Source organism: Cryptomeria japonica, chromosome 10, assembly GCF_030272615.1.
Source record: "Cryptomeria japonica chromosome 10, Sugi_1.0, whole genome shotgun sequence".
Classification (NCBI taxonomy): domain Eukaryota; kingdom Viridiplantae; phylum Streptophyta; class Pinopsida; order Cupressales; family Cupressaceae; genus Cryptomeria; species Cryptomeria japonica.
Genome location: NC_081414.1, coordinates 3,866,053 through 3,938,141, shown reverse-complemented (window position 1 = coordinate 3,938,141; position 72,089 = coordinate 3,866,053). Strand labels below are relative to the sequence as shown.

Sequence of the window (72,089 nt, the reverse complement as noted above, 5' to 3'; positions counted from 1 at the left end):
CTGTATTGTTTCAACCTGAGATGTTTAGAAGCATACTTCTGTTTGATTTGAGATATCACTAACTCTAAATCCCCAAAGACACTGAGCAATTTAATTCCATGCTTGGTAGCCACATTAAGTCCAGTAAGTAGAGCTTCATACTCTGCAATATTATTTGAACATTCAACTATCAGCTTAAAAGAATACTTGAACATCTCTCCATCTGGTGAAATAAATATAATTCCAGCCCCACTTCCTTCCTTGTTGCATGATCCATCAAAATACATCCTCCATACTTTATCCTTATTTCCCATGACCGAAGATTCAATTGGAGTCAAGCTCTCTATTTTTGGTTTTATCAACTCCACTTTAAAGTTATCTATATCTGACAAGATGAAACATATTGATTCAACAGGTTCTGCCTCCTCAATAATATACTCAGAACGAGGTTCTCTCTCAATCCTCACTTCTTGTCCATTTACTGGTATAGTGGCGTATGATAAGTCTAGCTGAACATGGCCTCCTATCAAATTGGACCATTGTCTGGATAACAACATGCCATAATTAGGAGGAACATCAACCACGGTGATATTTGTTTTATAAGATGCTTCTGGACATGGTGCTAACTTGAATTCAACATCCTTCATGACACCAACCACTAGGACAGAACGGTTATCCATGGCGTAAAATTTACCAAAAGTTGTGTCCACCTCCATTCCAAGTTCCTTCATGACTCCTACAGGCATAACATTTATAGTAGCTCCTGAATCAATCATGCAATTTTTTATCTTGTTATTGATCATCAGGGTTAAATATAATGGGTCTACTTGAGAAGGATTTTTTGTTATTGTTGACCCTAAATATATGGTTGGAACATGGTTACTTTCAATGCTACTATTCTGACCATTTTGTTTATTTTCTTGAGTTTTTTCCTCAAAAACACCACTGATCACTTTCAGAGTTTTCTCACGGTACTCAGGGAACTTCATCATTTCAAGTAGCGGTACAAAGACTTTCGTCTGTGTCAAGGTATTAACAATATCAAATGATGTTGTGGTAGGCAATTTTGAAGTGTTCATTGTCTCATTCTTTTCATTTTTTTGTATTTTAAAAGTCTATGACTCCTTTTCTTTAGTTATTTTTGTATTTTGCTCTTGGGTCTTACTTGGCTTAGTTATTGGTTTAGATGTTCTATTACTCTCCTTTATGAACATGCCTGATGGTTTACCCTGTTCAGGATTTATGGTTTTGTTCCTTAACATGTAAGTCCTTTTGGCTTGTTCGACAACAGCTGTGGTAATTCTCTCTCGTTCCTCTTTAGTAGGGATCCTGAGCTGGACTTCATCTTCCTCATCTGAGAATCCTTGTTGCATACAACACTGTTGATTGATCCATCTAGAGTTTACATCATTTTCTTCATCCCCCTCAGATGAATCATATTCTTCAAAGGATAGTAAGTTTATTGTATGGTCATCGGCATACTCTTCACATTCTTCTTCTCCTCCCTGCAACTTCATCGTTGCTGCACATTGGTAAGGAGAATGAGGCATGTCACATGATAAGCACCACATATCTTCATTAACTACCTGGTTCACCACTTTCCTCAAAGGGTCTAGTATTTGGTTACCTTATTTTTTATTCTTATCCACTGGCTTTCCATCCTTCCATGTGGTATTATAAGGCATATCATGCAATCTGGCCCTATCATGGCGATAGAATTGTTGTTTCTTTGTTTTATTCACCTTGACAGACAAATCCTTGAGGATATTCAGCACCTTATCCAACTTGTCATCATCCTTTGTTTGTTTAGGAGCCTTTGGATTGAACAACCTTACATCCTCCCTTCTCCCCATAGTTCCAGTTGCTTTTCTATTATTCTCTATAGTTATGGCTGCTTTCATAACTCCTTGAAGAGTTGTATGATTTTTTGTTCTGAGCTCATAGTTTGTTTTACTGTCAAAAGCATTCATGTAGTATAAGATGCTCACTTCAGGCACTAGTTTTATTCTATTAGGGATTTTGTTCATAACTCTATTGAATCTTTTATTGAAATCAACCGTTGCTTCATTAGGTTCCTTCTTGATGCTTATGATTTCATGTAACGCAAACTCAGGGCTATTGTGATCTCCATATCGTTCAAGAAAAAGTCTTTTGAACTCTGCAAGGATATTTACTGAAAAATCCAGCAGTGCTCTAAACGAATCACGTGCATCTTCTATCAATGACTGCATGAACAATTTCATCTTAACATCCTCATATGGGAGACAAAAATCTTCCATGACTGTGTCAAAGGCTTTGCAATGTGTTTCCCCTGAGATAGCATTGCTCCCAGTGAATTTTGGTATTGCAGTCCTAATTTCATTTGGAATGGGATGAGGGTACATCATCATTTCTGAAAAATCAAATTGCCTAATTCATTCTATATTTATCAATCCATATCCCCCCCGAAAGAAATTTTCATGGTTCTAACCTATATTATTATTACTAGGGGGAAATTGATTTTGTGGTTGGAAATGGTTTTGATATGCAAAGTTGTTGGAATGATTATGCTGATAATCAGGAGGTATATTGGTGTATGGAAAATTGTTGAAGTGATTGTGTTGGTGCTCAGGAAACGTATTTGCATATGGGAGAGTATTGTGCCTATGATCATATAAAGGGTTTTCAGATACCTTGTAGGTGTTGCTTTTTGCATTGACTTCACCTTTATTACTCCCCCCTTTGTTTGATCCTTGGGCTACATGTTCACACCTTGCCCTATACCTTTCCAAGTCATGATCAATGTCCTCTTCATTAATATTCAAGCCCAATTTAGCACATAATTCTACACATTCCTGTACCCACCCAATATCCTTCATTTCAATGGTTGCTTCCATCATTTGTTTCATTAAGTCTGCCATACGGTCTGGTGCATCCATCTTGCTCGAGGCTAAGGAACTTGAAGTTCCTATCCTTTAATTTGGACAATGATTCTCAAAGCCAAGAGGGAATTTCCCTTTCCGTGCTCTATTCACAACTGACAGGTCCTCATCTCTAAGGTATGTGGGAGCTGTGTAATTCTATTTATTCAGGGTTGGATGCGAATGGTTTTTGAAATAGTACTGATTATAATTTCCATTCATGAAGTCATTTTTGGGTTCCATCGGATTATCTATTGATTCGTCTTTTGAAATCCTTTTATTTCTTTACTGGTTAAAGTTTAATTGTATTATTGGGTGGCCTTGTGTTATTGACCTTCTTCCGTACATAAAATTTATTATCTCGGAGTCGCCACCTTTCTTCTTGAAAGGAAATTATATTTTTGATATGATTTCTTTCCCACAACAGAGTACTTTTTAAATGAATGTCCCCAGCAGAGCCGCCAATCTGTTGGGTCTCAAATCAACAGATTGGATAGGTCCTAAGGAAATGCCAACTCCTATTATCAAACCCTCCAATTGACTTGGCCAACTTATAGAGTGAACATATTTGGTTACTAACTCTCTCACTTTAGGCTCTACAAAACCTAGGCAAGTATACCTACTCACTAGTTGTTCTCAAGAACTAGTGCCTTTTATAGCAGATTGGGTATCTTGATCTGACTTCCTCCTATATCAGAATGTCGTAAGTTCCTAAGATGGAGATATAGCAGATGAGTTCAAGATTGTTGTTGTAGAAACTATTTGATCTTTGTGTTTGAAATTTATATGTGTATACTATTGCTAATTTACTCTATATTTCCTACTCAGCTAATCCTATTGCTTCAAAGTAAAATGTGAACTGATATGGTAATGAGTTGTATTTTATAGGTGACCAGTGCCTCCTTTTCTATTTGGGCTACAGAGTCTTTATATTTCTTTAGGACTTATTGTGTAAACTTATGAGATAGTTTTTAAACCCACCCCCTCTCGGCGAGTCTATCAGTTACTATTTCTTATGAGCTCTACTTCGATGTCTATATTGTAAACCACTTGAATGGATTTAACCCTAACTTTAAGAGACCATCCAAGGAAAAAATACAAGGAACAATTACAATTCGCAAGTAAATCTTTTTTGATCCAAATTTACAATATGAAACATAGAATTTTACTGGAAGAACACAAATAACCTTATCTCCTTTAGATTATATCACAAGCAACTGCCTGCAGAAAATGCAGTAATCCACAGTACATATGCAAAGGAAAAATGACTGATTATATTATATATATTCATCAAAATAGTACAATGGTAAGCCTGAGGCTATGATCTACTTCTTTTCTAATGATCCCTCTAATATTACAAAAAATTCCTCATTTATATGAGAGTATACATCTTCACCAAGAGGTGTGACATTTCAATACATAGCTACTAACTACTGCTTTTGTTAACAAACTGAAAGATAAACAAATTTAGCATCCCTACATGTTCTATGTAGTTGTCATCCTTGTACATCACAGTATCATTTTTCATCTTTCTCATGTCATTTTCTATTAGGAAATAATTGAAGAGAATATGATTCACATAAGATGATAAGTCTTTATCCCGATCCAATCCTGCCACTGCTCGATCCTTGTCATTAACGAACTCTTGTTTCCATTGCTCTAGCAGCACCAGTTCACCATCATTGTAAAAAGAGGGCACCCTAGGGGTATTCCCATCATCCAATCTCTGAAGCTCTTTTCTCAATTGATCGGCAAACCCATCATGGAACTTCAAGTAGTTCTCAGCTTCAGTCCTCTCACCAGGAGTCATTAAATTGTTATCATTCATCATTTCCTGCAACCATGATTTGAGCATTTCATGCTCCCTCAAAGCTTTGGTTGTCCCAGTGTATGTCTTCCAATAGTTCTCTGCGACTTGTAACACACTTCTGAATCTATGTTCAATGATTTCATGAACAAACTTATCCATCTTTTGCTGCATTTTTTTCTATTTGCCAAGATGACTTTTCTGCCTTGCTCCTCCAATATATTGCATCTGTCTAAGCATCCATAGCATCTCGGTCCATACCATATGACATCCCTGTTTCACTGGTGCCTGTATCAATCCACAATAATCTTTCTTGTAGTCTTTGCTTCTATTCATTGGTTTTTTCATATAGGCTCTTGTATGTAGAGTTCTCCCTGACAAGAAACCCTATTTGATCTTGATTCAATTTAGCCACATCCAAATTTAGTTTGGCAGTGATCCTGGGATCAGTCTTTCCAACTTATTGTATCATCAGATGTCCAAAAGCTTCTTCTGTGTCAACCGGTATGGGTCTTTTATCTTTTGGATAAATAGCCCATTGTAGAAGAGCTTTTTTATCTGGATCATATCCTGATCCTCTGAAGAGTTTATCAATTTCATCTGGCATTATTTGCTTGTTTGGATCCTGTTTCTTGAGAAAGCCATCAAACAACAGGGTAGACTTCATGTCCCATCCAGAGTATAATAGCACACTAGCCTCCTTAAGAAATTGTCTCCCTTTCTCAGGTGTCATCTCCTTCATCATAAGATCCACTACCTCTTGTAGCTTTTGGAACTACTGCTCTTCATTGCTATCTTTCATAACGCTTCTGATCCGAAGTCCTTTATGTTGATATAGGAATGTGGTGAACTCTTTGGAAACAATGAAGTCACTATCAGCAATGAAGTCCTCATGTTCCAAGAATCTAACATCAACAACCTCTCAAACATTGAACTGTCCTATTGTCAAATCCATCTGTGTGTCCCTTTCATAACAAGGAGGGTACTCTTCTCTAGGAGTAAATGGAATAACACCAGATGTAGAAACAGGGGACATATGAGCCAAAGGCTCTTTACTCCTGATGGTATCAATATACTCCCCAAAGACATGAGGTGGAACTCCTTCAAGTATTTCCAATTCATGCTCCACAAGTCTATTGGCCAACTCCAAAGGGTCCTCAATCTTTTGTAATACATTTTCATCCATCTTACCCCTTAAAATTTTCCACTTGTAGGCTTGCATTACCTTCTCAAATTTTATTATTTTTGATCTGGCCTCTTCTCTATCAATGTTCTTAATGAGATCATCTAGCAGATATGACTTATGTTCTCCAGCCTTTAGCCTCTGTGATGACCGAGTCGTTCTTAGATATCCCTCAGGATCAAAATTTGGCCTTGGGTCCCCCATTGCCATGCCATAATAATCCAACTTTGTCTGTAGCAAGCTATAACTTTTGGAACTTTTCAAAATAAAATCTGAAAAGACTAACAATCCAGGCACAATTGACTGTTTCCCATGGCTTGTCAGATGTTCTGTACTCACAATTGATAGTTGCCTCACAATTTCCAGACAAGCCACTTTGTCAGGCACTGTAAGTGGTAATAGATGTGGTCTCCCTTCAAACCTGTATACCCTTACTTGTGTGCAATCTGAAAAACAATACCAATCTCCCCAATTGTGGTCAATTGAGGAATCTTCACCAAAATCCTTGGGTCTCAAGAACCTCTGAATATTTGGTGCAAGGGAATGGTCATATGGACAACCCAACAATCTATACAATGTCTTAACAAAGAACTCTTCAAAATGCCAGTACTGATTATTTGCATATCTCTGGTCCCATGAAGAAACCCATAACTACACCGGCTTTCTTATTCTGGCATTGTCATATGCTCTGACACATAATTCTTCTGGCCACAATCCTTCATCTTGGCCAACATATAGCAGCATATGCATAAGAAGGGAATAATGCTTAAATTGCACATTGATTACATCGCCTTTCAACTTCTCCAACCCATGATTCAGGGCTTCAACTAAGTAAGCAGTAAAATCAAAGAAGCGGGGGTCCCTAGACTGCAAATCAACACAAATGACCATGACTACAATATCCATTAAGGGGTGGGATTTTATCCCTAAGACCTCAGCAACACAATAATAAGTGTATTTGAAGTAAGGGTGGAATGAGTTGACATCATAAGGGACTTTGTCATCCTAGCCTAATGGCACTAAAGACCCTGCATTTCTAGGCCTGTGTATGGGGAGCCTCCATGTTTTGTAAATGTGTTATAGGTTGAAATATTCATTTCTCAGTTTCTTGAGATCAATTGGTTCCTCAAACCCCCAGTCTAACTCAAACACAGTGTCGATAACCTCCCTTGTAATTGAAAGAATCAATTCACCCATATAGTTATATATGGTTCTGGTTTTAGGGTCATAATTGTTTGCCAAGGCTTTCATGAGCTCTACATTTACAAAGACATTAGCCACAACCAGTTTGCCTTGGTTTAATCGCCATAAATTATTTATAGGTTGAGGGGCAACTCTTTTGTTGTATCCATATACGAAGAATTCATACCCCCTTAACTCAGTCCATGTGTCTCCAAGATCCTCAAACCGGTCCTCCAGTCCTTCCTCATCAACTTTAATCTTTTTAGACCTTAAACTGGATGATGGCCATTGGTCAATCAAATCTTGGGCCAAAGAACGCCCTTCCTTTTTCTGTCTCTTGGGTTTTTCCTCTATGGTAAGAGGCTCCTTCCCCTTTCTAGTTTTATTAGCCTTAGATGATGACTCCATTTGAATTTATAAAGGGGCTCTCTATATGGACAACTTACTTGAAATTTGTGAGCCTTCTCTATGAATTCGCCCAATTTCTGCTTCTGGTTCGTCGCCTGTGAATTCCTTAATACTGTGTCCTTCAATATCAATTCATTACTTATGGCAAATTTAAGCAGTTAGTAATGACAGTTCAACAACGGTCACTTGGATACACGTTTGAATTAAATGGTGATGTGACCTCCCAGGGATTTGATTATGATCTTCACAACAATCAATAATCACTTCGATGAGAATATGTCTTTCGATCATTTATAATCACTTCCCTTACATTTCCATCGAAACACATTTTTCTATCGATATCATTACACCCCTTCGATGAATGAGTATATCATTTCATCGAAGCCCTTCTTTCTTCGATGACTTGCTTTCATCATCATCTCTCGTCAATGAACTCATTAGTAATCTCCTCGATAAAATTACATTGGTGAAACAATATGTATCGGTAACTTGTCTTTTGGTCTCCTCGAAACTCATATCCTATCGATATCCTTTATCGATGTAACTTCTTTCTGTTTGATCGACATTATTCTTTTGATAAGAATGTTGCTTTCGGTGAGTCTCCTATGTGTTGGGCCGACAACATTATTTCCTCGAAAGTTTTTTCCGTCGATGAGACCACTTTTACTTTCTTTGATACTCTTTTGTCAATGGAATCATTGCTTTCGGTGAGTCTTCTTTCAAGTTCATCGGTGTTCCCTTTCCCTTCGACAACCCTTTTATATCGATGAGACATCATTGGGTCTCATCAATACCTTTTGATTTTGGATTTTTCGATAGGATGCCATCATACTTGTTCGACAACTTATAGGTTATTTTACTTTGGAAGGAAAATGATTTTTTCTTTTAAAAATGGAGGATTTTATGATGTAATTCTGCAAATCAAGAGGTTTTATTTGATTCAGATTTGGTGCTCAACAGAATCTTTGAAGCACAAACAATTGGTGTGCGTAAAGCCTCTGCCTATGGTTAAATGGGAGCTTCGAAACAGGGATATGTACAAAATCATTTTGTTGGGAAAGCTTTATAAATTTCAAAGCAAATACAATTGGTGCGTGTAAAGTCAATCCTACAACCTTTGCCAAATTTCTTCATGCGGGTAAAAAACGTGAACTTAGAAGAGGTAATAGACATTCATCAAAGCCAAATATATATGGTTTTTTGTCAAATATTATAGTTGCAAATATGCTCTGGCCAATATACATGCCAAATATGGAAGGTGCCTAAATTGTTCGATAGAGAGCTCAAAGAGATATCATCTCAATAAATAAAACACATGATTGCAGATTTGCAAAGAACGGATATGTTGAACAGTTTTAGAAACTTTTAACCAAATGCAATTCACATGTGTAGCGCCAAACTCTTCAACCTCTGCCCACATACTAAATTGGAGCTTTGAAAGTATCTTGCTAAATACATCAAGCCATGCATGCAAGTGGGAAGCGTGCCCAGGGCATATAAGCCGTTTGAAATATTGCTTCAAAGAAATGATTCCTGACATGCCGCAATGGCAGGTTATACAGAAATGGATTTGTTGAAATGACTTCACAAATTTGCGGGTTTAAAACTGTTTAGAGCCAATTCCACGTTGTCTTTCACCATCCTCCCTGTCTGCACTAGGAATGGCGTGATAGAATTGTGAATAAAAGAATACAATATTTTATCTGCTGCAAATAATACACAAAATGAAACCATTCAAAAGCATTTAGAGGCTTCCAAGAAAAAGCATTGTCATTTTAGAGATTATGGTCGATGGTGTTTGTCATTTTAGGGATCATCTCAGGGAATGCAATTGCAATGCCTTAAAAACTTTGAGCAATCCTTGAGGAAGGATATAGATACCATCATTTCAGAGGTTTAAGTTTTCATGCAAATTGTGTTGAAGTTGCAAGCATTTGTTCATGACTGTATGGTTGGATTGGCTGTCCAGAAAATTGAATGTTTAAATTGTCTCTATGTAATTAAGGTCAAAGTCACAATTTTGGTTTTTCATATTTGTTTTAATTATTGCGACTTTTGGTCAAAGTCTTTGTAAAGGTTATAATTTTGACACCTTTTTTAAGGCGTAAAAGCTAAGTAGTTTTAAACTTTATTAAAGTTAATCTTTACTTAGCTTCAAATTGTAAAAATAACTACCTTGCTCAAATTAAGCTGGCAACAAATCTGAAATGGATAGTTATGCAACAAAGAATCTATAAATATGGGACTCATAGCATTGTAAAAGGGGACTTTTTGCAAGGGGAAACTTTAGAGAAATTTTCAAAGATATTCTTGAAAAACTTTTATGTTCACACTATGTAGAGTAAGGATTTTGGAATTGTATAATTTCAAAAGATAATGAAGAATGCAGTTTAGTTCATGTGTTCTAAATGTGTTCTTATATTATCATTTCTGATTTCTCATATGTTAAGCTGGTAACCTTCTTATGCATTTGTGTAAAACACTAATAGTTTATGCAATTGATGTAATAAAACACAGTCATTTTATGGTATCTTGATTTGGATGTGTCAAGGTAACTTATCTCCTCGTATGTCGAGATTTGTTATCCTTCTTTATTCATCATTGCATATTAAAATTTATTTTGTGCTCAAAACCCCCTTGTAATTGTTATCAATTATGGAATCCTATTTGGTCATTGTATGTCTTCCAGTAGAGTTTTTGTTGTCTATTATCTTCTAGTTTTATGTTTTCTCCTTTATGTACCCGGGTTAAAAGTACACAATTTCCTAAAAAGCCCCCATCATAAGAGGGAGTTGCCCTTGTTAAATGCAGAGGAAGATTGTGATTTCACCGCAATCTCTCCAACTGTTGGAACGTTTGTCATTGCCCTTCAGGTGAATAGGGTAAGTTTTGGAGATAAAATCACAATGACAAATCCATTGACCAACAAGGCTAACAATAGCTTAAAAGTTGTCTCATTCATTATGATTGTGACACTTAGCGCATGCAAATTTAATCTAGCCTTTAGGTTTTGCATCTAGGGTTTCATTCATCCTTTTATAAGGATTCATTCCTTCGTCTCCAATATTGTATCTTCATATTGTGTACATGCAATAATACAAAATTCTCAGGTTGCTATAGAGAATATTATCTTTGCTTGGTCTCTTTTGTGTGATAGGTGTTTTTCTTATAGATGATTCTTGGCTCCTGTGGTTGTATAATCATCTTCTACATGGTATCATCAGTAGGTACAATGCTTACATCAACACCATTTGACCAATTTTTTGCGGCCTCCACTAAAAAAAGCACCTAGATAAAAATAGCAAGCACATCTAGATTTAGTGAAGATCCCCTAATTGACCTAGTCTTAGTTTTTTGCTTATAACTTCATCATACGAGCTCAATATCAAACCATATATCATTGGAAAGCTCATTCTAAAACCAATTTGAACCCGTGGGTAGTTTTATTAGATCCTACACCAATTTTCTATACCAATCCTCCAAATTCAGCCTTTAGTTTTGCGCTTTCAAAGCCATATCTTGCACATCCAAACTTCATTTTCTGAAAACTAGATATCGTCAGAAAACTCTCAGTGTCTTATATCCAGATCTACAATCATTTTTTCTAGAATACTCACCAGGTACAATAATGATCTTAGTTTTTTTTAATTTTTTAATTTTGTGATCTCTCATCTTATACAAGTGCAAAAGGTTTTTTTTGTTGTTGTGGGGGGTAGTGTTGGAAATGTGCCTCTAATTCACTGGACATTTGTTCATACTGATCGGGTTAACTCTTGCCGATGAAACAGTGTGAAGGAAATTTGTGAGCTCTATCGGCATGACTCTTGTCGATGTATCCTCTTCCATCGGAGCTCGGAGGAGCAAGTTTGACGCTATTCCGATGACCCGACGAAGTCAACTTCAGTCATCAGGATAATTTTGGCTTTCGGGAAGACTGCATCAGAGTTGTGTCGATGACCCGATGGAGCTATCTTACGTGGTCCGGGTTGTCATCGGCTATCGGAGGTTCTGGTTTGGAGTTAAGTTGATACCCGATGAAGTCGCCTTCAATGATCGAGTTGATATCGGCAATCGGGTCAACGTGATGAAGGCTACGCCGAAGTCCCTATGAGTCCACTTTGTTTTTTCTTGGAGTGCTTCACTTTCGGGATAGCAGTTTTGGGCGTGAGCCGATGACCCGATGAGACCACTTTAGGTTATCAAGATAACAATGCAGATCGGGGTAACCTCGTAGTGTTGGTTTCGATGAGCCGATGAGGTCCGCTCTTGGTTATCGGAGATCAGGGTAACACTTCCTGTGTTTTGTCAATGACTTGATGGAGTCGCCTTCGGCGATCGAGTATCATCGGGCAATTGGCTCTATCGATTGAAAGCTATCCTGATGGCCGATGGAGCAAAGACTGACTGCGGATGTGAGTTTGAACCGAGATCCAAAAAGGTGAACACTCTGACACTAAGGATGCGACTATCGGTGTATATGAATACGAACCGACCCAACTCCCTGTTACATGTGGGATAATTAGTTTTCCATGAATGCAGACCGACGCAGGAAAACAGTTAGACTTCAAGTCATTGCTGCAGTTGCTTAGAAAAACAATCGACCAATTTGGTATTTGAAGCCAAACGTGAACCAAATATAAGGTTACGACTTGGAAAAGCTATTGAAATCTAGAATTGTACTTTTGATCTGAGTGTTGTTTGTTACATCTGGAATGATTGTTTGATAGAGTATAATGAAGTTTGCAGACTAAACTTTATTGTATTTGACATACTGATAATAAAGTTATTTTCTATTGGTGGTGAATTTTTCTCCCGAAAGGGTTTTCCCACGTTAACTCTGTGTGTTCTATCTCTGTGTTGTTTAATTGTGTATGCTCATGCTTATGCCATATTCTGTAAATGTTGAAAATTTGTAGGCACTAGTCTGTTTTCCCCTGCAAATTGACATTAGGGAAGCGTATTTTCACACTTGCTTTCCTTACAAGTGGTATCAGAGCTTGCCCCGTTTTGTTATCCTTGTTGGGTAGGATTGGTTTTTTGTGTCAATTCTGTTTCAGTGGGAGTCTTGTAGAGTGTCTACTTGTCTTTTTTACAAGTTAAGATGGCGAGCACCTCAGGGCGCATAGACATGGAGAAATTTAATGGTTCCAGTTTCGAACTATGGAAACTCGATGGAAGACTTGTTGGTTGATAGAGATCTCTGGGTTGTTGTGACTGCAACTGCTATGCCTACAGGCATGAAGCAAGAATATTGGGATTTAGCCGACCGGAAGGCAAGGGGTCTAATCAGACTATGTCTTGTTGATTCTGTTCTGTTAAACATCCATGAGGAGAAGACTGCACATCTTCTCTGGAATAAGTTGGGAGATAATTATCAAGGCAAATCCTTGGTGAATAAACTTTTCTTGAGGAAGAAGTTGTACTCTCTGAAGATGGATGCAGGAACACCATTGGCAGGCCACTTAAATGCATTCAACATGGTTTTTGCATAGTTAACTTTTGTTGGTGTGTTCATCCAGGAAGAAGAACGTTGCATGTTGTTGTTGTGTTCATCACCTGACTCTTGGGAACACTTAGTGATGGCTATCGGTAGTACTACGACCCAGTTCAAGATGGATATTGTGGTAAATACTCTTTTGTTAGAAGAAATGAGAAAGAAGTCTTATGAGACGACAAAAGATGCACTCTTTGTTCGAGGCAGACCGAAGGACAAAGACAAGAAGAAAGGAAAGAAATCCAAGTCTCAAGAGAGATTTAAATCTCCAGGCAAGAAGTCAAAGGTGAAGTGTTGGAACTGTGGGCAGAAAGGGCATATCCGAAAGGATTGCAAGGAGGAGAAGAAGAAGAAGTATTCTAACACTGAATCATCTCAAAGTGATGCAGATGCATTTGTAGCAGCCCTGGCAGTACCTACCTCAGATGACACCTGGTTAGTAGATTATGGCGCATCTTTTCACATGACCTCCCACAAGGAGTGGTTCTCGAAATATGAACCGTATGATGTTGGAAAGGTATATTTGGCCAGTGATTCTATGTTGGAGATTGTAGGGAGAGGCAGAATTAAAATTCAATTCCTAGATGGTAGAGTGAAGGGGATCAATGGAGTTCTTCATATACCAGGTTTGGCAAGAAATCTTCTCTCTGTAAGTAAACTTAATGATGTTGGAGTACAAGTTACATTTGTATCTGGTGGTTGCAAGATGACTAGGGGTTCCATTGTATTGGCAAAGGGTGATCGCATTGGTACACTGTATAAGTTAAATGCTGAACCTATATGTTGTAATGTAACTTCTGAAAAGTCTGTTAAGACAACTGTAATGATGCATAATGCTAATTCATTGGAAGCTAAACTTCCTGCTGAGAAAATAATGCTCTGGCATAATAGGTTAGGCCACATAGGTGAAAAAGGTTTAAAAGCCTTGAAGAATAAGAATCTAGTTTAAGGTCTGGATGATTGTAGTTTTGAGTTCAACTTTTGCGAGCACTGCATATATGGAAAACATAATCGTGTTCAGTTTTATTCCAGTTTTCATAAATCTTCTGACATTCTGGATTATGTTCACTCTGATGTGTTTGGTCCAGTGGATGTTCCTTCTCTGTCTAAGTCTAAGTACTATGTATCTTTTGTAGATGATTATTCAAGAAGGGCATTTGTGTATTTTCTTAAAAGTAAATCAGAAGTGTTCAATTGGTTTAAGGAATTTAAGAACCTTGTTGAAAATCAGACCGGGAGAAGGATTAAATGTTCAAGAACAGACAATGGTGGTGAATATTGTAGTGCAGATTTCGACAAGTACTGTGTTGATCATGGAATTAAGAGACATAAGACTGTACCTTACACTCCACAACAAAATGGAGTCGTTGAAAGGTTGAATTGGTCTCTAATGGAGAAAGCAAGAAGCGTGTTGAGTGGAGCTGGGCTGGAACAAACATTCTGGGCTGAAGCAGTTTGTGCAACGTGTTACCTGCTAAATCGTTCTCCTACTTCAGCATTGGTTGACAAAACACCTATGGAAGCATGGTCTGGTCTTTAAGGCATCTTCATGTTTTTGGTATAGAGGCATATGCTCATGTGCCTGATGTGAATAGATCTAAGTTGGATAACAAAGCGGTGAAATGTATCTTCATTGGCTATAGAGTTGGTGTGAAAGGATACAAACTTTGGAATCCTGTGATTGGTAAGGTTATGTACAACATAAGTGTGATTTTTCATGAGTTGAAGCCTATGTCACTAGATCATAATATAGAAAAGAAAGGAGAAGTTGAGGTTGAAATTCCTCCAGCCAAAGAAGAATCTCCAGAGATACCTGAAGATGAGGAGAGTTCAAGCAGTTCAAGTAGTTCTGAAGAAGAACATGATGATGAGCCTCCTGTGGAACCTCAAGAAGCCTCAACACCAGAGTTGAGAAGATCTACTCGAGAGAGGCAGAAACCTAATAGGTATACACCTAATAAGTACAATCACTCTATGCTGAATGTTAATTGTGCTTATGCTTTACTTGCAAATACTGATGAGCCTAGGACTGTCAAAGAAGCAATCGAAATGCCTAATTCAGATTCCTGGTTGGGAGCCATTTTTGATGAAAAGTCATCATTGGATAAAAATGGAACTTGGGATTTGGTGTCATTGCCTAAAGGCAGAAAGCCTGTAGGCTGCAAGTGGGTGTTCAAAAATAAGCATGGTCCAGATGGCAGCATTAACAAGTACAAAGCAAGACTGGTTGCAAAGGGGTATTCACAAAAAGAAGGTATTGACTATGGGGAAATCTTCTCTCCTGTAGCTAAGTTGACATCTATCAGATTTCTCTTGTCACTTGCAGCAACATATGATTGGGAGATTGAGCAGATGGATGTGAAGACAACATTTCTTCATGGTGATCTTGAAGAAGAAATTTATATGTCCCAGCCTGAGCATTTTGTGGAAAAAGGTAAAGAACATCTGGTATGCAAACTCAAGAAGTCTCTGTATGGTTTGAAACAATCTCCCAGAATGTGGTATCAAAAGTATGATACATTTGTTTTGTCCTTGGGATTTGTGAGATCAAAAGTTGATCATTGGGTTTTACTACAAAACTGATGGTGATAGGATTCTTATCATAGCTTTGTATGTAGATGACATGTTGTTCATAGGAAACACAAAAGGTATAATCTCAAATTTAAAATCTCAGCTTTCTATGAAATTTGAAATGAAGGACTTAGGACCAGCAAATTACATTCTAGGAATGGAGATCAAAAGGGATAGATCTAAGAGAAAACTTTGGCTCAACCAGAGAAAGTATATAACCAATGTTTTTGACAGGTTTCATATGTCCGACTGTAAACCACAGGTTGTTCCCATCTTGCAAGGAACTAAGTTGTCTATGCTTGACAGTTCGAAATATCCAAAAGAGATTGAAGACATGAAAAATGTACCTTATGCAAGTGCTATAGGCAGTCTGATGTATGCTATGGTCTGTACAAGACCAGACATTGCCCAACCAGTGGGAGTACTTAGCAGGTTTATGTCGAATCCAGGAAAGCCGCACTGAGATGTTGTAAAGAGTGTGTTTAGATATCTGAAAGGCATTTCAAACTTTGCATTATGTTATCATGGTAATTTAAAGGATTCAAAGAGAACTCTCAACATTTGTGGTTATACGGATTCTGATTGGGTAGGGGATATTGACAGCAGGAGATCCACTAGTGGATATGTTTTTGTCCTGAATGGTGGAGCAATCAGTTGGATGAGCAAACGACAAGCTGTAGTCGCTTTGTCCACTACAGAGGCAAAATACATGGCGGCCACACATGCTTGTAAAGAAGTAGTATGGCTTAGGCATTTGAGTTCATATATTGGTTTTGATGCAGGGCGAGTTGAAATCTGGAGTGACATTTAGAGTGCCATATGTTTGGAAAAGAATCCTACTTTCCATGCCAGATCGAAGCATGTTGATGTTCAATATCACTTCATTCGTGACATGGTGGAAGATGGAAAAGTTTATCTTAACAAGGTAGACACTCTGGAAAATGTTACAAATGCCTTGACAAAACCGGTGAGCACACACAAGTTCAGGTGGTGTTCAAATTCTATGGGTCTTGATACCCATGTTCCTCAGTAACGTCTGAAATGGTAATCGGTCCAGTGAATTCCTCGTCAAGTGGGAGTTTGTTGGAAATGTGCCTCTAATTCACTTGACATTTGCTCATACTGATCGGGTTAACTCTTGCCGATGAAACAGTGTGAAGGAAATCTGTGAGCTCTATTGGCATGACTCTTGTCGATGTATCCTCTTCCATCAGAGTTTAGAGGAACAGGTTTGACGCTATTTCGATGACCCTACGAAGTCGACTTTGGTCATCAGGATAATTTTGGCTTTCGGGAAGACTGCATCAGAGTTGTGTCGATGACCCAATGGAGCTATCTTAGGTGGTCCGGGTTGTCATCGACTATCGGAGGTTCTAGTCTGGAGTTAAGCCGATACCCGATGAAGTCGCCTTCGACGATTGGGTTGATATCGGCAATCGGGTCGACGTGATGAAGGCTACGTCGAAGTCCCGATGAGTCCGCTCTGTTTTTTCTCGGAGTGCTTCGCTTATCGGGATAGCAGTTTTGGGCGTGCGTCGATGACCCGATGAGACCACTTTAGGTTATTGGGATAACAATGCAGATCGGGGTAACCTCGCAGTGTTGGTTCCGATGAGCTGATGAGGTCCGCTCTTGGTTATCAGAGATCGGGGTAACACTTCCTATGTTTTGTCGATGAGCCGATGGAGTCACCTTCGACGATCAACTCTATCAGTTGAAAGCTATCCTGATGGCCGATGGAGCAGAGACTGACTACGTATGTGAGTTCGAATCGAGATCCAAAAAGGCGAACACTCGGACACTAAGGATGAGACTGTCAGTGTATATTAATACGAACCGACCCGACTCCCTATTGCATGTGGGATAATTGGTTTTCCATGAATGCAGACCGACGCAGGCAGACAGTTAGACTTCAAGTCGTTGTTGCAGTTGCTCAGAAAAAATGATCAACCAGTTTGGTATTTGAAGCCGAACGTGAACCGAATATAAGGTTACGACTTGGAAAAGCTATTGAAATCTAGAATTGTAGTTTTGATCTAAGTGTTGTTTGTTACATCTAGAATGATTGTTTGACAGAGTATAAGGAAGTTTGCAGACCGAACTTTATTGTATTTGACATACTGATAATAAAGTTATTTTCTGTTGGTGGTGGGGTTTTCTCCCGAAAGGGTTTTCCCACGTTAACTCTGTGTGTTCTATCTTTGTGTTGTTTAATTGTGTATGCTCATGCTTATGCCATATTCTGTAAATATTGAAAATTTGTAGACACTAGTCTGTTTTCCCCTGCAAATTGACATTAGGGAAGCGTATTTCCACACTTGCTTTCCTTATAGGTAGAATCATCATCTTTCAATTTCCTATATTGACCCAACCCTAGCCTAATCTTAAAACCAAAATCCAATGGTGGAATCCTTTGTTGAGATACTCACACCCCATAACTATCATATCTTGAAGACCAAAATGAGCAAATTAATTAGGTCTAGGGGTTTATGGTCTTGTTTAAATGAGACCCAACCCAATTTGACTCATCAATTTGAGATCATTCAACATAGGGACAAGATGGATGAGCCTATAGGTTTGATTGGCCTACATGTTTCAAACAGTCTCGAGTTCCATATTGACTCTTGCACAACTCCTAGGGATATCTAGCTCAAATTTGAGCAAATGTTTGGGGGTATTAATGATTTTCATGCACTTCAACTTGAGATAAATTTGACATCATTGGTTCCTGATTCGTTTCCAAAAAAAAGAGGACTTTCTGGAGAAGTTCAAATCCATTAGATCACAATTGCAGGGTTATGGCAAGGAGAATATTGTCAAGGAGTGCATCTTCCTATTTTTTTCCAAGCTTTGATGCTAATTTCAATTCTTTGTTTCATCATTTTATTCCACATTCACTATGCCTTCATTTAAGGTATTTTGTGAGTGCCTGACACAGGAGCAGGCCAAGTTGTCGCAACTTAATTGAGCTTTCGGTTTCAAATATTAGGCCTTGGTTTCTCAAATTCCTATATCTATAGGGAAACAAAAGAATAAGATACAAAATAACAAAGGTACATAGTTTGCTAAGCCACCTCCAGCTTCAAAGTCATAGGGAAGTGCACCAAGATGGGGGACCGAAAAATCCTCAATTTTGTTTTCCCAAATGTAGCCATTTGGCACACACCAAATAAGGCACTCAATATATTTGGAATGCACCAAGTCTATTTGGTGTGTGCCAAATAAGGCGAGCACCAAATTCGGCACTAGCCAAATGAAAATGCACTTTTCAAAATTCATTTCCATTTGGCTAGCACCAAATTTGGCGCTAGCCAAATGTCTAGCATTGGCAAATTGTCTAAGTTCTCTTTCACTCTCTCTCTCCCAACAAGAATATATACATGAAATATAACATTTAAGCACTTATACTTTAAGTTATATTTCATGTATATATTGGGAGGATGTTTGTTAGTGGTTTCAGATCTCTAGGAGTTATAATGTAGATTCTAGGTTTTACACGATCATTTAAATTTTCAGACAATCAAATTTCAATAATCAACATTCTCTCACTCAATCTATGCCAGTGCCTTTATCTTCCCCAAACTCTAAACCTATAGATCTCTCTCTATCACTCTTCCTTTATCCCATTTCTACCTCTCTATCTCACTCTCTCCTCTCAACCCTAAGATCTACTTCGCTACCTCCTTACCTCTCTTTCCTACCCTTCACTCTCTACAATATGTTTTCTCTCTCTTTACACACCTCCCCCTCACTACCTTTATTTCTTTAGGTCTCTCCCACCTTCTCTCCCTTTATACCTCACCTTCATACCTTACCCCCATATCTATCCCTTCCTCCTTTGATCTCTCTTCTTCTCTCTCCCTCTCTTATTATTTATTTTCCCCCTCTCTCTCTCCATTCTCTCGATCATTACTTCTTCCTCTAACCCTCTATCTCTCGCCATCCCTAGGGCTCTCTTTCCCTATCTTTACCTCTCTATCTCTTTATCCCTATCTCATTACCCACCTCTCTCCCCTTCTATCTCTCTCACCTCTATCTTTCTCCCTAGGTCTCTTGCCCCTCGCTCCCATGCTCTGAGTCTCTTCCCTCTCTAGTTATTTACCTCCCTCTCAATCTCTCCCCCTATCTCCTTACCCCTCTTTCTCTCTTTGTGAACATCTCTCTCTCCATCACCTCTCTACATATCCCATCTATAGGCCTTTCCCATCATCTCTCTTTCTCTACCTTGCATTTTTGCCTAATCCCCATCTCTATTCATGGAACTCCCTTCCTTTCTCTTCCCTCTGTCTATCTCCTCATCCCTATGTCTCTCCCTCCCTCCATATATACCTCTCTCTCTCTCCCTCCCCATCTCATTACCCACCTCTATTCCCATGCTATATCTCTCTCATCTCTATCTCTATTCCCAGGTCTCTCACCCCTCTCTCCCTAGGCTCTAGGTCTATCACCTCTATGTACAAAAAGAGCCCAAGTGAGAGCGAGGGAGGGAAAGAGAGGGAGAGACATGAGAGAGAGGGGGGGGAAGGGAGGGGTTAAGGGAAAGAGAGGGAGTGACTTGAGAGAGAGGGGGGGAGGTTTATAGAAAGAGAGGGTGAGGCTAAAGAGAGAGGAAGGGATGGAAAGAGAGGGAGAGACTAGAGAGAGCAAGTGAGAGAGATGGAGGGAGTAAGGGAGGGGTATACCAGAGAGAGAGGGGGGGATGTAGGGAAAGATCTAGGAAGAGACCAAAGAGAGAATGTTGATACAAGCATGTTGATTACTAAAATTTGAATGTGTCTAAAATTTATATATGAATATTCTAAAAACTAGAATCTACATTATAACTCCTAGAGATCTGAAACCACTCTCAAACATCCTGCCAATATATCCATAAAATATAACTTAAAGTAGAAGAAAAGAAAAGGACATATTAAAATGTGACAAATGTTATATTTTATGTATATATTGCACTGATGAATAGAGACAGGGAGGGAGAGAGATTAAAAATTGTTAATGCAATACATTTGGTGTGTGCCATATTTGGTGCGCACTAAATAGGCTGTAAGCCAAATGCAAAATTTACATTTTTTGAATTTGGTGTGCGCCAAAGTAACTACCTTGGGAAACACCAAGCCTTAGGATTGGATTTGCCTTGGGCATCCAACCCAAAGGCTTGGACATCCTTATCAAGCCTAAGATGTGTATTTTTGCAAACATGCAAAATTTTCACACATTTTTCTTCATGCTCTCTGTCAAGTTTGCACGTGTTTCAATGAAAACAAAAATGAGCACAATGAGAATGTTAAGCTCTCTCTTAGTTATCCATCCATGTAATTCTTTTCACATTTTCATTTTGTGAAGGTCTTCATCTCTAATTTATTTTGTTAGTGTTCATTTTTTGTCAAAAACCTATTGGCAACAATGCAACGAACTAAGAGGGGGGGGGGGTGTGAATCAGTTTGCACAAAAACTTTCTGCAACTTAAACCACAAATTAGATCTAATAATTAAAAGTTAAAGCATGAAACAACACCACATCAATATCACACATAACACCAAGATTTTTGACGTGGAAAACTCGGTTAAGGGAAAAACCATGGTGAGAACCTACCCACAATGAGATAATACCCCGTTAGGAGTAAATGAAATATTACAATGGGGAATGCACATGCATTCAGACACACTACCTAGAGCTCACTGCTCAATTATGAAACCTAGAAAGGCTACAAACTTTAGGGAAGGCTCACTATCTTACAGGAAGTCTCACTGACTTACAAAAGCATTCAGACAACAATCCAGATTACATGAACTGTGAAAATAGCATCTCCATATGCCTGCATATTGTTCCGATTAAGCACATAGTCTAGGCTCTACAACACTTCTCTTCTCTCCTTCACACTTCCGAAAGAGCAAATCTCTTATTCGCACATACAACTCGATCATACACCGACTCAAGGATCGCAGACATACATCTTACATGATTTTTACATTTATTTATACAATACATCAACCTATATTTCAAGGTCAGCTAAACCCTCAATACAAATTACTAAATAATAACCTCACATGATACAACAATACATGCGGACCAAAATGATGTCGGCTAAGACATAGTCTGGACCTAAATCAACACCGCAAACAGACAATACCTCCAACAATTATGCCTTGATCATCTGCAACACGCTACAACCACCAAGAATGTCGCATAGTGCACGAAAAACATCACCAAACAAGAGAAGTCTTCAATAACACGCACAATAATCAATGCAGACCACCAATACACATAGAACACGCTCTAGAGATATTCACAAGTAATATGAATTACACCACAACAACTGGAATTACTAGAATCATTATCATCTCACCACTGGAGCTCAAGAACACCATCATAACTGACTGTCAAAATGAAAGATTCACTTGTGGATTCCCAAATCATGAACCAATCGAACTGAGGATATACATCAATGTCCAAAACACATCCCATACATCCGCAACTAAAGATATAGCAATTTCGAAGAAATTTAGAGCACAAACAAAATACCGAATAACATAAACAACTAAATATCAACCTCAATACCAGATCTCGTAGCTTGATCAAAACATCATTCAGACCTTTGCCAAATGGGAATGAACCATATGCAGACAACATACCAGAAACCCTTTAATCTACATTAACTCATCTGCAATACACAGGCTAAACCAACTCATTCTACAACACTGGAATACACAAAAGAATATGTTGACATCAATGACAACACATCATTCCAACAAACTCTCAGCAACATCCAACAATCTCCCCATCCAACAAAACCAACATGTCGTATTTTGGGTGTAGATCTTTATTCCTTTAAATTTTGAAACAAATTACATTTTTAGAAACTAGACTCCATTCTACACAATTGAAATAATAATAATAAAAAATTATTTTTAAATTAGTTTTCACAAATTTTTGGGGGGAGCATGCTCAAACTTTTGTTTTTCAGGATGTGTCCACTTTTGAAATTTGTAAAAAATCATATATTCATCATAAAATAGCCGAAAAAATTGGAATAAACTTCATGGTATTAGCTAGTTTTTCACTAGAGCGATTTTCAAATTCTAAATAAAAGTTAACATTTTAGGGGCACCACATTTAGTGCTATGTTATGTTTTTCTGGTGCCCTTTTTTGAAACCCTTAGTCTCTGCCTTTTTCAAAACAAATAAGTAGTTTAGAAAGTAGATTCATAGCACTTCAACTAAAAATAGGACCAATAAATGTGGTGCCCCTTTTTGAAACCCTTAGTCTCTAGCTTTTTCAAAACAAATTAGTTGTTTAGAAAGTAGATTCCGAGCACTTCAACTCTTGTTTTTGTTGCATCTTCAAATTTTGAGTGTACCTATCTTCAATTTCTTGTTGAAGTTCAGACTTTGTTGATTTAAAAAAAAAGTGGCATCTTAAGACCCCTTTTTGGTCCTCCATCTTTGTGCACTTACCCTCGTATGCACATGATTTAGATTCTTTTGCCTCTTCCAAGAGTTCTTCATCCAAGAAGGACAATCCCAAGTGTGCTTATTGCAACAAATGAAGACATGATGAGCGTAAATGTTATGAAAAGAAAATTGATGAGTTGGCAAATCTTCTACAGAAGCACAATATTTATCCCCCTTCATCTAGTACATCTTCCTCTATGGAATGTGGTGAAGACAAGATGAAGGGCCATGTTCTCTTTGCATCCACACATCAGTCCTCTAGGTGGCTTTTTAATTCAAGAGCCTCACATCATATGGCATCATCAGAGGGCATGTTCTCTTCCTTTGAGCATCGTGCATATCCACAAATTTTGATGGGTAATAATACTGACATGAGTGTTAATGTGAGCAGTTCTATTGAGATTTATGGTGGCATATTTAATAATGTTCTCTGTATCCCTTCATTGTCCTCCAACCTCTTTTCCATCTACCAGATTACTTACAGTAGGATGGGCAATATAGTTGAGTTCACCCATGATTCAGTGGTCATTAGAGACATGCATAGTAGAGAACTTGTTGTAGTTGGAAGTTTTGATCTTGCATCACAATTGTATGAGTTTTAACATTTTGCTCCCATTGAGCATGTAGTTCCATTGATAGGTCCTATCTCTCATGCATCGGGAGTGGATCATAAATCTGAGGAGAGGTTTGGTCACTTGAACCTATGTGTGCTTCAGTCATCCACAATGGTTCCTAGGACTTGTGTTGATCTTCCTCCACCTCCCGCTTCTTCAAAGTTCAACTCAATTCAGGAGGTTGATTGTTCCCTTCCAGTTTCAACACAGTGAGATGAGTACTTGCTAGATATTATAGGATTATTTGATACATGGAACACTATATATAGACATTGGGGGCATGATTGAGGATATTCCATTCCTCCTTGATTACAACTTGATAATTCCTGTCATCCCATCTTTAGTGCCTTCAAAGTTTGTTAATCAAATATCTTCATAATTGTTTGGGTTTGCTTCAATTGATCTGACACATCATAATTCAAACATGTGGACAATTGAGCAATCTTCCATGACACACATCATGAGATTATTCATTCCATGTCCTTTCATGGAGCTACTTCTACCTTGGCCATTTGATTTCTTTATTCCCAAGGGGAGGAATGTGGTTTGTCGCTCTTGGATTTTCATCAGCATTCATCCTCGAGCCTTCATCTTTGACATTGGAGCTTCTTGGTTATGGGGGAATATATCATCTCATCTTTTCTCTCTTATGGGAGAAATCTTGATTGTACTTATACGATTGATTTAGTACTTGGGAGGACATCTCGATTCCTTCATACTTGTCATGTGTACTTTCTTTTTCATTTATTTTTCTCTCATTTGGAGAGGAGATCTTCCCATATGGCTTGCTCCTTTTATTTGTTTGTGTGAGTTGCATTGCATTGCATTGGTTTATACATGAGTACCTGATCAATCCTAGTTGTCGGGACTCATACATGCATGCATTTTGTATTTATCATTAACTCTTTAGTTGATCCCTAAGTTAATCTTAAGGGAGGTGTTTGAGTAATTAGAACATTCATCTAATTATTTATTAATTAGGTCCTTTATTACCTTTTCACTTAAGCTTAAATTAGGTATTTTTTATTTTTATTTGATTAGGCTAATAATAGCTTAAGTTGCCTCATTCATTATGATTATGACACTTGGCACGTGTGCTAATTTAATCTAGCCTCTAGGTTTTGCATTTGGGGTTTCATTCATCCATTTATAAGGATTCATTCATTCATCTCCAATATTGCATCACCGTCAATTTGCTTGTTCAATAATACAAAATTGTCAAGTTTTTATTATATATATATATGTGTGTGTGTGTGTGTGTGTGTGTACACAAACATACATATATATGTATATGTATACGTGTATACATACATACACATATGTATGTATGGATGTATGTATGTATGTATGCATGTATGGATATATGTATTTATGTATGTATATATGTTTGTATATATACATGTATACACATACATGTACATGTACATGTACATGTACATATGCATGTACATGTACATATGCATGTACATGTACATATGCATATACATATACATATACATATACATATTGTGTGTATATATATAGATATATATATACAAAGGAATAGAAACCCTAAAAGTATTCCTTGACTCTCTTTCATAAGATAAAGTCAAAGTGAATCACTTCCCTAGCCTCTTTCGTATTCCAATGTGTGTGTGTGTGTATCCCACTTTCATCCATACATTGGAATACGAAAGAGCCTAAAGAAGTGATTCACTTTGACTTGCTCTCATGAAAGAGAGTCAAGGAATATTTTTAGGGTTTCTATTCCTTTGTTGATGTGACTTGTATCATGCTAGTGCATGATCACATACTTCTCTGGGCTGAATTATTTAAATCTAGTCAAAGAATGCTCATCATTGATCTTGTTGTGCTAACTCCAGATCAACGACTAGCATTTAAACTTGAAGCAACATTTTTTTTAGGCCTTCTATTTGTAGGAATGCGATGGATAACATAACAAATGAGCACATGAGTGTTGTTAAATTCCAATTATTCATCCAACCACCATTCCTGTAAAACCATCTTGAAAGCTTTTGACATGGATTAAACAAAGATGGTCATGGCCCATCCTCATTTAATGCTTGTAGAAATCTCCATTCCCTGAGTCACCTTGGATTCAATTTTGTAGGCAATCTTCTTTTCTACCCTACACTAAAACTCATAATGATTAATGCCAAGGTATGGTTAAATGACACACCTTTCCTATCTAGCCTCTTCAATCATCCAAAATTAGATCCAATGGGGTTCTTGTTAGATCTTCCAACAATTATGCTGGCTAGGGTTTTAGGTCCCTAGATTGATTTGTATCTTCCCAACATTTAGAAATGATAAATAAGCTTTTAAGCCTTGTCATAAAGGGTGGTCCTTCTTACTTTCTATAGTAGACATTGTATTTTTATGCATTCTGCAACTATAAATAGGCTTATGCCTTTATATGAATAAATCAATCAGTTTTACCTCTTCTCACTTTGAATATGTTGCGCAATCTTTTCTTACCTCCACGTCTGAATGTTTCTTTACTAATTCTATAACTACAAATATTGACGTGTTTCCACTCCCCCCCTTTGCCAATTTTTCAACCGCCACCTTCGACCTTGAAAATTATCTCATAGGCATCTTATGTCGCACTATCAACCCTCAATTTCCCTTTGGAACCAAGTCTTGTTACTTCTAGCCTTCCTTAGAGGATCGTTTCCCTAACCCCTCTTGTCTGTGCGTTGGCTCAAGTGATGGTCGGTGAACCTTAGTAGTTTGGAATTGTCTTTAGGGTTCCCGAGTTCAAAAACAACCCGACTTTGCAATCCTTATGATGAATACCGGTACCTATCGACTGATCAGTCGACTTGGGAACTTTGGCATCACTTCCATTGATGATCAAGTGCCTGACCTTTCCAAGCGGCCGATACTCCTCTAAAAGAAATGGGTCATACTAAGTAATGAACGAGTCACAATGGCATCAGGATATTGGAGGATTCAAGAACTTATACAATCATGCTTTGAAATATTTAACTTGCCAATTGCCATACATTACATTCTTCTCAAGACCTAATCCTATGAAGATTTGCATGTACGTCTCTGTAATGGCTAATTCAACAATGAAAGACATGTAAAGTTGGTGGCACGAGTTATAACATTTAATGAGGTCTTTTCTTGCAGAAGATATTTAACATGTTTATACTTGCTCAAAGTTGAGTGAAGTAACATATCAACATGATTTATTCTTCTTAGAATGGTTCTACCCCATAATGATCAACTTCCTGTAGTTAACCCTAATTTGAATTGGCCATAGAATGAATAAGAAGAGCTTATCCTTAGATTATATGCTCTTGCATGGAAACAACAAACTTGTTTTGCAGGGTATATAGAGACGATGATGTTGTTGGGAAAGATAGAAAGGCAAGGTGATAATCACAATCACCAATTACAAGAGGAAATTGTTGCAGCAAAAAATCCAGGCAATCAGTCCAATAATCAAGTGCTAAAAATGGTACTTCCAAGAGACGGTCCCGCACTAATAATGCAATTGGATACATAATTCATCAAAAATCCATAAGAAGACATACTTATTAGGTTGACAAATTTGGCTTGGCAATGTAGGTGTAACTATGCTGAATACGTACAAGTGATTTTTGTGCTTGAAGAGGAAGAGGAGAAAGCCAAAAGACATGAGAGGGAGCTTAACATGCGAAGGAATCCTGCTCTATTTGCTGTTTGAGCACCGATCATAATAGTCAGAATAGGTTTCCAATTTTGGCTTTGAATTGTGAAACTCATGTAATGCCACATGTGCTTTAAGGTAGCTTTCAGTTTTTCTTTAGTAAAAACGGTTCTATCCAAGAAACCGTTATCTTTTAGGAAGCTATTTTCTTTATTTATATAGCTATAGACAGAAGAGAAAGGAGGACCGATCCCCCTTGCACTTTGATGCATGGGTGAGAATCGACCAATTAACATTTTTGTGTTATTTTTAAGTTAAGATTTGGAATTTAACAATGTTTTCCCTTATAGAAACAATTTTATATGCAGAAAATGGAGACTTTGTGCTTTGAATGTGATTCTAAGAACATGGAATTTGTTTGAGGCTTTGTATTTATTCATTTTCTTCTAGTTAGTATTTACTTTGAGATTTGCAACTAGTTCTTTGAATTCATCTGCATATTATGTTGTCAATGTACATGCTTATAGAAATTTGAGTCTTGATGCATTTACATTATCTAAGAGGAATATCTGTTAGCTTTCCATGACTGTTTGTCATGTGTAACAAATTGGTGGACTTTGAGTCACCCATTTGTGTTATTTTTAGCCCTGTTCCTTCCCATTGTTTTGCTTTCGTGTTTGCCTTTCCTTCTTCTAGTTAAAAGCATACTCCCCCCCCAAAAAAACCCAATCATATCAGAAGAGGGAGTTGTACCTCTAAATTTCAAAGGAAAGTTGCTAATTTAATTGGCAATTTCTCCAACTATTTGTTGCATATTTGTCTCTACCAATAGGGCGCAAAGGGTTTTGTTTTATCTTTCAAAAAGGACAAATCTATAAGCAAACAAGATGGAATCATTATGAAGATACATATTAATTGTTTATTGAAAAATAATCTTAGATAGATTGCTTGACTCCTCGAGGCTTTAGGTCAAATTTTGAGGTAGGGCTCAAATTTACATTTTTATCAATATATATTAAAATATACTCACAAAAGACTACAAACTTGATGCACTTCCAATAGGGGAGTGTAGTCCAATAAGGGTGTGTAGTCTTTAGTAATTGACTTTAGGACCTAGTTTGTCTCGACGAGTCTAAGTCTCTAGCCATAGCATTTACCTATTCTATATGAATAAATGTTTGTCTTAGATGGATAGAGGAGTACCTATTTTGTATGGATAAATATTTGTTCCGAATGGACAAATGCCTATCTCGTATGGATGGAAGTACCAGAGTATACAAAGGAACGAGCACTTAACAAATTCAAGTGAAAATTATAATTTAAAAAAAGCGTGGTAATTTGGGGTATTATAGCTGGGTTGTTTAGTTGAGTGAAGTGAAGAACAATATGCAAATAATTCATCTCAAAGTCATCCTTATATATCATAATATTCATCAATCGAGGACAATCTATCTCTATGGTGTTGTGTCTCCCTTTGTAAATCCTTAGACACTTGTTCAATATTTTGATTCTTAAACAAGTTTTAATTTTATACCGGATCTAAATCTTTTTCATTTTTTGTATTATCCTAATTATTAGTTCCTGCCAGCAGGAATACTATTGCATTCATCATGTTTTTAAAATGCTTAAGTAGTTATTATTTATTGTTCTTGACAACCAATCAGTGTTTACAATTTTTTAAACTAAAATGATTTTTTGTTTTTCCAAAAGTTGACATGCACAATTTTTAAGAGAAATATTTTAAAACATGATTTATTTTTCATTTGATTGGTCTACATTAATTTCAGTAGGCCTAATATTTAATTTTTATCAAAAAAATAAAATAAAATTTTCCTATAATTATTATTACTGACATCACTTTTTATACTCCATTAAATTAAATATCAAAATCACATTTATAGGATGAAGTACATAACTAAATATTTTAATATAAATTTGACATGCCATTAATTACGAAACTTCCAATGTAACATATTTTAATATTTTGAATGTACATGATAAACCATGTGCATCGTTTAACGTGCATGTGGGCTCTAATTTTTTATGGATGTTATTGCGAATTTGGCTGTTGAGTAGTAGGTCCCACGTGGAATTCTACAAAGTTCATTGCTTTCCTTACATTTATTTGGAGGGAACAATGTCACGTCATCCATGGAGCATATTATTAAATTTTATTAGAAGGTTTATATTATTATTTTTTATAAGAGTTTAAAATTTTAATTTGTTGATTATGTGGCAATTTGTATTTAACGATAAGTTGGCATTTGGAGGTACAAGTTTCACTTCAAGTAAATTAATTTTATATTATAAATTATTATGAATAAGATTATTTAATAAATTATATATTGTCATTTATTTTTTATTGTTATATTAATTATACATACATTAATTTTTATTATTTTAAAATATTTTATATTAATTATATGAGAAGTTTTAAATTTATTAGATTTCTTATAAAAATAATAATAAATAATTAAAAATATAAGTATATTATTATTTTAAAAATTGATTTATATTATATAGAAATAAAACTTACAAAATATGTTTTAATGTCTGTATAAGGTTCATTCAAACGGGAATTTTTGTGGATATTATGATATTAAGATTTTTATTAAGAATTTTATGAATCCAAATAATATTTTAAATAATATAACTTATATTATTATATCATGTGTAAATTCATTTAAAAATATATATTATGATTATATATTGCATTTTATAGTAAAAATTATTAGATATAAATATAATATAATATATAATTATTATTAGAGGGATGAATATATATAATCTAGTAACACTCATTTTAAACAATTAAAATTAAATCTTTTCAACTACAAGAGTATTTTAATTAAAATTTTCTAATATTAAAAAGGAATTTTAATATATTCAATTAAAATTTGATAACACTAACTTCTCTTCTCTCCCTTCTTCTCCCTCTCTACCTATCTCTCTTTAGCTCCCCCCCTCTCTCTATGTGCTTCTATCCCTTTCTCTCTCTATCATTTTATCATATTGCCACATATACCTCTATTTCCCCCTTTCCCTCTCCCTATATACCTATCTATCTCTTCCACTCCCTATATACTCATCTATCTCTCTCTCTCTCTTTCTCTCTACCTTTATCTCTCCCTCTACCTCTTCCTCTCTATCTATCTATCTCCTTATCTATATCTCTCTCTTTTTATTTTTATCTTTTCCTCCACCTTTCTCTACCCCTCTATGTATTTCTCTCCCTCTCCCTCTCCCTCTCCCTCTATTTTTATTTACTTTAAACTAATTATACTAATGGCAGGAACTTGACGCTTTGCGTCCTTGTTATAATAAGGATTTTTTTTTACACTTTCTATATTCAATTATTATTAAACATCAATATTGAGCTACCATTTATTTACCTAAGTTAATTTGTACTTCTATCACATGCATATCATTAAATTAACTTAGAGAATTTTTTAAAGAAAAGACTACTTGTAATAGAATAGTAAGACTACTTGTAATAGAATAGTAGCTATAGCATTTAATAATTAATTGGAGAGTAAAATATTAGTGAATAACAAAATTTTACGTAGTTGTAATAAGTAACGTTGATAATAAAAAAATGTGCACGATTTTCTGTCGATTACGTCCTAATTCATCAATTAAGACTCGATTTTTGATGTAAATAAACTATTAATTTAACAATCTAGAAAGATGTAAAACATACTTATAAGAAACAAATCAACAATATATCTTCATATTTTCACGTTTGACTTGCAAATCCACTGTTCGAGCTTTTAATTTAATGAGGGAAATTTTTGAGCAAGACAAGTGCGTGAAACATTTTTGTATGAAAAATCTGAATACGCCAGTCCCGTGGACCCATGTTTTTTATTAATCTTTATTTGGTGTTGGATGGGACTGGCAACATACTCCTTAAAACGATGATCCTTTACTTTGGGTGAGGGTAGGTCTTAATTCATTTGCGTTGGAGATCAGCATTCCTCTTCCTTCTCATGGCTTCGACATGGATGTTTTTGGTGGCCTCAATGGTGTTCTTGATTGTGGGTGTGGGCGTCGAAGGTTCAGTCCATGAATACAAACACGCCACTTTCAGGGAGAATGGAAATGCATATCTTTTCTACGGAGGAAGTGAGGGCATCCTTGCTTCCACGGCTGATTCCGATAATCAGAAATCTGGATCCGTTAACAATGGCAAATCTTATATTAAGTAAGTCTCAAACTCTTGATTGATTGATTTATGCTTCTAATACTTGAGATTGAGATCTTTGCTTACTCTATTCTTCTGTGGCTGTCATCTTGGCTTGCGTACCGCTATAAATTGAAGTAATTTTTGCATACCCACATAGTGCTATTGTGTTAGATATGGATCGAGAGGCCCTAATTTGGATCTGATATAATATTCACACTTGACTATCCTTTTGTATATCCCTTATAACTGTCTTACCAGGTGGCACACGACCCTAATTCCCTAGTTTTAGTCAATGTTCTTGACGCGAATTAGTGAAACCTGCGATTCATCACATATGTTACGTTCTTTTCATTATCCTCTAAATGCCTGTGGAAGGAATTACTTGTTTTGGAAGCATTTTCATTGTGCTTTTGTTCTATACCTTTTTTTTAATTTACATTTTTTGTTTTATTTTGGGCATTCTTTAGGTATACACCGTCCCTTGGGAACTACTGTGTTTGGTTTTGCAGGCTGTTGCACGTGGTTGGTTTTCCAATTTATTGTGTGATTCTAACAAGGGTACCAGGGTTTGATGCACATTCGTAATTTATGACGCGTTTGTTCTTTCTTGTATAAGGAGTTATATGGGATATTGACATGGAATATATATTTCTTGCTTTCGGAACAGATTTCACCATTTGTAGATTTGATTTGATACGATTTTCCCATTATACAATCCAAGAATTTGACAATAGTGCAACTAATATTGAGGATCGTATTTTTTGTGTTAAACCATATGTAAAGTAGTACATGCTACAGACGTATTTTCAAATGGATCTGATATATGCTGACGGGCACCAGAAATACTTGATATGTCAATCCGAAACTTGTGGAGAAAGACTTGATATGGTAATCCCAAACTTGTGTATCGCCATTAAAACAGATCCATCTCAACATGGTCCACAAGTTTGGGATTGACATATCAAGTCTTTCTGATGCTTGTTGGCATATATCAGATTCATTTCAACATATCAAGTCTTTCTGATGCTTGTTGGCATATATCAGATTCATTTCAACATATCAAGTCTTTCTGATGCCTGTCGGTATATTTAGATCCATGTTGAGATGGATCTGTTTTAGTGGCGATACTCTGGCTACCTCAGATTCAATCTCATTGCATTCCCTCTAGTAACCTCATCAGTATTTATATTATTCAACATGAAGTTGATATTGATTTATTATTATACTGTAATGCCTCAGAAAACAAGGAGTTGAAGCAACATCAGGTACTTGCATTCCCAGCCAATATGCCTCCCCTTGCTGCGTTTGATGGTGTATCAAGCTGTCTCATGGATGGAGAATTTATGAAACATGAGGCGTGGTGGCCCTTACAGAACTTTATTAACCTAGGGGCATGTAGTGGATAATCCTTGTCATCAACTTTTTGTCTAGAAAGCTTAAAAGACAAGGCAGAGTAATGGAATTTGGTGGAACAATGAAGCAAACTTTATATGATTTTTATGTATTAACTCTTTTATACTGCCCTACTTTATATGCTGGAACACCCTGTACGAGTTAAAAAAAACTTGTGTTCAATTTTTTAATATTACCATAAAGTTTAATGCTCACCTGCATGGTAATTTCAAACTTTCAACTAGGTTTTATCTGCTTGTTTGGATAATTAGTACAAGATGTTATAAGTTAATAATTATTAAAAGAAGACTGCTTTGGCAGGTATGCACAATAAAGAAGATCAATACTTTTTTTTTTCTCTATGTTGCCGGTTTGAGTTTGGGTTTGGGAGTTTGCTGAACTTTTTCCCCCAGGTTTGGCACTGCTGGGTTCGGCTGTTAATTAATAAGATGTATAAATATTATAATATACATTGTTTTGCACAAAATATTCAAAATTAAATACATAACACAGCTGATAATTTATAAATCAATGTCGATTGTGAAATGTCAAAGATAAATCAAAATAGTTTATAGTAACGCATCTGCATTTGACTCATTATCCAAAGATGCATGGTGCATTACATCCTGTTGATAGAGATTACAAACCCGTTAGAGTTGGAGTCAAAATGGCATTTGTCATGGCAAGCAGCAAATAGATTTTAACAGTGGATTGACAGATGCCACATGCAAAAGTTCATTACAGGGAGCTTCTAAACAAAATTTCACCATTATTGCAGATAATCATATAGGTCTTCTTGCTTAAATGGTTGTCAGGAGCAAAACAACTAAATAAATCAGCAGATAGTTTAAAATTTATGCATATTGGAGTTGCAAAGTGCAAACACTTGACAGACAAAAAGTTTAAAGCACCCTCACTATTGGTTCTTTCATACCTATAGCAGGGCATCACTTGAATACTGGGCAGGTTGCTGAGGGAACCCAGGCAGGGCCGGTACTGTGATCAGAACCCAGTTTGGACTGGTTTGGTTTTGGCCAGGGTTTCTGCACCATTAGATAACATTAATCTGAAAAATGGTTTAAAGTTTTGCTTTTGAATATTTTCTTTGTGTCTTCAAGCTGGAATACTCTATTACAAGCATAGAAGTCAATTAAAGATGAATATTTAGTATTTTCTAAATATGTACCTATTTCAGATATTCAACCGTAATTAATAATTATAATTAAATGTCATACTACTTATGATACTTTTGTTAAATAAAGATTAATATGATTCTTCTGGAAAGATCAATAATGAACCTGCTTGAACTATTGTTGGTGAGGTGGTGGGGAATGAAGAAAGAAGCAGGAGGATGGATGCCCAGATGTGGAATTTAAAAATAAATATCATATAAGCAACCCAGAAACTCATTTGTCTAAAATTTCAAATAATGCCTAGACAAAATAATGAAGTCACCCAGGCGTTGGTTAAATTAGGTTTGGTTCCTTTATAACTCTGTTTAGCATGCCTTGTCCATTGCAATCAATCTATCTTTTCATCTCTTCTTGGATTATTTTTTAAAGAGAACAGATTTTATCAACAGTGACTGTACAACATTCACATATTTCTTGTCATTCAACAAAAATCATGGCCTGCCACTCTAATAGTTGCTGTTAAATGAATTAAGAATTTGAAACCTAGCCTAAATGTAAAATTGGATTTAGAAATCTTCATTTATTATATAATGTTCTATTTGAAATAGCTACAATACTAAGTTTGTAAACCAACTTTAGTAATTTTGTATAGATGGTTCACTTTCTGTAAAGTCTCTTCTTATTATGAGTTACTTATTTGTAACAATGTTTCTGTCAATGTTCCCATACATTCACCCACCCTCACACATTCCCACATCAAAAGTCTGAGTTGATATAGGTTGAAAAATGTGCACCTCTGCCAAAAGATCCTAAATACATATGCAGTGTCTGTCTAGTTAATCTACTTCAAATATTCTGCATACAGTATTTCATTTTTTAGCAGTTTTGTCACACAAATTTTTTCTTTCTAGCATGTCTTTTCATCTTTCATATAGACCTAGTTACTATTTCAATAGTTTAAGAATTTCATGTTGTCAGGGCACTTCACAAAACTAGTCCTAGATAGTCACTGTTAGTTGCTTTGGATTGTATTTCTAAGATATCACAAACTTGACAGTTGTAGTGATTGTGAATTATATACCTTGCTTTTCTAATAACTTGTAAAGTTACACAATTCATTACATGAAAAGCTCTTTACTCTTATTGTAAATTCTATGGAAATTGCTCCTTGTCTGTTAATAAGAGAGAAGGTTAAATACAAAGGCTATTGCTATACCCTATATTTTAAGAATGCATGTTGATTTTTTTTTATCATGAAATAGGGATTATTTAGACTGGCTCCACACCAGTGGAGGCCACAAAGGGGACCTTCTTCCCTTCAACATATTCAACTTAATCAGCTTTATTCAACTTAGAAGCCACAATGGAAGTCCAAGAGCTACCACTTGGAATTCCAACTTAAGATGTCACTTTGGGGATACAAACATGGATCTCCATCTTGAGAATCCTATGGCCTTGCCATCTGAGCACGACCCCATTGACTGGAATGCATGTTGATGCAGCATATATTCATTTATGATATTTTTCTGATGTATTCCTAACTGAAAGGCACACTAGTGTGATAACTCCTAGATTTGAATGCCCAACATGCCTGTTATCGTGTAAAGGTAGATAGCAGTAAAGTTGACAACACAGATGATAATTGAATTGATGGAAATCACAAAGAATGCACAACATTATGTCCAAAATAATTATTGGAGTTGAGGAAAAATCAACTATACAGCTTCCAAAGATCACCTGCATGCAAACTTGTCACAGAAGGAGAGAAGCAAAAAGGCTATGGAGGCCAGAATTCAAAGATCCAGAAAAGAGGAGTCATATTGATTGTGCAACAAGAATGCAATTCAATAATTATAGTTGTAATGAAAATAAAAAGAGAGAATCCTTATAAGAGGATACTCGAAACTTTAAAGGAGAAAACCTTAAAGAATTATAAGATTCCTAAGTTTAGCTTAAGCATAGAGTATAATAGACTAATAATTAAATAAATAATTATTAGTTAATAAAAGATTACTCTAACACCCCCCCTTAAGATGAACTTAGGGAGTAGCTAAAAAACAACTAAGGACTAAAAAAACATGTAAAAAATGCAGGAAAGCAACAATGGGTCCCGACAACTAAGCCAAATGAGGTACCCAAGTACAATAAAATCTCTGTAAAGTGGAGAAAAAGGAGAAAACCCTGTGGGAACAAAACCCCTCCAAGAAGAGATGAAAGCTCTGTTGGTTATAATTAGGGCCTAGCGGATTCCTATTGCCTTGGGCAACATTGGAATCCGCCAAAGGGGGCCAACTCCCTCTCCTATATATAGGGCCAGGCCCCATACCTCTCGGCTCCACCAAAAGTCTTCACGCCACATCCAAACTCACCACGCCTCCTTGATAGGGCCGACCCTATCCATTTCGGTTAAAAGGAATTAAATGAATTAATATGTTAATTGCAAGAAGGCCGACATGATTAAGAAGTTAGCTACTCCTATAAATAAAGCCTACACTTCACACAACATCAATTCAATTCAGTCCTTTGCAATAAGGTGCGAAATATTCTAAGGAAGCGAAATTGATATGTGCGAAATATTAACTTACAACGAACTATACCAAGAGGTGTGCAGATCAGCAACAAAAGAGAGCGAACTTAAGCAAGGCAGCAGATCATCTTCAAGAGATAAAGAACTCCATAGAAGGGTTGCTGCTACCATTGTTACATACAACCAGTCAGATTAGAAGAACTGCAATTCATGACCTCCATTAGCAAACTAATTGTGAAGGCTCTATGTCATCTCCCTTTGTGACTGCAACATCTATACTCCAGATAAGTGTGTAATCATCAGTTGAATTCAAAACCATAATCAGATTTGTGGATCTTTTCCGGCTGGGTTTTTCCTCCTAGGAGGTTTTCCCAGGGTATCTTTGTCTTGTCTTTATGCATTCATTTTCTGTTTCTATGCTTAAATCTGAAAACAATAAATCTAATTAAACCTAGTTATCAACAATTCTAATTTTCTAAGTGTTATCTAATCTGAAAGTACTAAATCTAACATGGTATCAGAGCTTTAGGTTAGATCAAACTTCAGATTTAGAATTCAGTACTCTTTTATTTCCAGATTGTTGTCGCATTTGCAGGTCAGGTCAATGGGGCTGAAAGTTGAAGATAGGCTTGATGGGAATCTAAATTTTATTGCATGGAAAGTTCGAATCAAGTTGGCTCTTGAGGAATAAGATCTTCTCCAATTCATAGAAGCGAAAGAGCTAACTGAGCCTACGGATGCAGCTGAGTTAAAACAATTCAAAAAGGATGCTGTCAAGGCCAGGAAGATTCTCATTGATTTAGTCAAAGACCACCTCGTCACCTCTATTGCCTCATTTACCACTGCAAGGGAAATGTTCAGTCATCTACAAGGTACATATGAAGTTAACAATCTCAGTAGGGCAATTACTTTAAGACAACAACTACTTAATATCAAAATGGCTAAAGAAGATTCTGTTATTTCCTACTTTATGAGAATTTCAGAACTAAAGAATCAGCTAGGTTTAATTGGCCATAACATGGAAGACAAAGACCTTGTCATGATTGCCCTTAATGGTCTACCTCACTCATGGGAGTCATTTATCCAAACCATAAGTGGCAGGTCTGAGTTACCTACCCTTGATCGCCTTAAGAATGATTGCATCCAAGAAGAGTCTCGCCTCATCACAAGAGGTCAAACCAAGACCCCCCATGTAGATGATCATCACATGCTTGCAGCTCAATGCAAGAAAGGGGGAAATTGGAAGCAACCTTATCATAAAAGAAATAGGGAATTCAAACCATTTAGTTCCCAACACCCTTGGAAGAAACCAAGAGATACTTCGCGTGTGCGATGTTTTAGATGTGACAAATTTGGTCACTATGCTAAGGAATGTCAAAATAACCCTAACCAAAGTGAAGCAATCTTAAATGAAGTCTCAGAACAAAATGATGACTTCTTATTCATCTCCGCTCTATCTAGCAGTGTTCCCTCAGATAGCAATACATGGTTGATTGACAGTGGTGCCTCCAGATACATCACAGGTTACTGTGATCACCTTTTAGGCCTAGTAGAAAAGGATACCAGCCTTCACGTGGTAATTGGTGATGACACTCGTTATTCAGTAAGAGGTTCTGGCTCTACTTCTCTAAATTTAGATTCTGGTATTTCCTTGCATCTCAGTGATATATTGTTTGTTCTCGGAATTAAAAGAAACCTAATTTCCATTTCTGCTCTAGAAGATAAAGGTTATCAAATTGCATTTTCTGAGGGAAAAGTTCTTGTTTGGTCTAAGAAAGCTAGTTTTAAATCTGCTCGTATAATTGGTCATAGATATGATAGTCTTTATAAGCTCTCTACTAACCCTATTCAAGCCATCATTAATGAGGCTTCGGAATCCTGTGAGTTATGGTATAGAAGACTTGGACATCTACATTATCAAGCTCTTCCTTCTCTTGAAAGGATAGTCAAAGGTATGCCTAAACTCAATCAAGTTCATGATAACACTTGTAAAGGTTGTGCTATTGGCAAGAATGTTAAAAGTCCATTTCATAAAAGTGAAAATAGAGCTAAAGACAAACTAGAACTTGTTCACTCTGGTTTATGTGGTCCTATGTCTATAGCATCTCCTAGTGGATTTTTTTATTATGTAATCTTCATAGATGATTTCTCTAGGAAAACTTGGATCTACTTCTTGAAATCTAAAGAATCTGATGAAGTCTTAAGTAAATTTAAGGAGTTTAAAGCATTAACTGAAAACTCCTCTGGTAAAAGAATTAAATGTTTAAGATCTGACAATGGAGGTGTACAGTACACCTCCGGTAGCTTTTATGATTTTTGTGTTGAGTCAGGAATTAAGAGGGAGTTTTGTGTTCCATACAATCCTCAACAAAATGGTGTTGCTGAAAGGAAGAATAGGACCATTGTAGAGGCTGCAAAGGCTATGATCCACGATCAAGACTTGCAGACCTTTCTATGGGTTGAGGCTTCTAGAACAACAGTGTATATCCAAAATAGATGTCCTCATCGTGCTCTAAAGAACATGACCCCGGAAGAAGCCTTCACGGGATCCAAACCAGACATTAGTCACCTCAGAATCTTTGGAAGTCCCATCTATGTTCATGTGCCCAAGGAAAAGCGATCAAAGTTGGAACCCTTCGGAAAGAAAGGCATGCTAGTCGGATACAGTGAATCCTCCAAGGCATTCGGGATTTACATCCCAGGTCAAAGGTATGTTGAGGTAAGTAGGGATGTTACATTTGAAGAAGACATTGCTTCTAAGAAATCGAAAGGTTCTTGTGTTATTGATGAATCTAATGATAATCAAAATATAAATGTTGATACTAACCCTGAGATTCAGAGGGAGCAAGTTGAACCTCCACCTCAAGATGATCATGATGATCCTCCAGAACCCATGAATCCCACTGATATTCTTAGTGACATTGTCGTTACCAAAAAGAGGCCACTTTGGGTAAGAAACACCATTCAAGAAGCTGAAAGATTTGCTGCTCCAAGTGGCACCTTCCGTGAAACTAAGAGACTTCAGGTATTTTCCAACTACGTTTCTTTAATGTGTAATCTCATTGAAACTGAACTTTGCAATGTTGAAGAAGCCTTAAGTCATCATGCCTGGAAGCTTGCTATGGATGAAGAATATCAGTCAATCATCAAGAACGATGTATGGGACATTGTGCCCAGACCCAAAGGTAAATCTGTTGTTTCCTCTAAATGGTTATTTAAAATTAAACATAATGCCGATGGTAGTATTGAAAAATATAAGGCTAGATTTGTAGTGCGTGGCTTTTCCCAAAAGGAAGGCATAGACTATGAAGAAACATTTGCTATTGTTGCTAGATATACTTCCATTAGAACGATAATTGCTATTGCTGCTGCTAAGGGTTGGAAACGACATCAGATGGATGTTAAGACTGCCTTCCTCAATGGTGTCATTGAGGAAGAAGTCTATATTGAGCAACCTGAGGGATATGAGATTCAGGATAGATTAACCTATGTGTGCAGGTTAAAGAAAGCTCTATATGATCTTAAACAAGCTCCTCGTGCTTGGTCTGAAAGAATTGATAAATATTTGCTAAGTCTAGGCTTTTGTAAAAATGATGCTGACTCTAACATTTACTTTAAAGTAGCCAATGATGAAATGCTAATTCTAGTTCTTTATGTGGATGACTTATTTCTTACTGGTAAAGATGAACTTATTATTAGATGCAAGAAAGAACTAGCTTCAGAATTTGAAATGAAAGATTTAGGTCTAATGCATTATTTCCTAGGTTTAGAAGTATGGCAAAGATCTAACGAAATTTTTCTAAGTCAAGGAAAGTATACTATTGACATTTTGAAAAGATTTAGAATGATGGATTGTAAACCAATGTCTACTCTTATGGAATCTAACTTAAAGAAGTTAAGTGTTTCTACAACTAACTCTGAATTTGCAGATCCATCCGAGTACTGACAATTGATTGGATCACTGATGTATCCAGTTAACACTAGACCAGACATATGTTTTGCTGTGAATGCTCTCAGCCAGTTCATGAGCTTGCCCAAGCATGTTCACTTTGTTGCAGCCAAGCATATCCTAAGATACTTGCGAGGCACAATTGGTTTTGGGCTGAAGTATCCACTTAACACTCCAATAACCTTGGAAGGTTATTCTGATGCAGACTGGGCTGGAAGCGTCAAAGACAGGAAAAGCACCTCCGGTATTTGTTTTAGCTTGGGTTCTGCAGTGATCCCTTGGGCTTGCAGAAAACAATCCTCAGTGGCATTGAGTACTGCTGAAGTCGAGTATATTGCAGCAAGTGTAGCCTCCAGAGAAGCAGTGTGGCTTCGTAAGCTTCTTGCTGGGCTGTTTGGTCAGCCATGGGATCCTATAGTTATTCACTGTGATAACCAGAGTTGTATTAAAATGTCTATCAATCCAGTGTTTCATGACAGGTCAAAACATGTGGAAACCCATTATCATTTCATTCGGGATATGGTGCAAAGAGGTGCTATTCAGCTGAAGTATGTCAGCACTGATGAGCAAGTTGCAGATATTCTTACCAAGCCTCTATCCAAAGTGAAGTTTGTGTACTTCAGGGATAAACTTGGTATTGTGGAAAATGAAACTCCAATTGAGAGGGAGTCTCAATTTCAGTGATACTTTGTATTGTATAAAACCACCCTCTGCGGGCAATGTAAGGTGGTATTGTAAACTTCTGAGGGAGAAGTATAATCATTAACCATCCTCTACGGGCATTGTAAGATGGTATTGTAAATGTTAACCACCCTCTGCGGGCAATGTAAGGTGGTATTGTAAACTTCTCAGGGAGAAGTATAATTATTAACCATCCTCTGCGGGCAATGTAAGATGGTATTGTAAATGTTAAACACCCTCTGCGGGCAATGCAAGGTGGTATTGTAAACTTCTCAGGGAGAAGTGTAATTCTTAAACCATCCTCTGCGGGCAATGTAAGATGGTATAAAAAGATCCTCTCCACTCTCTGCGGGCAATGCAAGGTGGATCCAGTCTATGCTTGTGTGCAAGACGAAAGATTATGGTTATGATTCTCTGCCCTAATTAAGAGGGAGTGTTGGTTATAATTAGGGCCTGGCGGATTCCTATTGCCTTGGGCAACATTGGAATCCGCCAAAGGGGGCCAGCTCCTTCTCCTATATATAGGGCCATGCCCCATACCTCTCGGCTCCACCAAAAGTCTTCATGCCACATCCAAACTCACCACGCCTCCTTGATAGGGCCGACCCTATCCATTTCGGTTAAAAGGAATTAAATGAATTAATATGTTAATTGCAAGAAGGCTGACATGATTAAGAAGTTAGCTACTCCTATAAATAAAGCCTACACTTCACACAACATCAATTCAATTCAGTCCTTTGCAATAAGGTGTGAAATATTTTAAGGAAGCAAAATTGATATGTGCAAAATATTCTGAGGAAGCGAAATTGATATTCAAGTCAATTAACTTACAGCGAACTATACTAAGAGGTGTGCAGATTAGCAACAGAAGACAGCGAACTTAAGAAAGGCAGCAGATCATCTTCAAGAGATAAAGAACTCCATAGAAGGGTTGCTGCTACCATTGTTACATACAGCCAGTCAGATTAGAAGAACTGCAATTCATGACCTCCATTAGCAAACTAATTGTGAAGGCTCTATGTCATCTCCCTTTGTGACTGCAACATCTATACTCCAGATAAGTGTGTAATCATCAGTTGAATTCAAAACCATAATCAGATCTGTGGATCTTTTCAGGCTGGGTTTTTCCTTCTAGGAGGTTTTCCTAGGGTATCTTTGTCTTGTCTTTATGCATTCATTTTCTGTTTCTATGCTTAAATCTGAAAACAATAAATCTAATTAAACCTAGATATCAACAATTCTAATTTTCTAAGTGTTATCTAATCTGAAAGTACTAAATCTAACAAGCTCAAGTGAAGGACTAAGAAGCCTCCAAACTGTTGGTGTTGGAAATAAGCCACACCTGGACCGACGATGGACTAGTCCAAGAAGGGCTAGTAGCTCAGTGGTAGAGCACTCCAGCAGTGTATGGAAGATCCTAGGTTCGAGTCCTAGCTGGTCCATGTCTCAACATGGTATCAAAGCCAGGTTCAGGCTAGGAGCCCCAAGCACACGAGAGATGTGGCTTAAAGGGGGGTGTTGGTGTTGGAAATAAGCTACACTCGGATCGATGATGGACTGGTCCAAGAGGGGCCAACAGTTTAGTGGTAGAGCACTCCAGCAATGTATGGAAGGTCCGAGGTTCGAGTCCTAGCTGGTCCATGTCTCAACACAAACAAGAGTGTTCTAGAAGATAGGAACAAAAAAACAGAGCATGAAGAACACCACTGAAGCATGAAATAGTTGCAAACACTGTCGAAGAGTAACTGCTGATCTGAAGAATATCCACTGAAATAGAACATGACCAGGTAGAGAAGACTGTAATCTGCATGAGTGCCCTCAAATGACACTACTCGAATCAGATGGCAAACAAAGGCAAACAACTGAACTCGAAGATACAGATGGCATGAAAACACCAAAGCCTGAAGAGCTGATCAATCGAACCAAGGAAGCATTAGAACCAACAGGACAAACCTCCCCATAATGCTGAAAAGGGATAGAGACAGGTACACTGAAAAAAACGGCCAACAAGAACTGCATGACGAAGAACCAAGAACATCGAAGGTGCAGAGAAAGTACATAGTGTTGTGGAAGGAACACTCACTTGACACACATCATGAGGCTAATATTGTGGAAGGAACACTCACATGACAAAGGTAGAAGGCAAACATCAACCCTCCCATGGCACTTTATAAGTAGTGCATGTACAATAAGGCACAAGATGTGCAAGATCCCAAGTATACAATGCATGCTGGCACTTTATCTCAGTGCGTTTGCATAAATAAATTGCTACAATGATCAGAAGAGACAGAAGACTGGAAACAGAAAAAACAGCCAAAGACGAGACATCCTACTCAAAGAAAGAGATCCCAGGACTTGAAACATCCAAGATATTCACTAGAGTGTTGAAAAACAAAAAAACTGAATAAAATATACCTGGAGCAGAATCTGGAAAGAAAACTCATATGAATAGAAAGTGCATAGAACAAGCTTTCCAACAATCTAAAGTTTTCAAAAAATGGAGTTCGGATGCTCAAGTTATGTCTCTCGGAGTGCAAAAAAGAACTTTTGGCTTTGACAACAAAAAACACCATCAAAAAAGAAAAATCAGAAGATCAAACCTCTAGATTTGAAAGAGCTTGAAAAGAGCTTTTCGACGATATATAGTTTTTGAAAAAATGTCTTCATATGATCAAGTTACGGCCAAAAGAAAAAGAACCCCTCTTGTAGGGCATAAAGAGGGTAAAAAAAATAAAAATAATAAAATATATATATATATATATATATTTTTATTTGACGAAAATTTTCTGACGCATTTGCAGGTACAGCCATACGGATTTTTGTGCCTCGTAAAGCATGCCAATGAAAAAATCATGGCCCAAATGCCCTTGTCACCGAGATAGGTCGAATTATATATCAAAATTCGTGGAAATAACCTCCTGAATCCAACCGTGAGGTCCTTTTGGCACCAAAATGTACCAAAAAAATCAGCTACCCCTAGAAATGGAAAAAAAACAACTGCACAAACCCCCGAATGCACAGATCTGAAGAACAAGGCCCAAAATCTCTCATGAAGAGAACAGGGGCATGCAGATCTGGAGCTCTGATATCATATTGGAGTTGAGGAAAAATCAACTCTACAGCTCCCAAAGATCACTTGCATGCAAACCTGTCACAGAAAGAGAGAAGCAAAAAGGCTATGGAGGTCAGAATTCAGAGATCCAGAAAAGAGGAGTCATATTGATTGTGCAACAAGAATGCAATTTAATAATTATAGTAGTTATGAAAATACAAAGAGAGAATCCTTATAAGAGGATACTCGAAACCCTAAAGGAGAAAACCCTAAAGAATTATAAGATTCCTAAGTTTAGCTTAAGCATAGAGTATAATAGAATAATAATTAAATAAATAATTATTAGCTAATAAAAGATTACTCTAACAATAATGACCGAAACACGTTTAGATATTATAGTTATGTGTTATATCATGATGTGTAAAGTGATCATGCTTTACAAATTGATTTTTTGATGCTAATTTATTCTAGATGTGTAATTATACAGATTAGTTGCATGGGACATTGTTTGTTCAATCTGGCTTGCTAGTTTGCTCATTTTAATGCTTTTCTCAAATTAGCTTTCAAGTGCACCCGCAGTTCACTTTGGCCTGTATTTCACCAAAATTGGATGTTTAACGTATATCCTTGTAAATCTCCCCATCTGCAGTTCAAAAAATATAATTTTCAAGTATTAGGTACTTTCAATGACCAATCTGCCCCCATGGATTATATCCTTTCTTAGTGCTTGTTATGACATCGAGGAAGGGCTATTTTTCATTGCATATGCATTAATTATAGAGAAAAAAGCCTATGTACATTCATTCTGCATTAATAATTACTTAGAATTTTGGGCCGTAAACTCTTTTTCTCACTCCCTTTATGAGGTTAAACTATTTTTAAAGTTCATTTCGTTATATATAGCTCATTTGAAAAATATGCTTGTTGTGCAATTCCTTGTGTTTCTCAATAACTTATGCCTGATATATCTAAACAGGCAATTTTTTTAATTCAGCTGTCATAAAATATATGGTACATAATTACATTTGCTGTTTTTATTTTAATATATCTTATGATTCTTCAGCACTTTGCAGTTTGTCTGAATCTCTTCTGTATTGTTTCAAATTCCTGTTCTGTTTTAGAGTTATAACTAGCATTAGCTGTTAAACCTTGTCTATTCGTAGTCACTGTTTTTTTTGACCTTTTGTACCCTAGTATATCATTATGGTTTTTTCCTTGAATTTAAAAGCCTGAATTTAATTTTGAAAGAATAAATTTGTACACGTCTACAAATTTTGTAGCTTGAATCAAGTTAATCTTGGTCATGTATTTTCATGCATGTTGATCATACATGTATATGCTTCATGACTGTTTGAGTAATAACAGGTCCATTACCTAATATCATCCTAAGAATTGCTAATATTTCCAAACGTAGGTGCTGTTTTTTCAGTGAACTCTGGAAAATAATATTGAAAGTTTAAATGATTAAAGATGAAGCTGATATTTTTAAAGTAACAAACGGAGAACTTGAGTGGGAAAGTTAGAGTCAAAAAGAGGATCCATTATTACTATTCTAGTGATAAGGGTACTTAGTCAAGGCTGACATCTAAGGTTGATTACTGTACCTTAGGGTGCAACATATGTTGCAATATTGATCATAGCATATCAATTTTTGTCTCATTTATTATTTCTGTATTAAATGTAGACTCATTCGTGGAGCAATTTTTTCAGTGTAGGTTTTAGAATTTAGCTTTATTGGTCTCATAGAACAAAATTTTAAGTTCTTTAACAGGCTATTTTTCTGTCTTTTTGATTCTATTAACATTAATGTAATCAGGTTTGAAAACATTACCTTGCGGCGAACACAGAAAGCTGCTTCCATGCATAATGGTATGGAACACAGCACTGGACTGGTCCAGGCTGTCATCTTTGAGGCATCTGACCGAGATAATATTGGTGGTTCCGCATATGGCGGCCTGAAGGCCATCTGCTGCACTCCAGACCTGGCTAAGATGGAAGGCTGCAAACAAGGTGAGGTTATCAGACGTCCATCTGCTGGAGATCCCAATTGGCCCAAATTGCTAAACATTGAGTTTAGTGGAGATGAAATTTCCACCACATTTTCACCACATTCAGTTAAAATTACAAAGACAGGAATGTATAACCTGTATTTTATTTTTTGTGAACCAACTCTGAAGGGTTTAGTGATGGAGGGCAGAACAATTTGGAAAAACCCTTCAGGTTATCTACCAGGCAGGATGGCACCTCTCATGACATTTTATGGTTTCATGTCTCTTGCATACTTAATGCTTGGACTTGTTTGGTTTTCTCAGTACATTAGATTTTGGAAGGATATTCTGCAGCTGCAAAATTGCATTACCCTAGTTATTGCCTTGGGTATGTTTGAAATGACATTGTGGTACTTTGAGTATGCAAATTTTAATGCAACAGGAATTAGGCCCATGGGAATCACCTTCTGGGCAGTTACATTTGGGGCAGTGAGAAAAACCGTAGCCCGTCTTCTCATTTTGGTCGTGTCAATGGGTTATGGTGTAGTTAGGCCTACACTTGGTGGGCTTACCTCTAAGGTGATTCTTCTTGGTGCAACATATTTTGTGGCTTCTGAATTGCTTGATGTGGTGGAGAATGTTGGGACAATTGATGATCTGGCAGGGAAAGCAAGATTGTTTCTTGTCCTTCCGGTTGCTATCTTGGATGCATTTTTGATCCTCTGGGTTTTTACTTCTCTTTCCAAAACATTAGAGAAGCTACAGGTAATTTTTTTTGGAACATTGATTTTTAGCTATAATCAGACAGAGTATATTTTTATGTGTATATGTAAAATTTGGGAGATTCTAGTTACATCCGTATGATTGTTATGTATTAATGTGCTTTGATTACTTACAGGCGAGGAAGCGAGTAGCTAAATTGGAAATTTATAGGAAATTTACAAATGCATTGGCAGTGGCAGTAATTGTCTCTGTAGCTTGGATTGGATATGAGGTGAATTTTCTCTTGCTTTGTTTTTGGGGTATATCTTGTTTAAGTAGAATAATGACTATAGAGTTTATGATCCAAAATCAATATACCGTGACATGTCTCTGTCTCTAACATATAATATGAAACTGTTATTTCTAGCCATTGTTGAATTTCAAATTTTATCCTAAATTTAAATCGCATTTTCAGACTTTATTTATCTTTCGTTTTAAGTTTGCCCAAGCTGAAACCAAACAATTCATTTCCAAGCGGTAGCATAGACCTTCACAGGATTCGTCAATAAATTTTGTCAAAAATGTAAACGAATCATAAATGTTGATACTGCTAAATAAATGACCATACGACTTTGTCTTTTAACTCTTTATAGTACAAGCATCTTTAAAGAAATTGATTTTTGTGTCTCTTTATGGTTATGGCATCCTTTAAGAAGTTGATTCTTTATGGTAATATGCCCTTAAAGAAGAAGTTCAATCCTTTAAGTGCTTAGGAATTGGCATTAACCATTCATAAAATTGGAGCCAGTGTCAAGAATAGTGCAAATTGAAAGGGTTATTACAGTTTGGATAGCAATTCAAGGAGTGCAGAATTATGGGATTTGGGGAAAAATAGATCTTTCCATCATTTTGGTTATTCCAGACATTCTTTGTGGGAATATGGTTATTGGCTTTTGGCATCTGTCATGAAATTTGGAACATAATTGAACAAATATAAAGGTGCTTTATTACCTGTAACTTTGAAATCTAAAGCAACACTCCATATCCCATTCATTTGATTGCAGCAAGATACACAATTTCAAGTGTATGTTTTTAGAACATAAAAAATATAGAAAATGGTACAAGTCACTTGTTTGGGTTTGGGTATGCCAGTACAGAAACCTTTTTTTGTTGGGTTGTTTTGGGAATGTCTGTACAAAAATTATGTATATGTAGATAATAATCAAGGCCTGAAAATAAGAATTTAGTTCAGAATACCACATAATGTGTGTATAATAAACAAAATCACCTTAAAAATAAAAAATACTGTTGGCAATTTTTGTTGTCATTGATATCAAGTCTGCAATGGGAGATTGTTGGCATAGTCATAGATATGAGGTGTTCATCATAGGGGGATATTGTTTGCAGAGAAGTTGCAAATGTTGTCATACAAACTTGCAAAAGTTGTCATGACCTGTTCTGTCTATTGCAGAAGATTGCTCATATATCACACGTGCAGAACAATGATATGGAGATGTTGGGCATGGTATTGCAGAAATCATGATGTGTTCAGATCTGTTGGTTCCAACAGTTTTGGCCGTGGAATCAATTTCTCAAGCATTTTGGATTGACTAGGGTTTCCATGTTGGTCTATCTCTTAAACCCTAAGTCTTAGTTTTGGACGTGTGCACTTCTCCTAGATCTGTTTGTTGGCTTGTTATTGCCCATAGCTGGTTGCTTAAGTTATCACCTAAGTTACCGATTTGGTTACGGGTACGGATTCGCGCGTACAGCAAATTTTTTTTCTTGGGTCAGGTTCATCCGTACGTATATATTTATATTATATGTATATTCAAACATTAAAATTATAAAATTTAAACTATATCAATGTATAACTATAAGAGGAGTGATACTCATAAATCCATAATTGCCTATAAATATCAATAAATATCAGAAAATAGAATATTTTGATACCTCATTTATAATTTGCAAAAATGGAAATACTCAAGTCTCAAAATGTCATTACACAATGAAAATTCAAATTATAATCGATTTAATATTCATGTTCTTCATCAGAAGAATCAAGGTCAATATCAACATTTGGTTCAATTTCATTTGAACCACAATCAATTGGATTGCCACTACCACTAGCTGTGTTAAGTGCAGAATCTGGTTCAATCATTTTTCAAACATTTGACAAAATGCCAAATCATTAACAACACAAGGAAAGTGAACAGCTGCGACATATGCATAATGTAAATCAATCTCAGTAATTCTGATATAAACTTCACTAACCCCATGTTCACATATATAGCTCACAAATGCAACTGAATTGATATTTAATTACTTGCTTGCTGGCATATTCTGATAAAAAATGATGTCACAAAGTTGTGAGAGTGAAAATAAGGTTTTAATTTATGAAACTATGCTTGGGTACAGCCCTGGGTTCTTCTTGGGTGCTTGGGTTCCCAGGCACCCAGGGCTGTACCCAAGTGAAGGACCCACAGAGAACCCAAGGACCCAGGAAGAACCCAGGGCCGCACACAAGCCGTACCCAAACCCAAACAGTACCTGTACTAGGACCTGGGCTAAAACAGAAGAACTTGGTATCTTAGGTTGTCACTTAAGCCTTTGTGATTGTATAGTTCACCGGCCTTGTCGTAGCAGTTACCAACCTGATTGAAAGAATAAAGACATTAATATTTCCTATGTCGGGGGCTTGATTTTTTAACAGTTTGATCAACAGTTGAGATTAGTTTGGAAGATCAAATGATTTCCACACATTCGCAAAATTTGTGTGTGACCCATCTCCGATAGTTGCAAAATCGCGGAATGATGACACATCAGCCCCATGTTAGTGGATTGAACAATATGCTCGCACACTTGCAAGGTGTTTGTGGGACTCTTATCTCATTGCTGCGGAATTGTGGAAAGGTGACAAGTCAGATTGGTGACAGAGGATCTATGGCTAGTGTGCTTTCAGAGAAAGGTTGGGGGGATCACATTATATAGTTGCGAAACTGCGCGATCATGCTACGTGTTCTTGGTGGGTCCGCATGGGAAGTCGTTTGTTTATAACTTGATCATGCATCATGTGTGTCCGTTATACCGTGAAAAGAAGAGATCAATGGCCAACAATCAAACGTGTAACAGCTACTTCTTGAGTTGAATTTGAATTGTGTGAAGCCAATTGTATAGCAACAGGTCCGAACTTCTACAGGCCGACATGGGAGAGTGGTTGCAACGGTTCAAATGTATTTGAGCCGACATTTGGTGTAAATCCAATTGCATAAATCCGTATATATTGAAGATCATTCCTTCAGCATGTGAGTGGAGGATGTGTGCGTAACAGAGGTCATCCATTACATAATAAATTATATTGTGGGTCTGTCTGTGGGCATCATGAGCTATCCTTTGTTGTAGAGGTGATGTATGTAGTGCAGAACATTGAGTGGACTAGAGGCTGTCAAAACGACAAAGGTCTTTTCTGATATCATTTTATTCTTATCTCAGACAGTGGTATGTCTGCTATATGTTTTAATTAGTTCTGAGGTTGGTGCCTCTCTTGTATTGAGTTGTTACTCAGATTATAGGACTGTAGGCTCCTTTGGGTCAGTGCCCATAAACAGTGTATTGTCAAGGGGATTGGTGTCCCTTGAGGGTTGGTGCCTTCAAATCAGTTTGTAAAGTTGTTTTTCATTTGTGAGGTTGGATTTGGACAGTAGATCCAAGCAACTTGCTTACCGTGGTTTTTCCCTCCTAGGGTTTCCACGTAAATTCTGGTGTTGTGCTTTTTTGTGTTGTTGCATTCTTCACTTGCATGTTCCAGGAGAAGTTGACACCGTCATCTACCACCAATATAGGATCTATTAGTATTCAGGGCTAAGGGGAACAGATTGGACAATCCTAGGAAGAAGCAGGTTACTCCTCCGAGAACCTTTTTTAACAACCACCAAGACTGATAAATATATAAAGACAGAGAGAAAACTGGATGTATGCACTCACCCCAATGGGCATGGGCTGTAGGAAAAGACAATCAAGTGGGTTTCAACACCATATAGAAGTGGCTTCTCAGAATGTGTTATTCTATGTTTGGAGGCCCTTGTACCTGTATGGGCAGCTGCACAGTTCTGGTACTGGTTCTGGTCTGCCAACCATCTGGGTTCTGAGTTATCCTGGTTACCTGACTATCAGACTAAAACATAATAAATAAATGGCACTAGTGCAGGTTGACTGTGATAATTTAAAAAAAAAATATAAAAAATACTGAGTAATTGCCCCTGTCCCTGAATGGATACAGTTCTGGTACTGATACTGGTTCTGGTTTGCCAAAAAATTTGGTTCTAAATCATCCTGAGCACCTGACCATTAGAATAAAACATAATTAAAAAAACAGCACTGGTGCAAATGTGACTCTCAAAATTAGGAAAAAAGATAAAGATAAAATAACTAAAAAAAACATAAATAAAACTGACTAAATTGTTGCTAGTTCAGCTGCATCTGGTTTTAATGAACCAGTTGCTAATTTTGATGCTCTCAATGCAGAGCAGGATGATATTTTTACATAGTTCTTTAGTTTGACAATGACCATTTAACTATTTTCCTATTTTGAACAGATAATTTTATCCTATTATATGTTTTTTTGTCATTACTTAATTTCTAAGTTGCAGGGTTCGCCCCTGGGAAGCCCTGGTACGGGTCCGGGTTCGACCGGGTCCGTGGTACGGGTCCGGTTCGACCCGGGTTCGACCAGGGTTCGTAAAACCCAGGGTGGGTTCGACCCGGGTCGAACCCAGTCGAACCCGGGGTCGAACCCAGTCGAACCCGGGCGGACCCAGTCGAACCCGCGTGGCTGGGCGGCCCAATAAGTTAAAAAACAAACCAAATTTTTTTTTTTTTTCAATTCCGCCTTTAAAAAAGCGAAAATTATAACCTAAAAAACACTTCTAAAACATCTTATTGACACATTTCACCTCATTTGTGTTGCAAACAAATTTTTTATGAGAGCAGGTTGAAGAGAGGTTGAACAAAATTTGGCTTCCAAGATCAAAGAGGAGGAGTTGAAGACTGATTTTAGAAGCTTCAACAAGTGTTGCAGCATCATTTCCATACATTTTCAAGCTTCCATTGGCAGCAAGAGGTAGGTTTTTAAACATTTTTTTCCAACTATTTTTGTTTCACAAATTGTCAAACATGAAACTTGAATTTTTTTTCATTATTTAGTTTTTGTTTTTGAATATGTTTATTTTATTTCTTGCCATAGGAACTAGAATGGCATCTACATCTTCCTCCATTGGCAATGAACAAATAATTGCAAAACAAAGAAATGATCCAAATTCTCCCTTATGGAAATATGTGGACATTATAAAACAACTTCCGGGAGGTGGGGGATTCCGTTGGAAATGCCATGGATGTGATATTGAACGTAATAGTTCATATTATCGAGTGGTAGGCCATTTGTGTGGAATAAAAGGAAGAGGCATCAAAAAATGCCCTGGCAAAAATGGTAAACCTATACCAGATGAGATAGTGATGAAATATATTAGGGAGCATGAGGCAGCAGAAGAGAGGGAAGCCCGTAGATTGAACCAAACCGCATCAAAGAAAACAAGGGGAATGCAAGGCCCTTCTAATCCCAGTATTGTAGTAGAAGACCACCCCTTCTTTGCCACAAATGAACCTCAAAGTGAACCACCCTTGACACGTAAAAGAACAAAAGGGCCTTTAGAAACCGCATTCCAAAATGAGAGTAGAGACAATGCTGATCAAGATATAGTAAGGTGCATTTATGCAAATGGTTTGTCATTCAATGTTGTTCGCTCCCCATATTGGAAGCAAATGATAAAAAGTGTTAATGAGGCACCAAGAGGGTATAAGGGCCCCGGTTATGAGAAGGTACGTGGAACATTATTGGAGAAAGAGGTGAAGAGGGTTGAAGATGCATTGAAACCCATAAGGGATTCGTGGGTTGAGACAGGTGTAACAATTGTTTCAGATGGGTGGAAAGATGCTAAAAACCGTCCCTTGATCAATGTCATAGCGGTGTCCCCTAAAGGGGCAATGTTTTTGAGAGCTGTGGATTGTGAGGGCCAAATAAAAGATGGCGAATTTATTGCAGAAATTCTCATCTCTGCCATTGAGTCTGTGGGACCCCGCAATGTTGTCCAAGTCATAACGGACAATGCAAAAAATTGTAGAGCTGCTGGTTTGTTGGTTGAGCAACGCTATGATCACATCTTTTGGACACCTTGTGCGGTACATTCGCTCAATCTTATGCTACAAAGGATTGGGCAAAAAATAAAATGGATCAGAGATGTGTATGCAGAGGCTGAGGACATCCAGATGTTCATCACAAACCACCACATGTCTCAAGGGATTTTTAGAACCTATTCGAATTTGGAGCTATTGAAGGTAAGTGAAATAGTAATTTAATTTTACATTTTCTGATTTTTTTGAATTTTCAATGTTAATAATATCATTGTGTAAGCTATATTGTGTATTCTTCTTTAAAGTTTGGCTTTATTTTTTAATAATTTGGCATTAATTTGTGTTATAGGTTGCTGAGACCCGTTTTGCATCAAACACAATCGTCTTAAGACGACTTGTGAAAGTTAGAGTGGCACTATGCAATATGGTGATCAGCACCAATTGGACTGTATGGAAGCAAAGTAGCACTGAGAGGGCAGGAAAAATTAGGGATAGAATATTGGATGAGAAATGGTGGGATCTTGTTACATATCTCCTAAGTATCACTGAGCCCATCATGAGCATGATTCGCTATACAGACATGGATAGGCCTTGCATAGGTGAGATTTATGATGGCATTGATTCAATGCTTGAAAAAATAAAGTTCACTATAAATGAAAAAGAGAATGATCCTCAGGAGAAATTCTTCAAAGAACTGGAATTAATTATTGTAGAGAGGTGGAATAAGATGACCACTCCTTTGCACCTTCTTGCCTATGCCTTGACACCTAAGTACTATAGCAATCAGTTTCTTGATAAACCAGGAAGGATTCCACCATGGAGAGATCTAGAAGTATCTGATGGGTATAAGGCAGCATTTCTTAGACTATATCCCGATGATGATTTGCGAGATGTTGTTACAAATGAGTTCATAGAATTCGCAAATGGGAATGGTCTAAGTGTTGATGCACTTCGTCATAGATCCAAGAAAGATGCTCATAGCTGGTGGTACTTCCATGGCACATGCTTCCAACACCTACAACCCCTCGCTATAAAAGTTTTATCACAAGTAAGTTTAATTAATTAAAATTTTTAATTTACAAGTTTTAGTTTATTTATAGTTTACTTTGTCTTCATAGGTTGCTAGTAATTTTATTTTTATTAATGTATAACTTTAATTGTTTACTTTGTCTTCATAGGTTGCTAGTTCATCTGCTTCAGAAAGAAATTGGAGCACATACTCTTTCATCCACTCAGTAAAGCGCAATAGGCTGCTATCAAAAAGAGCGGAGAATTTAGTATATGTGCATTCCAACCTACGTCTTCTTTCACACAAACAACATGACTACACACAAGGGGAAACAAAGATGTGGGATATAGAGCCAGAGCATACTGATTTGGATGCTCCTGGTTCTCAGCTTCTTGCATTGACACTTGATGACTCGGAAATTGAGCCAACTTATAGTGCAAGTGCAAGTGGCATTGGCTCATGTAATGTCAATGTCAATGAGGATGAGGAGGAGGAGGAGGAGGAGGATGAAGAATTAGATGATCCATTTGATGATTAAACTTTTAAGTTTATATTTTTGAAAGTTGAAACAATGATACTTGAATATTTTGTCATTTTGATATTAAACTTGATGTATATGATGCTATTATCAATTATGGTATGATCATGATGCTATGATTACAAGTTTATGTTTGTTTTGTTGTTCATATGATGCTATGTGACATGCATATTTTAATTCATGCTTATAGGCTTTGATATATATATATATAATATATATATATATATAAATTTACATGTTTTTGTACTAACGAACCCAAACGAACCCAAACCCCTTTTCAAAATTTTGCCGTACCGGCGTACCGGGTTCTTCGAACCCGAACCCGAACCGGCAACTTAGCTTAATTTATATATTGATTTATCAATCATTAGTGATGCAATGTTATTTTTTGTTATCTTTATGTATGTTACATTTGATATTATGGTTAATTTTATATTTTGTGAACCAGTTTTATGTTTTTTATATTTTTTCTATGGATATTCCCAAGCTGTACCACACGTGGAGTCCAAAAGATAACAGTGTACCTGAACCCTGTAGCCCAATCTGTAGTGGTTACCGAGCTGGTATGCAAGTGAGGGATTTTTTTTTAGTGGTAGAATATGGAGGATAACTTTTCACTGACATGTAGCATCAATGGGTTTACTGCTCTCATCTATACGGGGTTGTACCCAGGTTTTGAGTGTGCATGTACCTAAACAAGTTTCATCTTCACCAATGCACTGGGTACTACATATCCAAATTTGATGTATTTTGTACATTCACATCCATGCAACCTTTTTTAATGCCCCAACATCTGGGCCAGCCTGAAGGGAGGTAAGCCTCCAGTAGTTCTGGAGGGTCCCCTATTCTACTTTAATTGATCCTCATTGAGCCTAAGGAGTGGTTCAAATGTTTGGATTTATTATTGAGATATAGAAGAATTTGAACAAGTTATGATATTTGGAAAATTCAAAATTTAGACATCCATGCCCACAAAGTTCAAATAAAAGATTTGGAACATTGAAGAGATTACTAACAAGAAAAAAGTTCAATATACTAGAAAGACGTAATCAATCATTAATTGCTGAACCAAAACTCTTCTTAAATTTATCAGCTTGAAAACGAGAGCAAACATTGCAAAAATTAGAACTAAGGCACACAATCTATAAAATAAACTAGCTGTTGAAGCAAGCATTGAATACCTTTGGGAAGAGCAGAGCTGTTAACATTGTAATTTGAATGGGATTGAGAAGATAAACTATTTAATGTCATTTATTCTGCTCTCACTAGGATCAGGAACAACTTTTCATGAGAATCAAAAAGAGCCTGGTGATCATCAGTATGATTGAATATAGAATTAGATGCATTCAAATGTGAGCAAAATACTGTATTAAAGTAGTATATCAGGTTTGGCAATGGTTGCATTATATGCCATCCTTATTAGTTTCATTAATGTAAAAAGTTAAACCACTAGCTTATTTTTATTAATTGTGAGGAATTGGGACGATCACCAAATATTTCTCACATTCCATATTCGTTGACAAGTATATCCCTAGTTTCATATAATGATTGCAAATCTTGTACCTAGATTATGAAATACTAAACCCTAAAATAAAATCTTTTGTTATATTCTCATTTAAATTTTTTTTCCCTATTCATATTTTTGGGACCATTACTGATCTCTTCCTTATGATGATTTTAGGTATAAAAAAGGTCCGACAGCAAGGCCTTCTTAGTCTCATGGGTCAATGAAAACTAAAAAATCATCAACATCCCTATTAATTAATAACACCTCTGCTTTTTGATATCTTATAATATGACCAACAGAACTGTTAATTAGCTGACTGCATCATGCAGAAATTAGAATTTGTATTGTTTGTTCTGAAAGGTGTATTATTTGTGGGCCTCCTATTTACATGCACTCTGAAGCATAGATTGAAATTTGCAGAGTACTCTTTTGTTTTGGTCACATGAGCTTTTGCAGGTTTGACTTGTGAGTTGCAGGAGATGAGTTTTGGTGAGTCTGTAGGAGAAACATGTGAATGCTTAGATTTGAATTTAAGTATTTTTTTAAGTTGCCGAAGTTTTTAAATTTGGTGTTTGCTGAGCCCAAGTCAAGTCCAAGTTTGTGATTATTCTTTTAAGTGTTTGTTGCCTTTTTCATTTGTACTGGAGTGGGATGCTAATCCCGGTTTTTTACTCCCCAATTTACAGTCTATGTGCTAAACCTGCTTTTGCATGTAGATCTTACCATGTTTATATAGAAAGGAATTTTTAAATTTTTTTTTCTTAACACACTCTTTTTAAGCTGGCTTTCATCAGATACGATAAAGTCTAGATGATTTTATCTCTGTTCTAAAATGGATCTATCTTTATAGTAATATATTAAACTATATAGGATGGGGTAGTGCTTAATATTCTTGATGACTCTTAGTTTTGTTCTATAATAGATTTATATTTACTATGATACATAATAACCATGAGGGATGTAGTAGTGCTTAATATGCTTGCTTTTTGTTGTTTACTATTTTGTTAAAAGAGTCTATGCTAACCGGAGAATTTGTCATCATAGTGGTCAAATCATATTGCTATATCTATTCCCCAAGGCACTTAATTGTATAGAGCACTCACATTGTTTTGATGGTCCTATGTCAAATTATGAGATTTTTCAGTGTAAGAGATTATACAAGTATCACTAAATATCTAAGTCACAGGGCTCACCGAATTTTGGCCATGATGTTCGGAATTCAGTGAACTTCAAAACATGAATAGAAAACTGTTTAGATTTGCCTAATATTCATATGGATGAATAAAATATATTGAAAAAAAAAGGTATTTTTTACAGTTTCCTCAGGTTGAGCGGTACGAATAATTGAAATGATATTTCGTGCACCCATTTGTTAATGAGGTAGGAGGAGAACAAATCACTTGAATGCAGCCCTATCACAAACACAATATATTTGTGATAAGTTTTTGTTGTTGATAACAATTTTTATCTGGTTTTGTGGCCAGGAGCAAGTGAGGTCATCCATGGTTCATGGATGGTTTTAGTAGCAAGTGGATCTGAATAACAAATTTGTTTTACTCAATCTAGATATAGAAACAAATTGTTGGTAAACAAATTTGTCACTGTGATTGTATCTCGGATCTCCAATAATGACTTTGTTTGTTCGAAGAGCAGTGGCAACTGTTCCAATAGTTGGGGAGATCGCTATGAAATAGTGGTCGTCCTCTGCATTTGATAGGGGCAGCTTTCTCGTATGATAAAATTTGGGGTTTTTGAGGTATTTTAACTAAAAATACTGAAAGGTGAAAGGGAAAAACTAAAGAAAGATGACAAATAGAACCTCTAATCGTAGGCACACAAATACTAACTAGGATTTCACAAACTTAAACAGAAAGAAGATTCATCACAAAACTAGAATGCACATTCCCAAATACATTTGATGAAGGAAAACAATAATGAGAATGATACTGTGACAACAATGAGAAATGACATGCAAACTGAGATAGGCTATGTCAATGCATTCAAACCAAGATACCAAGATTATGACTAAATTTATTTGCACATGTTGCACAGATTGTAAGTGCTCCAATAGATAACCAATGGTTTACCACAATGACATAGAGGAATTACCAGTTTAACATACATAAAATCAGTAATCATAACAGTGAAGCATAGATGAAAAAATCTGCAAAAAATTGTGTAACTCCTGATCTATCGTGAGTCATTTATGGCAATGATTTAGTCTGCAAAAAACTTCGGGGAAAAAATTGAGAGAAGAACTCGAATAAATCTGTAGTAATGATTTGTTGGGTATTCTTTTACTGAATACTATCATGCAATTGATTACATAACCTTGCACCTCGCCTTTTGCGAAGCAATTAGTGTAACTGTGTACCTATCCACAAGAAGTTAAAAATAGGTGCCTTCAAGGGATGTAGCATCTCTGTGGGAAGAATGTGAATCCTTTGGGTGTATGTGAGGAAAACTTCAGTATCCTGTTTTTGCATGATATGCTAGTTTAATGTGGAAGTCTCATGCTTCTTGAACCATGTTCTTGAAGCTGAAGGTATGTTGTGAAGGCTGACAAAGTTCATCAATGTGTATGAGAAGCTGAAAATTTGAAAGGTTTTGTGTGCACATGCCAATGCCAGCTATTGAACAAAGTATTTATTTTATGGAAGATGTGAAGTCAAGGAGAACTTTAATTCTACAAAAAGGAGATTCAAGGAATGCAAATCCTCTATAATATGTATTGAACTCAAATTCATTTAGAGGTTGCACTTACTTTTTGGTATATGATATGTATTTAACTCAAACTTTGATTTATATATGATGGAAAACAGTAATATATTCTACAAATTCAGTGTATATGTGTGTTTTTCAAGAATATTTTAAGAAATGTATTTTCAAATGTTCAATAAATTTGCCGAATTTTTGTCAATTTTTTCCCAATTTTTTGCTGAGTCCCAAGTTATCAAAAAATTTGGGCCAAAAGAGTTATTGCCGAGTAAGAGTTTTTCATCTTTGCACCGAAGAACATCCAAAACATACAATTCAAATGTTTTCTCTATTATCTTTATGAAGCTACACAACTCCTTAAACACCTCTGTACAAAGTCTGAAACCAGAATGTTCTCTGTTTTTCCTTCAGTTCCCTGAACAGCAAAAGAACTACAAGAAAATTGGAATTCTTCAGGAAAATAGAACCCTTTCACATTTGAAAACATTGCCTTTATAGTCTCCCAGCCCATAACTGACTTGTAACCGATTCATAATCATCAATTTTTAAGACTTTACAAAATGATTAAAATATTACGAAGTGCTTTTTATGAATGTGTGCATGTTTCAACTCATTAAAGAAAATGTTTTACAAACTCTAATAAACTGACTTCATGATAAAGTTGAGCCTTTGTTAAATTTTGATGGCCATTTGACTGTCACTGCATCACGTTGAACAGTTTGCTTATGGTGACCGTAGATATACATTTTTGGGACATTTTGTTTATTACTTACTATTGTGTGTATTGCACACACACCCCGTCCGTGACAGGGGACCCCCACTGCTCGGAAGAAAAGGAGAGGGAGGCGTTTAAGCGAGGTAGATCACAGCTGCACTTTCAAACCTGACCTCTGCAAATGCCTCCTAAAGCCCGAAATCCATGAGAGAGGGAGGGTCGTTGAAAGGTTCAGGCTTTGAAAGCCACCAAAAATACCCGAGTTTTGAAACAAAGAAAATGGGCGTTTAAAACAAAAAGAAGGTAATATCGTGCGAATCCTTCATAAGGCCCGAAATGGATTAAGTTTGAAATTTAAAATTCACATTCACCCTAGGGGAGCCGAGTCCTGTGGAAGGCGAATAGAAAAAATTGTGCATTTTCTTTGAAATGGCCGATTTTTGTAAAAGCAAAGATCGTTCAATAGAGAATCCCAAAATCTTCAAAGGAGCCCATAAGCCGAAAATGGAGCAAAGGAAGTCGGCATTGTAACTCATTTTGATAGAAGATAAACAAAGAACACAAGTTCGCACGATAATCTTCAGTAGGCCGAAAAGAATGAAGCTCAAAAGCCCGCAGAATGGCTTTCTAGGCCAAAAATCACTAGCAATAAAATCACACAAGATGAGCCCCTAGGGCCGAAAACACAAAGGCCCCCAAAAATCTTGCATTTCCTCTATAATGCCCGAGTTTTATGACAAGAGGAGGGCGTCTAAAGTGAAACTATGATTATTAGCTAATTGAACAAGAATATTAGAAGTATCAGGATGCAAAGATTCAAAACATTCTTTATGAGAAGTAACATGCTGAGATGCACCAGAATCGATAATCCACTCAAGTGGTTAAGAAACATTATAAGTACATGTAAATGCATGACGAGATGAACTACCATTATTATTACCTTTCATATAATGAGGTTTATGTTGTTGATTATTTTGATTAACTAAAATGAAAATCGTGCAGAATAGGCTTCATGACTGAAAACCTATAGCCAGGTCTAAATCGCACAAACATCCTTCATAGCTCGAAAATCATTCAAGCCTGTAAATCGCCCAATATGGTCTCATAAGTCGAAAAGCAAGAAGGACATCAAGTTTGCATTTTAACCTCAGAGGCCGAATTACAACTTAAGACTTTCAAATCGGCTTCTAAAGCCGAAATGTAAGACAAGGCTCTCAAAAAGGTTTAAAGGCTGAAATAGTATAAAAGAAACTCACAAAATTTCTCATTGAGCTGAAAATGACTAAAGAGTCCAAAATCGCACAATAAAACCCGAAATAGACTTAAGATAAAATCATGTTTGAAGAAAGGCTCAATAGCCCGAAAAGGTGAAATAAAGGGTAAATTCAAAATCCTCTCACAAGTCGAAATTTAAAAAAGGAAGGAGGGCGTCTAAGCAAAACCGAGTCTCACAAATCGGCTAAGTAGGCTGAAATGCAAGATAAAGCTCACAAAGTCGACTTAAGGGCCGAAATTGGAAATCAATACAAAACTCGCAAAATCTCCTCCTAAGCCAAAAAGGTGAAGAACGTCCAAATTCGCCAATCCTCTCAAATGCCGAAAAGCTTCAACAAAGGCACTTCAACCATTGAGCTATAATCTCAAGTTTCCCCTAAGAATCCCAAAGTTGTGAGGAATTTTATCCTTTTGGTCCGAAACTTTCAAAAGGGAGAAAAGACGTTTTAATAGAAAGTCTCACATCTTGGCCAAAAGGGCCGAAATTTGGAGGGGATTCATAATAATCATTGAAAATAAAATCTTGCAAAAGACTTCAACTACCCGAAAGTCCAAGACTCAGGTGATTACAAGGTTAGATCGCACGTTTTGATCAAAGGGTGTGAATTTCAGAAGTAAAAGTGGTGTTAAAATGGAAAACCGAAATCTCACATTTTAGGTGAAGCGTTTGAAATTGAACTTAACATCTCGTTGTTCACCTCTCAGGCCTAAATTTCGTCTAAGTTGGAGAGCGAATCAAGACGAAGGATCGGATTTCATGTTTGAGGAGAGACATTTAAAAGATACATCTCACAAAGAGCTTCTCAAGCCCGAATTCCATCGAGACGAAGCGAGACGTTAAATGAAATTTAATATTTGTCAAATTAATTTTTCAAATTGATTGCTTAAAGGTGAAACTGATTGTTCCCAGGAAAACGACATCAGGAGGAGCTAAAGTGACGTCTTAACACAAGACAAAGCCAGGCGCTGGAAGCTGGAGAAGAAGATACAAGAGCGCGAGATCGGAACCAAGCATAGGGAAGCATGCTGCTGGACCCCAAGTTGAAGTCCACCACCGAGACCAAAGACCGAAGAACATTCAGAATGCAGCAAATGCGCATTCCCAGAAGGATACACTGCTGGAAGAAATTCCAGAAATTCAGTTTAAAAAATTGAAATTGTTTAATGTAAAGCTGCTTGTGGGTCCCACTTAAGATATTTTAAAACAAAGGGGAAACATGTCAATTGTGGACAACTATTTCCAACCACCAGGAGGACCGAATTAATGCCAAACAGTTGTAGTCATTTGAGATAATGGTTGAAGGGATAATTGAGAATTGAGTAGGCATGGGTTAAAGCTGCCATGCTTCTAGAAGGCAGACCAGGGCCCTTGGATGCAATCAATCCTGCCCATCGATTCGTATTGTAAATTCTATAAAAGGTAGGATGCCTCTCTTTGTAAAGGGTTAGACTCTATTTAGATTGTTAGATGGTTAGATTTTTAGGTAGTTATAATAGGTTAGATTGTAGAAGGTTAAATTTTAGAGAGTAGCATAAAGATGCTGCAAAAATTGTTGTAATAGGCAGCTAGAATCAATATAATGGACATTGATTTGGTGTTTATCATCTTGGTTTTAGTCTGTTTGCATGGTTTCTTTCAGCATTTTAGATAGATCTTTTGGTGTGTAGGTATTTGATGGATTCGGGCTCATACCATTGAAGATATGTTGATTGTGTATTCTTGTGTATGGTTAGTCCGAGCCTTGAAATCGTGCTTAGTTCAATTGCAGGTGTCCTCCGTCTGAGCTGCGCTAGAATTGGGTGTTTAGCCATGCTCCTGCAGTTTGAAAATCTTCCGAATCCCCTTGAAGATTGCATCGTTCCTGCGAAGTTGTGAGCCATTTTGGCCAAGCAGGGATTGGTTATGTTGAATCCATCTACCTGCATACCAGCCTGGTTAATTTTAGGTTTCCTAAACCCTTCTCTTTTGCTTATATTTCTTAGTTCGAGAATCGCAGCAAACCAGCTTGTTGCAAAACGTAAGACCCCTTCTGCTCCCAGCAAAACACATCGACCGTTGAGTTATCCCGTAGTCAAGAACTAACATTTGGAACCTTGAGGTTGTCCCCTTTGATCGATTAAAAACAGCATTAGGGCTTCCTTATACAAGAGAGGATAGGAAAGTCGGCGAGATCATTCTATTCTGCGTTGGCCGGATAGAGTTGCAGCGATGCGACTTTAGCCACGTCAACACTTACCAAGCCAGAGAGGGATTGGTAACTTGATTAAATAAATTCTCTGCTTGACTAGAGACATGATCCACACTCCCTTTAACAAGCATCCTTGGTGGAAGATCTTCATGCAGATTTTCATATTCTGTATCAGTCAAATTAGATAAAAGAACTCTTGCATTTAATGGTGTGAAGGAATTACAAAGCACCCTTTGTTGAGGATATTTTTCACATAGCCTTGAACTTCCATACTTTCCCTGGGATCACTTATTTTGTCAATTGAACATTTAAGATATCCTAATTGAATTTTATTTGTATTTCTTTCTTCAACAAAATTACTGCTAATGTGGCTACCTTTGCTTCCACTTTACTTACACTTGGAATCAATGGCAAAACCACAGCCTGCACATCAAGAAAATTCACAATTTGTATATACCGATGAGTCTGGACACTGAATACTCTCATTACTTGCTGCACTCTGGAGATAGTTTGCCTTATTCTTCTTTGCGTCTCCTTTTTGTTTAATTGAAGGTTGAACAGTTTACTGCCTTTCCCTGCTGACACCTTATATAGTTGATCGCATTAGCACTTTGCCATTGCACTATAAAGATCTCAGTATGCAATCCTTAACCAGTTCTCATAGCTTTTCACAGTACTAATACCAGTCATCCAATTTAAGAGTTTTCATCAACCATTGTTTTCTTGTTCGTTCCCTGCTTTGTACCTTCTTTTTACAGGCTATTCATGATTATGCTACAAGTGATTGGATCTACTTTGATACCAAACACAACCAGTCTTCTGTATGTTGCAAAAATTTCATTCATGATAACTTAAAATTGCATTTGGCATTCACCAACACTAGCCATGCATTTCCCAATATTATGCCAGCTCTTCTGCCCTGTACCCGATCGATGGAAGTATAGTCAATCTTCTTTGCCACGTGTAAGCATTCCTCTAATACCAACATTCCATTCACTTGTTACTTCTCCCACCTTTAAGTGAAATCTGAATGTTTTATTAGCAATATTAAAGTCATATAACTTCCCATTCTTCTTCAATTTTCTTGTATAATATACTGACACTTTATTTCCTGGAGTGGCCTTTTGGTATTTGGTATACCAAATGCTCTTGTTACCGGATTTTAGAAACATCATTGATAGGACATCCATTTCACGATCCTCATTCTTTATCCACTCATACATTCTAAAGGTAAGAACCGAGGAACATAGAATCTTGTGAAATTTAAGTCGATTAAAGGCATATCTTTTTAAATTTTTGGTAATGTAAGCTACTGTGCTTCTTATTTCAAATATTAGGTTTTTGGTATTATACATGATGAGCAATGTGTGACTGTACATGCACACACACAGGCATTGACATTTCAACAGCTGGCAATATAGAGAGTTAATTTTTCTGTGATAAAGAGACTACAGGACACAAAATATCATAAAATATCTATAAGAAAGGTATCGTCTTAGAGTTTTATTGAAAGTTTGAAACTAACGAACATGTGACCATTGATTCTGGTGGAGATAACTGAGCACGTAAGACTATCATTCATATTTTTCTTATAGAGAATCATAGCTATGCATGTATAGTTATTTTTAGACAGTAAAAAATGGACATTCAAATAAAAAGTATATTCATAGCAGTGTTAAGTGTTTGTTGTTATACATTACAAACATATACACGGACATTAATATATGATCACAGTAGCTGCGTTTTCTTTTTTTCGTTAAATTGGTCTGAGTGTGCAGGGTGGGCAAGCATTTGGCTTCTCTTTTAGATAAATATTCATTTTAAGCTTCGCGAGGCTAAATTCTCTGCGGAACTAAGTATAAGATTTCCTACTTAAATTATAATATTTGATTGAAATCATGGTGTTATTTGAAGACTTGATGAATACTTGGCAAGCTGATTTTTGACTTAGAGTTGGATTTGGGTTTGGATTTGGAGAAAACAATCAGCTAGTTACTTGGCATTTAAAAAAAATACTATATAAGAAATCTGGTTTAATGATATTTTCTCACTCTTTTCCACTGCATTCTTTATTTAAAAAGTCTTGAATATGCTTGACTAAGTTCCATATGCTCTGTTACAGCTTTATTTTAAGGCAACAGATCCTTTCAGTGAGCATTGGCAAAGTGCTTGGGTGATTAGTGCTTTTTGGCACCTACTTTCTTTTGGTCTGCTTTGTGTCCTCTGCATTCTTTGGGCTCCATCTCAAAATTCAATGCGGTAAGATGCTTTCAGGCTTGTTTATTTAATTAGCATGTTCTACATTTTGTTGTCTTTAGAATCTTAAAGCAGATGAAAATTACAAACTCAAAATATTCAGTATCGATTAAAAGTAAGCAGGCTTGGTGCTTGTCTGTCTACTAATGAAAGGGCCCAATTTGGTGGAAAACAGGTATGCTTACTCAGAAGAAGCTGGAGAAGATTTTGATGAGGAGGAAGCCTTGGCTTTGACAACAGCAGTATCGGTTGTAGATGCTGACATAAAACAAGACAAGAAAGAAAGAAAGGCAGTCAACACAGATGTTTTCAGCTTGGATGATGACACGGAAGAGGACAAAAGGGAATGAATTGTATCATGATTTAGCAACATCTTATGTGGATCTATGTATCCGGGGCAATATTTTGTAGGATTCCTTGATTATATTGGAGTTCTTGCAGCTGGTTTTAGTTAGTAACCGACGTGTTTGATTGCCCTAACATTAGGTTTGAAATTGTACCATTTATTTATAGAGAATTTTATATTTGTCAGCAAAGGATGCACCATGTAATTCAATTCTTGTGAAACTAGTTGGCATCGTTTTTTTTTTTTTGGAAGAAACTGCATTATTTTATGTTTTTTAGAGGGTCTTCTTCAAAATTTCAGCGGGGCAATGGAAAGTGAAATTGCCAGACAGTTTTAGCCATTGGGTACAATTTTGGGGTCTTTTGTGAAGAAAGGCTGAGAGCAGAGGTGTACCGGTTCCTGGAACACATTGCTTTTGACATGCATCTAAGAGGAATGCTCAATAACAGTAAGGTGCAAGGAAGGTATACTACCTGCTACATGGTCAATGACTTTAAGTGTAAAAACATATCCATATAGATGTAGTCTTGGATTTATAGCTTCTGAGACTTATTGCTTGAAGTGAATATAAATTCCCTTAAAAGTAATTCTGATAAGAAATAGCAGCTTAGTGGACGAGTGTCTTTTGATTAAAGTTTACCAAGATCAGATATATCATATTGACATCCAAATCTTAATGTAAGATTAAAACCTTTCAGTCCCTTTTGTATTTTGTGTTCTAATGTTGATTTTGAAGTCTAATGTTGATTTTGAAGACCAACATTAGACTTCAAAATCTTCTAGGATGTGTAGTGGCTGTTCATGAGATTGGCAACCTGAAGTGAGTAATTCTGTTTATCAAGTTAATTTGTATTTTGTGTTCTGTTGAATGATTGTTTCTTGCCATTCTGTAACAATAGGGAAGAAGCACTCTTAAAAAACTGGGTTGAAAGTTTTGCATTAACTATAATTACTTGTAGCTGAATATGGTAAATAAATATCTGGTTTTTGCAGAAATTTATTTTAATTCATAGATTTGAGATGGCTTCCCCCATGGTGTATGTCATGATTCTTTTGTTGAGAAGAAACATGAAAATATATGGCCGCTGAAGTTCACAATTAGTATTCAATTAAACTTTTGCACAGAGATGGAACACCACTTAAACGCGGCATTTTTTCCATTGGGTAGAGTTGAAATTTGACCAGACCCAAGAATAATGTTCATAGGCCTAACCTTGTTTTTGTGTCCACGTTGGACATGTTATTATCCAAACAAATCCATGATTAAGCCGGCAAACCAATGGTTAACCGATCGCTTTGAACATATGGTTTTTTTTTTCAACCTCACTTTGGGCCATCTAAAGTGCAAGGGGTTGTCCTTTGTGTTGGTGATTCAAGTGATAGGTCCCAAATTAAGGTCCGGTAATCTCTCAACTGTCAGCGATGTCAAATTTGGAAGATTACCATAAACCTGTCATAAGTTTGGTTATTTGAGGACCAAATATAGAGGTGGGTAAGATCTCTTTTATTTTTGGCTTTGCAAGACCAAAGGGGTTTCTTTGAGGTATTGGATCGATGATTAAAAGTGTTAATCGTTTCTTTTTGTTGCACAATGTATTTCAATATTGGAATATGTTTATGTGCTAGGAATTTTTTCTTTTGATTACTACTTTGCATTGATATAAAGAAAATAGTACAATATTCACAAAAAGGTACGGTGGTAAAATGATATGCATGAGAGACACTAGACATAAGGGTTGAGCTTTGAGAACATTGAAAAGAAAACAAATGGGCTTAATTTCGAGCAAACTTACGTAGTTAGAGCCACACTTAGTGGAGGAGGATTATTATCATTTGGTTTATCCCAAACATCCTCAAGGGTAGAGTTCTTAATAGGCTCCCAAACAAGCACCATCTTTCGTATTTTCTCTTGGTGGTAATTCGTGGTGGAGTAGAGAGATGGTAAGTTGCATGAGGAAATTTCTTGGTGCTTGGCCAACCAATGTTCCATCGTAGAAATGGTGGATGTGATGGCATAAACCATCCTCCATCAGCAAGAGTCTTGGGAATATAGAGGAGCAAGGCCACAAAAGTGCCGATCTCTTAGGCCATCTCGTCTGGAAGAGTTGCTACGGTCATGTTGATGCCCACGAGAAGTGGGGTTGGAGGGAACTTGGTCAATAGTGCAGGAAGCATTTCCTCAATGGTCGTAGAGCTCTTGTAAATGAACCACCTCAAGTGCAAGTTTGCTTCTAGGCTTGTTGAGGATGTGGACAACTGGAAAAGGTGTTTCAAGGATTTAGTTTGCCTCAAAAAAGGGCAACTAAGATGAGGAATGCCCATATGAATGAATTGGGTCCTTATAGGGAGGCCTTGCTATAAGAGACACCAAGCAAAAGGGGCTAACTTTGGCTCAAGAATTGCATCCCAAATTCCTTGAATCCTTTTTTGCAATAGCCCATGGGAAGATTGCAACTGCCAATGAGAATTAAGTTGGTTTATCATAGGCAAGTGAGGAGAAAGCCAATAGTAGCCCTTAGTTAGCTTGTAGTTTTGAAAGGGAGTATCAAGATACCATTTCCAATCTTTCCACCATGGTTTGACTCATCAAACTCCTAGTTTGTGAAGGGCTAAGGGAGGGATACAATCAAGAATCAATTGGTGAGTTACCTGATCTTGACTAGAGAGCTTGATTTTTACCTTGAAGTCTTGCCATGAGGTAATTCTTGGAGGCATGATGGATAAGATCTAGATGTTTGATGCCTTTTTTAAAGATGTGCAAGGCCTTGGTCTAGGGAGAGAGAGCCAAAAGCCTCCTTTGTGTGCTAACAAATTGGGACCACCAAATAAAGTATTGTGTGCCTCGGATTTGAACTAGCTCCTTCATGGTGAAGATCATTCTAAAGTTGAGGTCTTGGCAAGCTGAGTGGTCAGGAGGAAAGCCAGGGTTGATGCAATGGCAAACCAAACTTTTCCATGCCTTATTTCCATTGAGCGCTCTAATAATCCACTTGATGCATAAGGCCAAATCCTATTGACAAATTGAAAGCAAATCCATATTGCTAGATTCATGTGGTAAGCAACACAATTAACATGCCACATGGTAGAAGCCACGATGACCTTCATTGGAGGCTCAGAGAAAGTTTTTGAGGAGCTTTTCCACTTTCCAATAGGATGCTTTAGAAGACGCCCAACAGGGTGAGTAGTAAACATGAGTGGTCACCAGGATTTTGGAACAAACTTGGAATTTACTAACCAAAGAAAGGGGCTTGGGTTATCCAATATTGGACCTTTTTTTTTCTCAATCCTTGCCAACGCAACTAGTTAGAGCTTGACAAGATTGGCATGAATGGAAGACATAATACCCAAGAATATGAATATTTCTCCATGGTCAATCCATGTCTATTGATATGGGGCCAATTGGGTAGATTTGGAAAAAAAATTGCTTGTAACAAAGAGTCTTATGCCATTGAATATTGGACTTGGATACTTCGCAAAAGTATCCCAACATTGGAGAGCTTGATTGATATTCTCCACATTTCTCAAAGGGTGAGGAAAGAAGCATTGACAAAATGACAATTGATTAGCTGTTGAGTCATATGAGGTAGAGAAATCTCCTTAACACGAGATTATGACATATCTTGCACAAGCAACCAAGGGTTTTCAAGAGTTACCCAGCGGTGAAGATCCAGTAGAGATGGCCAAAGCCCAGAGAATTTGTCCACCAAGGCACATCGCAGATAAAATTCAATGTTATCCTCCACATCCTATCGACAGGCAATCACAGGCGATGTCATGGCATAGGGGAGAGGGCAAACACTATTGGAGGAGGGAGCCATAGATTGAGCAATGTGAGCAAAGCTACGTTTCCCCACATGTCGGGGCAAAGGAGCAGCATCCAAAGTGTGTTTACCAGGCAAAGCCGCCACGGGTAGGGGCGTAGGAGCAAAGAGGGGGATTGTTGACCATCAATAGTGATATAAGTTTTGACATCGACAAAGAGCATCCACATAGATTGAAGCAATTGTGACCCAAAACCAAGGGTTGAAGCATGACAAGAATGAAAGACCATTCAATATGGCCATAAGCTTTTGGCAAAGTCAATTTTGACAAAAAATGACTGTTGGTGAGATTGACAAGCACATTTCCTCCTTTCCCAGACAACTATTATATCATATAAGATAGACTTAATAGGCCCATTTGAGTAGGTCTAACAATAAGTGGTAGGATGGAGCACATTTTGAGGGCAAACACTTTGGCAATGATTTTGTAGGAGACATTCAATAGCGTGATGAGGTGTCAATTATTGGTATCCTCTAGGTTTCCAATTTGAGGTATGAATTTGATATTGCCTTTGTTGATCAAATTACCTAAGGATTCTTTGTGAACAACTTATAGGCAGACCATATGAAGGTCTTTGCCCATAGTTTCATAGAATGTATTGTAGAATTCATAAGAGAAGCCATCCAAACTAGGGGATATGTTGTTAGCCATGGAAAAAGCTGCTTCTTTGAGTTACTCTTGACAAAGGAGTAGATCACAAGTGCATTGAGTGTTGGGAAGGCAACAATGCACTGTGTTGAAGCATTTTTCCAAGACAAATTGCTCGGTAGAACTATAATCTTGACCAACAAAGACCTTTTCATAATGACGAACAAAAGCTTGGAGAATGTTAGGTAATTTTTAGAGGATTTGATTACCTTCATTAATTGCCTTGATAGTGTGGTGGGTATGTTACGCTTGCAAAGCTTGGAAAAATTCCTTAGAGAGCTTATCTCCAATTTTGTGCTAGTGTCGTCTGGCCTTGATTTGAGGTTGCAAGGAGCCTATGCATCTACAATATGTTTTTGTAGATGCAAGTGTGAACTAGAATTGGGTGATGGGATCAAACTGTTGAGCCTCCAAGGCATCAATGTCTTGGTGGAGCTCCTAGATGGTGGGCCTCATAAGAGCGAAGGTGAAAGAAGGGTAGATGACACCCAAACATTTAGAGAAACCTGATAGTACGAGTTATAACATCATTACACCATTGTATCCAACTGGTATCATAAAGGGGACATGACTTCGAATTTTAGACATACTAGATATGAGTAGATGTGGCCTTGTGATTGAGAATAGACGTGTTGAGAAAGAATTGCTCCTTCGTTGCTTTGGGAGCCACAACTTGCTATTCAATGCAAAACTTTATGGGGAAGTAGTTAGACAAGACTTCACCTACCAACTTAACAAGTAAGGAATAACAGCTGGAAAATTGAAAAAAAAGATTGCGTTGAAATCAATGCAGTGCCTTTTTAAGACTCTGTTAGCACTGACCATGAGTTGGTCCATGTGGGGTGAACTCACAATACTGGTTCCCACTTTTTTACCAACTTTGACACTGAGATGAACATTTTTAAAATAATCTTCACTTTTCGACACCTATAACTTTTAGACCATTAAGAATTTGAAGATGATGTAAATTAGTAATTTGTAACATCTTGTTTGAAGATTCTAAATTTATTTTTTTCAAATTTTTTTGAAGATTTTTAATTTTTTTTTTCCATCTTCCTCGAAAAGTAGTTTTTTAGAGCAAACAATTTTTTTAAGAGTGATGTGCCTTCCGAAACGCATATCTTTTTTCCTATAAATGATAAAAACTCAATTCTTTTGAATTTTGGTTTGTAACATAAATATCCAAGGCACAAAGTTGGTTTGATAGTGATATGTTGAATATTTTTCATTTTATTAAGTTTTGAAGTCCGATTAATTATAATTTAGCCATAGGTGTACGTTTGAACACATAACTTGTTCTATATATATATCAGAATTCAATTTTTTGTTGTTGTTAGAAAGAAGACATCAATATGTAGGACACAGATTTTTTTTGAATTAGTTTACTATTTTTCCCAATGCGTTGAACAAAGAAGTTCATCTTCAGTGAAAAACCTATATTTAGTAAAATTTAAAAATAAGATCATAATAAACTCACAATGTAATAAAATTATAGTCGTTGGAAAGCTTGCTTCGAGGATTACCATCCTACATTTTGGGTTGTCAAGATTCTCTCATTTGAGCCTTGAACCAAAAGTTTGAAGGCCAAAATTTCTTAGAAGTCTAAAGAGATTGGGGGAGAGATGCTTAGAAAGGGGGTTGGCTCAAACCCCCCTTCGAGTGAAGGGGGTTTGAGCGAACCCCCTTAGGTTCGTTTGAACCCATGTTCGTACGAACATGCAAAGCACAGACAATGCATTTTAGAACCACCCATGAGGTCACATGTTCGAGCAAAACCGGGGGGTTCGCTCGAACCCCCCGGGATAGTTCGTTCGAGTCCCCCTAGTTCGATCGAACACCGTTTAAATTTTTTTTTCTCACCCCCACATTTTTCCTTCGCGGGTGAAAGTGGGAACCATTATTGTGAGTTCACCCTGTGTATAAAGGTGATTGATTTGGATAACAGTTGGAATTAGGGTCCAAAAAACCCATTTATTATGCATATAGAACCATGCCTCTCTTTCACTTGCTATCCATCGCAGAGGGAGGGTACCACATTTGTCA

General features: G+C 36.8%; 1 protein-coding gene across 1 annotated transcript; it reads left to right on the top strand.

Annotated features, from left to right (window-relative positions):
- The first annotated feature begins 31,026 nt into the window (after positions 1-31,026).
- On the top strand, positions 31,027-66,163 carry LOC131069412 (uncharacterized). The gene is made up of 5 exons (XM_058004824.2): positions 31,027-31,431; positions 45,964-46,900; positions 47,034-47,129; positions 65,097-65,233; positions 65,406-66,163. The coding sequence occupies exons 1-5, from the start codon at positions 31,217-31,219 to the stop codon at positions 65,578-65,580; spliced, it is 1,560 nt and encodes a 519-aa protein (XP_057860807.2). The 5' UTR covers positions 31,027-31,216; the 3' UTR covers positions 65,581-66,163.
- The last annotated feature ends 5,926 nt before the right edge of the window (positions 66,164-72,089 follow it).

Excerpts from the sequence above, each read along its gene's own strand:
- LOC131069412 (XM_058004824.2), top strand. The coding sequence starts at position 31,217 with ATGGCTTCGACATGGATGTTTTTGGTGGCCTCAATGGTGTTCTTGATT. Across the intron at positions 47,130-65,096 it reads TAGCTTGGATTGGATATGAG|CTTTATTTTAAGGCAACAGA; the intron begins GTGAATTTTCTC and ends GCTCTGTTACAG. Across the intron at positions 65,234-65,405 it reads CCATCTCAAAATTCAATGCG|GTATGCTTACTCAGAAGAAG; the intron begins GTAAGATGCTTT and ends GGTGGAAAACAG.